The sequence below is a fragment of the Arachis ipaensis genome, chromosome B9, assembly GCF_059453495.1.
Source record: "Arachis ipaensis isolate K30076 ecotype BB chromosome B9, ASM5945349v1, whole genome shotgun sequence".
NCBI classification, from domain to species: domain Eukaryota; kingdom Viridiplantae; phylum Streptophyta; class Magnoliopsida; order Fabales; family Fabaceae; genus Arachis; species Arachis ipaensis.
Window position 1 is genome coordinate 25,289,303 of NC_142444.1, and position 72,089 is coordinate 25,361,391.

Genomic DNA, 72,089 nt, shown 5'->3' on the forward strand with positions numbered 1-72,089 from the left:
CTAAAATATAAATTTTAAATTTTTATTCTTATTCATTTTAATTTTTTGATATTTTATTTGAATTTAAATGGAGAGTATTTTTTAATTGATATTTATGTTTTAAAATTAATAACAACTAATTTAAAAATAGTAATTGTAAATAATATGTACAAGTAGTAAATTAAATTAATTAGATTCAATTTATTATATATGCTGCAAAAGTAGTAAATCGAATCAACTTGATATGATTTACTATTGATTTATTATATTCCAAATTTCATTCCTAGGTAAATCGAATCTATTAACATCAATTTACATAAAAATTTACTAATTTGAATAATATTGATTCAATTTATATAGAAATATGAATGGAGACATACACGTAATGTTATTCGTTTTGAGACTTTTGTGTAATCTAAGTTGATACTTAGTTTAATTAAGTGTTTTATCCCAATTATTAATATTTTCATTCATTCTAATTGTCAATTCTTATAATATAATTTTTAAGCAAAAATAACCAATGACAAATTGATATTGATATTAATAATAAAAAATTAAACGTAAATTTATGATTCTAATTGTCATAAATATAATATTAACATAAATAGCTTTGTTAAAATGCTCTTTAATGCACGTATGTTAATTAGTAATAAATTGATATCGATATCAATAATTAATTTTTATAATTAATTTTGTGCTACTAAAGATTATATATAGCGTTTTTTTTGTTGTTCATGAATCTAAATTTGAGAGCTAAAGCATTTTTTTTTATTTTTTAATTTGTTATTTTTTGTTGACTACTTCATAGAATATGAATGTATTCTTTGTTTTTTCATCGAAGTTGATCCTTTTAAGGTACAAATTATAATTTTTTTATGATATTTTTTTATGTAGTCATTCTATTATTATTCTTCTGATAATTTGATAATTATTCGTACTCAAACTTATTCTTTTCGTCTATCGAGCAATTGCTTCCAATGAACTTTATAGGTCAAGTTTAAATTCTATCCCCTCCATGTTTTTTATGTCTACATGAAAATTTTCGAAGTGCAGCGTATAATGAGATTTAATTTCCTTAATTTAGGTTCAATTTTGCTAGAATTATAACAAGCTTGGAGATGCAATTTCAAATATTGGTACTGTATTTAAAAAAATTTAAAATTTTTCATAATAAAAATAATTTTATAAGATATTATGTTTTTTTTAGAAACTATCGGCCTTTTGGTCCATCAATACAATGCCATTGATGGGAATAAAGGTCAGTTTAATTTCTCATTGTGCCTATTCTATACATTGCCGCATTACATAAATAGTGGATGATAAAGCTTATTTAATAAGAGGATAGTCTGCATTTGCACGGATTCTAAATTTTCGAGCTTATGACATTGTTTCAGTTGGGTGTTGTTACGAGAATGATTCTAATCTATATGTGTCTAAGGACTAGAATAACTTAAATATTATTTAAATAATTTAGATCAAATATTAGTATTTGATTAAATTAGTTTTAAAAAATTTTAAATTGTTGTCTCAATTTATATATTATGATTATTATTTTTGTATATATTATTTTTAAATTTTATTATATGAAAATACTTTTTTTTTTAAATTTATTTTTATTATTATTTGCTCTCAGTATAACTAAAGAAAAAATAAAAGATCAGTTAAGTTAAAAAATCTGCTAATAATAAATAATATCTTTGATGACAATTATTTTAATTAATTATGTGAAATTATTATTAACAAATGATAAAATAATTAATAGTTGGGTTAAAATTTTATTAACAATAGTATTTATTAAAATTTTTAGATTTTCAATAATATATTTAGTCGGGTTAAAATTTTATTAGTGTGTAATTAATAGGAACATTGGGTTAAAATATTATTAATATATATTAACGTAAAATTAATTACACGTATAATCTAAATAATCTATAATGAATAGTATATTAGGGTAAATTTTAGTTGTCCAATAATATATATGTAACTTTATAAAAAAAAAATCACGGGTATAAAAAAATATGTTAATAGCTAAAATTTATGACTATAATAAATATATATCAAATTAATTTAACATTAATTAAAAGTTTATTTTTTATCTTAAAACAATCAATTCTATCATTATTACTAATAAGTAGTAAGTGCACAATTATAATCGTAATCAAGAAATAAATATATATAAAGAAATAATCGTAATCAAGAAATATATATATCTTGAGAATAAGAAAACTATTAATTATAAAATAAAAATTATAATAAAAAATAATTAATATATAATTTAAATATATTTATTTACAATTAATATGATATATACATAAATAATATTTAAAATTATTTAAATAAAATAAATATGTTCTAAGAATAAGAAAAACTATATTAGTTACACAAATAATATATATGTATATATAAATAAGAAAACTATCATGATTTATAAAAATTATTACATGTGTGTGATATTGAATTATTGATAGAATAAAAGAACTATTGAATAATTATGGGCTCAAAAAATAATTAACTAACCTATATGACTTAAATATATTTACGTGCAATTAATTATATATATATATATAAATAAAAAATATTTAAAATTATTTAAACAAAATAAGTACAAGAAAACTATTAATTAAATAATTAATATATACATATACATAAATAAAAAATTATTAATTAAAAAATATATATTTTTATATTTTTAATTTTATATCTCAAATGCACATAATTATAATGATTTATTATGAAATAGATAATCAAATTAATTAAATATTTTTATTTTTAATTTATAATAGATTAATCCTACACTATGTATATGTCATCTGTCTATTTAATGTATTATGTGATTATAAACTTTTATATCTTGAGAAAATTTTTGAGAATTGCACGAATAATTTTATATATAGAGAAGTCTTTGACAGGTACTGTTTATTCAATTTATATCTTTTTGTTGTTAATTATATTTTTTTATATTTTATTTTTGTAGTTAGATATAAATTTTCATATAAATAATATTTAAATTTTATTTAATACAAAAATAGAGATACAGTTTATAGATGTGCAATGATTAATGTTTGAGACAAAAAAAATATATATATACATTTTCTTATAAAAATTAAGACATTGATTTATTATATATTATATTTTTTAATTAATCTAATTATTTTGTGAAAATTTTTTATTATGTACTATTATTTAATATTCACATAAATAAAAAATAAGTTAGATTTAATTTAAAAATATATTAAAAAATATTTTTTATTAAAAATATCTTAAATATAAATAAAATATTAAATATTTTTCGTATACCATGCGAATACATACACTAGTATATATAAAACACATGTTGTAGATGCCAATAGTGCATTTATTAGGGGTGTGCATGGGCCGGGTGAAACCGGGTTTGATGTGACCCAGACCCGTCCCGAAATATGTACCGGGCCCATTTATGAGACCCGAACCCGACCCTAGACCCGATGAAACCTATACCCTTTCGGGCCACAACTATATCGGGTGAAAACCGGGTGAAAATCGGGCCGTTAACATTATATTACCTTGATACCTTCTTGTAAGTTAGCATGTAAAAATATCCAAATTTGCAAGACTCCAACCATTATTTGACATGGTAAAATTCACTTAGAAAAATATAACAAGAACCAACTCTTCTCTAAAATTAAAGCATAACCATAATCAATACTAATATTGCCTAATAACACCAAATATTTAAATAAATACAAATAACACAATATTATGCATTAGTCTAAAGTCTTATGCATTTTAAATATAAAATATTAACTTATAGTCTTATATATAATGACTAATAACACAAAATATTAAAATTTACAATACTTAAATTCTACATAATAATAGCCATCATCCATCACTAATAATACAAAATATTTATTGTGTATGGTGACCGGGCCACCGGGCCGATTTCGGGTGACCCGAGCTATGGCCCGGACCCGACCCGAAATAATGACCGGGTCTATTTTTGAGACCTTTACCCGGCCCTAGACCCGATGAAATCACACCAAATTAGCCCCTAAAGTGTTCGGGATCGGGCCGGACCTTCGGGCCGGGCCGGGCCGGGCCATGCACACCCCTAGCATTTATCCTTGCGGTGCTTTTAATGTAGTCTGCCACAGGCCACCGCTATAATTATTGTTATTAATAAATGGGAAACTATGTAAATAAAAGATATTTAAACAAAGATCAAAGTTGTGGAAATAAATTATCAATCATAAATTTATTGATATGTAGTTTTCTTTAGATCACTATGCCCTAAATTTGCATAAATAACTACGGCTGTTTTTTATTTTAATAACATCTTAAAATGATGAGAAACTAGCAATTTGAGCGGAGATTAAAGTTGTAGAAATAAATTATCAATCATAAATTTATAGAAATGTAGTTTTCTTTAGATCAATATACCCAAAATTTTCATAAATAACTACAAATATTTTATTGACAAGTGTTCTTAGAGAATTTGTTAGTAAAAATTCAAATGACTTTTGCATCAATGACTTGAGAATTCAAATAAAAAAGATATGCTTTAAGTCGACGAATACCTGCCTTGGACCTGGTGACCATGTGATAAGTATCTTTGGGGCAGAATCAGGCTATACAGTTGGGGCAGAATAGGTTGTAAGAAAACAATTGGGGTAGAGGACACATCAGTATTGATATGAGTCTGATTGAAAACAGAAGGAGAGACACTGATGATAGCATCTTCAGTTTGCAATAAATGAGTGGAGTCAGGTTGCACTACAGGATCAAGAGGCCTTAAAGCTACTGGTCTAAGAATAAAGTCATTAGTTGAAGCAGTAACAGGATGCAATATAGACTTAGAACCTCCAGAAAATAACAAAGGATATGAAAATATATTCTCATCAAATAGCACCTTTCTTAAAATATACACTTTACCAATTGGGGATAAGCACTTATATCCTTTATAGTTTTGAGCATAGCTTAAAAACACACATTGATGAGACCTATAGCTTAATTTGTTTTTATTATACGGTCTCAGATTAGAATAACAGAAATTGCCAAAGACTTTTAAGAACGTATAATCAGGTTTATGACCAAAAAAGACTTCAAAAGATGACTTACTGTCATCTAAGACAGAGGTTGACAGTCTGTTTATGAGAAAAGCAGCAGTCAAGACTTCTTCATCCCAAAATGTTAAAGGTATACGAGTAGTGGAAAGCATGGCCAAAGCCATTTCAGTGAGATGGCGATGTTTTGTCTTTGTCCTTCCATTTTGCTCATGAATGTAAGGATAAGAGAACCTATGAGCAATCCCAGACTGCTGTAAAAAGAAAGAAAAGGAATTGGAGACATACTCCTTACCATTATCATATTGTAAACATTTAATAGTGTGGCTAGTTAATTTTTCAATGTAAGCTTTATATTGAAGAAAAACATAAAAAATTTGAGATTTATTTACTAACAGATAAAGACATGTATATCTTGAGAATGCATCAATAAAAATTACATAATATCGATATCCTAAATGAGAAATCATGGGGCTCCCCCAAACATCAGAATAAACAAGTTGTAAAAGAGAATCATAAGAAGTAAGTAAATCTGGAAAAGGTAATTTGTGCATTTTGGCACAAGCACAGTCATTGCACCACACATGCATAAAACCATCATTTTTATTAGAAAATTGTAAAGAATTATACTAGTGAAGAACATATTTAATAGTGGTAGTTGTGGCAAGTCCAAGTCGCTTATGCCACAATCGAAAATTAGAAGAAAAAACAGAAAATAAAGCAGGATGGAGAGGATGATGGAAGTCTTGGAACAACAACATTGTAAAATTGGTAGAGACCTCCAGTGTTAAAACATTGTAGAAGAATCTTCTTGGTGTGCTTGCACTTCACAAAGCAAAAATCAATAATACATTATCTTTTACAAATTTAGAGACACTCACAAGATTCTTAGTAATATCAGGTGCATAAATTAAGGATTACAATTTAAACCATCTTTTAGAATAAAGAGCATGCAAATAAGAATCACCAATATGCTTAATATGCATACCTACTCCATTACCTACATGAATCTGTTCGGGACCCGAATAGTTAGAACACGAGAGCAAGTTAGACTAATGAGGAGTGATGTGATGGGAGACACTAGTATTAGAAAATTACGTTGGATCAGAGAAGGAGGATGGCACGACCATATAGGCATAGGGATTATGAAAGGAGGATGGTGGTGGGGATGGAGTTGCTGAAGTCGAAGAAGATAAAGCAACAGAGGAGGAGGCACTAGATTGTGGAAATCATGCGATCTGGGAAGGGGTGGTTGTTCTTGATTGAATATTTGGAAACAGTACCAAGGGATGTGACCTAAACAGCCATAAACTTGACATTGGGGGGGTGATTATTATTAGGAAAGAAGGAACGACCACCTCTAAAGAATCTTCCACCACGCCCTTTCTACCCCCAATGCCTCTTCCAGCGGAGGATGAAGAAGGGAATGCAGATTGGGTGAGATGTGCTTGAGGAAAAAAAGAGTTAGATTTACAAAATCTTTTGAGCATATTATCATGAGACAGAATAGAAATTTCAATCTCTTGGAGAGAATACAATTCTGGTTTAGTAAAAACAGTAGTAATTAGGTTTCAGTAATCTTCATTAAGACCTTTCAAGAGAGCATCAATATATTCATCACTAGTTAGGAAAAACCCCAGAGAGGCTAAAAAATCAACAATTCTCTTTATTCGTGAGACATAATCTGCGGCAGTAAGACCTTGCAATTGCTTGACTTTGTATCAAATAGATTTAGAGAAATAATCCTCAATTTTAATCCAGATATCAGAAGCAAAAATACAACCTATCATTTTGTTCTTGAAGGTTTCATCCATGAAAGTAAGAAGCCAGGAAATTATATTGTAGTATTCTTGCCTCCATCTTTTGTAATCCAGTGAAAGAATCCCAGCAACACGATCATCTTCAAAAGCATACTGTCAGGGCATTCTATCAGGATGTAGATGATCTTTAAGAGCTTGCTCAAAAACTACAACCAAAGCCTATTGTTACTAAGTCTTATAATTGTTTTCATTGAACTTATCACCTATAGGATGATCAAAAGATCGTGGAGTGAAAGTTAAATTAAAAGATGAAGATGAAGATGAGGTAACTGAGGAATGTGAATTAACAGAACTAGAAGCCATAGATCATCTACAAAAATGAGACTCTTGATACCATGAAAAAATTACTGAAGCACTAGTTTCTTTAAGATAAGTAACAAAATAGAATTGTGAATAAGTAGAGAAAAAAAGTTAAAAAAAAAAAGAATGAATAATACTTATTGTCTTACTGAAGAATAAAGGTAATGTGTCATTTAATACACTGTCCAACACTATATATATATATATATATATATATATATATATATATAACTACACTATAAAGATAAAATAGAAAGCAAGATCCATTAATAGAAAATAGATCACTAAAACACTAACTAACTAACCAACTGCACTAACTAATTAAGTGTTATCATTAATATTTAAAAATAATTATATTAAATTAAAAATATTATTTGTATATTAAAATTAATTATTAATATATTTGTGTATAAATATATGTTTGATTTAATTTATTTAATGTGTATTTATGTTTTAATATATATTATATATTAATGATTAATTTTAGTGGCTGATTTTGATGTAGATAAGAAATATAGAGTTAAATCTCAAAGTGGTCCATGAAGTTGCACTTAAACCTCAAAGTAATCCCTAAAGTTAATAATTACTCATATTCATCCTTGAAGTTGCACTCCGAGATCCAGAGTTATCCTTCAAGCATTTTCCGTCAATAGACGCTATCGAAAAGCTTATGTGGATTCGTCTCTGACACGTTGGCTAAGTACTGGCTAGCTGACGTGGATTAGTAAACTTTTTGTGGTAATTTAGTCCCTGAATCAAATTTAAAAACCCTAATCCCTAAATTTCTCTTCTCTTCTCTTCCGTTCTCTTACCTTCTCTTCTATACCCAAATTTCAAAACCCTACTTCTGTACTTGCTATCAATTTTCATTGAATGATTTAATTGAAAACATGACAAGCTGTATTTAGTTCCACATGCTTCAGAATCTAGATAAAATAATGGATTCCATAACTCAATGTCTCAAACTATTCACAACTATACAGTACTACAAAAATGATTGAAAATCCTCCCCCTCCCATTACCCTAAATCACGAGCAAGTAATTTGGACTAAACCACTAAGTTTGCAAAAATCAAGCAGTTACTGATAAGATCAATGCTGACCATGCTACAACATTTTTTCAGACTCAAGAATGCAGGCTTTCAATGATATCGAATTATGAGTGGACTAATAATAAGTTTGTGCATTCTGCAAGATCAGCCACTCATGATTTGGAAGCATTTCAATGTTTGGCATCTTCTAAAGATATTTTGAGTTGCTCAACTCCATCTTTTTTCACAAGGAGAGAAACTGTAATAAGAGATTATTATCATGATTATGTTAGCAACTTAGCATGTTGTATATAAAATTTAGCTATTTGATTTAATGAAAAATAATGTCTTAACTCTTGCAATTATTTCTAAAAAGATATGCAAATGAAAAATACCTTGGGGCCTTCCCATAGATGTCTGGTATTGCTTTTAGGCATGCATATTCAACTCAGAAAGCATATTCTTTATAAATTGCATCCACTCCAAATCTGGATAGAATATACACATTTCTAGTGGTTATGATTATTCTATTTCTTATACAAAGTGACTTTATAATCAATTTCTCTAGTTCTTCTAATTGATTGATATTGTCAAAAATCATAAGAACCTTCAAATTATACAGCCTACCTGTTACAATTTTGAATATCTCAAAAGAACTTTACATCTCTAGTTTTTCTCTGTTAGAGTTTGGCAAATAATTTACTTTTGAACTGCCATAGCACCACCATCTTGATATAATTTGCTTATGTTTTCAATAAAATAATAACGTTCAAACTGATAAGAAATTTTGTCATACAAGACAGTAGAAGAAAATGTTTTGAGCTGACATAGCACCACCGAAAATTTGTTGCTGTCATATAAGAATTTGTTTTTGAAAAACGTTTTTAGTTTCATATAACATTAATAGTAACATACTAAAAATTTTGATAATAAGCCAATCAGAATCTGTGATGAACCGATGGCTGAATGAGGAATTGGATTAATACAGACAGATTTACAGACGGATTTGGTCTTTATTACAGACGGATTTTTGGTTACCGACGAAATTACCGACGGATTTTGTCCCTCTGTAAAAGCCCCGTCGGAAATTATTTACCGACGGATTTTTTTTCCGTCGGAAAATTACAGACGGATTTTTACCAGTTACCGACGGATTTTCCCTCTATAAATTTTCTATCCATTTCCCATAGGCGACGAACTTTCCGACGGATTTTCCGTCTGTAATTACAGACGGATTTTCCGACGGATTTTCCGTCTGTAATTACAGATGGATTTTCAGACGGATTTTTCGTCTGTAATTACAGACGGATTTTCAGACGGATTTTCCGTCTGTAATTACAGACGGATTTTCCGACAGATTTTCCGTCTGTAATTTGAATTTTGGAAAATCATCCCACGTTCTGATTACAGACAGAAAATCCGTCTGTAAATTCGTCAGTAAGGTAAAATAAATTTTTTTTAAAATTTTTTCATTGCAAAATAAATACTTTAGATTTGTTTTCTAAATTTACTCCATCAAACACACTGTAAATTGAAAAAAAGAAAGCCAAAAATCACATAAATAAACATAATATTCATTACATGATACCTATAAAATTGGATGTTATTTTTCAACACCATTAGTCAATATCTCACTGTCTCAATAAAAAGATACCCCAAAAAAATAAGATGACCATCCCAATAAACAAGTTCCTCATTATAGTTACTTTCCTATGAATATAATCATATCATTAAATTAATCCCTAAAGTGCTACTTCATGATGCTAAAATTCAACTCCACTCCACAATTAGGAGGGGGTTCTTATCAGAATTTTCAACAGATCAAGCAAATTACAAATCAAGAGTTAATTTTCCTCATTCAAGCATGATGCTGTTGTTGTGACTTGTGAGAGGAGCTACTCCTGCAGTTGCACTTTGTTTATTCAGCCAAGGACCAAAAAGGTTCACATCCCTTAAAGGTTCCAATTTGGTGGTGGAGTCAGGAAGGTTCCAATTTCAGTTCTTGTATCTGAGAAAACACTGTTATTAAACTGCTTGATAGTTAAAGAAGTCATGTGCAGTAATAGAGTTGTATTATATTAAAATTTAAATTCTTAATATTCTTTAAACAAAAAAATGAACTGATTATTGAATTAAATTGGTTTAAAATAATCATATAGTATTGAATCTATTATAAAGAATAAAGTATATGAATTATCACATTGACATCATTATTATATATAAGAAACAAATGAAGCTAAGCCAAATAGCTAATTAGATAGCAGGGTTGCCTTGAGTTCTTTTCTTAATATCTTGCCGATTGAAGATTTTGGGATTGCGTCAATGAAAATTACTCTATGTAGCCTTTTGTAAAATACTACCTATTCACAACAATTAAATTAAAAAATGTCATGCATTGTCTTATTAATTAATTATCTTCTTATCAAATACAATTAAATTAATCAAGTATAAATCATTTACCTGTTTAGCTATAAAGTCCTTGACAACATCTTCAGTAATAGGATCAAATAGGATCATTTGATGACCTCACCACAAAAGCAAATATCAAAATCACAAGCAAATCAAATCAGTTAAGAAAACTTCATGAACACTTTCATATGCATGCATGATGAAAGCACAAGACGGATCAAGTCCCATTAATTTTATTTGGTGTAACTGTATAAGGCTTTCTTTTCCTAGTTCTTATCTATGGGCCCATTTGCTGTCCACTCTCTTGGGCAACATAAGCATATGGTAGATGGGTTTGTCTGCACACAAAAAGCTTTTAGGATTAGCCCCAAATAGGGCAGGGACAAGCAGGAACATATAGGCATTACTAACTTAGAATGTCAATAGAATAACACACAAATTCAAAGAATCTTCAAACAAGATAGCAACCTTCACCACTGCTTATACTACAGAATAGCAGAACACACACCATCAACATGAACAATATATTTAATGCTTGGGAGAGTAAGAGAAAGAGGGGTACCCTCAAACGATCAGAGAGAATAGAAGGAGTGATGAGCTTGAATTTGGGAGCTTCAGAGAGGAGCTTGTCATAAGTACCCTGATCAAACAGCACCTGGTTGTTCACCTTTTCCTTTTGCTTTCCCTTGCTCCACTTCTGTTATTCACATTCACAATAACAAAAAATCCAAACTTTAAAATCCCCAAAATTACCCAATAGGTCAACCAATGATTCATTTAGGGCCCAAAAAAAGGTAACATTTATTTTAAAATTAAGGTCTAAAATTGGTTAATGCATATGGCCATGGGAGTCAAGTGACATTCAAACTACAAGTCAAACACCACACATATCAAATATCTGCTTAGAATGTATGTCTACTATGATTTACACAGCTAACAATAAATTCAATCTATTGTTCCAATATAGAGGTCAACATTTTGCCTCCATTCACCAGTGTATTATTTATCTCTAATTCAGATTCAGGTGGGAAATCAATAATTTCCATATCATATCACAGGTCCCTGGTATTCTAATTGTAAAACATAAAAGATCAAGAAGAATTTGGCCAACTTCAGAAGACATCACAGCAATTTAATTATTTGGTGCTTTAATTAAAAAGTAAAATACAACATAAGGAGTTATTTTGGTGGCCATACTATCATAGGCAAAGTCTGTTTCATGGCCATTTCTTTGATGTGCATCAAGATCAATGATCATCACCCTAAAGATTTTGCAGACAGTTAGAAGATAATTCTAATTTGCATGTGTTAAGAGCATGTCCTAGCTTGCAATGATAAAGCCTAAACGACAGTTATACTACCTTGATATATTCAACCAAACCAAAGCAAAGTGGATGCAAAGAGAAATATCTGCATAAGCACAAAATCCACCTCCTTTTTCTGCAGAGCAGTGATGAAATCCTCCTCCTACGTTAAGAATTTTGGAGAAGTTAAACAGACAAAACAAGGAAAATGAACAAGGGAAAAGAAAGTTACTTCACCTGCTTCCGGAATGGATGAAGAACTTTTTGTTGCACAAGACAGTTGGAAAATAACCCCACCGGAGGGACCTACGTTTATTATTCTATATCAGTGAATATTTAGCATATCAACTGCATAAAGTTCCAGCAATTACCAATTTTGTACAAAATAACAAAATAATAAAAAACAAATACACAAAAGCATTCCAATAAATATGTAAGTTTATTTTCTTGATTTCTTCCTATTGTACAAAAGGAAAGATAAAGACTAACTACATACCCTTTCATGCAAGGGCACCATAAGTAATGAAAATCAAGGAATGAGAAGTATCAACATTGTTAAAAGAAAACATTGTTAAAAGAAAAGTGTCAAGCTAATTTAACCAATCAAACTGAAAAGTGAGACTTATAAAAAAAATGCAGAATTCAATTTCCTATGATTTCTCAGCAACCAAACAGTAACAGAAACCAAAAAATAAAAAAGAAGCAGTGCGTCTGTGTCTTGAATCCTTGATCCAATAAAAGTGAAACATCTCTTCAGAAAGGGGGAAAAATGAATACAAATTAGTTCCCTGGAGATAAGTTTGCTAAACAACTCAGTAAAATGTAAAAATTGAAGAAGCACAAACATAAACACCAGTAACTAGTAAGCTTTTCTTAAAACAAAGAAGTTTAGAAGGAAACTAAAAGTGGATAGTAGGTAGGAAGTCTAAAACAGAAAAACTGCAAGAAATACAGAAATCACTAGATTTCCAAGCAAATTATCTTCTTTCTGAACATGGGGAAAATTTTACAAAAAAATAATAAAGCCCTACGAAGAAAGGTATAGCAATTAAATTAATGTATGTTTGCAAGCAATTCTAAGAGAAAATACAGATAACCCAAAGTGAGCAAATAGAATAAAAACAAGGATGCAGTTGTTAAGTCTATCAGGCAGATCATATATGAACTATTCTTCAACAAGGATGAAAAATATGTGAAGAACAATGTGAAACCAGAAAGGACACATCTAATAGCTCTAATACCTGAACTTTACGGAGAAGATTGCAAGTACGATGCAGCTTCTCTATGTGCTCCCTTTTGTCAAAAAGAGAAGTGTTAACGCTGTCACTCCTTGACTGCACAGACATTATCTGCAACAACCAGAAAAAACACACATTCCTATCAAACTCAATTCGAATCGGATTGAGTAAACTATAGCTACAACTACCTTCTCAAGAAGTTGCTCCATGTTTGAACCTTCACGAAATTCCCTAATTTAACGATTCCAAATCAAAACCGAACAAACAGAAAACAATCACAATGAAATGCGAAGAGACTTGGAGGGGATATCGTCGGGTACAAAAGCACAAAAGCAGAGTATGATAAACCTAAAACTCGCACAGAAAAATTGAGCCCTAAGATTTATCACGAAGAACAGAATCACAAAATCAGGATATATACCTGAAATTTGAGATGGTTACGAGAAGAACCGAGAGAGCGAGTTGAGATTAGATGGAAGAGGCGCTAGAGGGAGCAGATGCGATGAGAGCAGCGGCAGAGAGAGCTCTGCGACCATGGGAGTAGATGCGACGAGAGCGGCGCCGGAGGGATCTCGTGCGACGCAAGGGATGAGAGAGAGAGATTGTGCGACGCAACGGCGGCAGCGGCAGCGGCGGCAGCGGCAGCGGCGGCAGCGGCAGCGGCAGCGGCGGCAGCGGCAGCGGCAGCGGCGGCAGCGGCAGCGGCGGCAGCGGCAGCGGCAGCGGCGGCAGCGGCAGCGGCGGCAGCGGCAGCGGCGGAAGAAGCAGAAGTAGCAGCCACGGAGAGAAGTAACTCGTGCTAGGGAGAGGAGAAGAAGCTTTCATTTGCAAGAAGCTCGTGTTTCATTTGCCTTTAATTCCATATTTTCGACGGAAAATTTTAAATTACAGACGGATTTTCCGTCTGTAATAATTTAATAAAACGCACCGTTTTGTTTCCTTATTTACAGACGGAAAATCCGCCTGTAACCATTTTCCACGAAAAAAATTAATTTTTTCGACGGAATAATCGACGGATTCTCTTTTCCGTCTGTAATTTATGTTAATCCATTTTTTTGATTTTCCGACAAAAAATCCCTCTGAAATTCCTTCTGTATTTCCGTGGGATAAAATCCGTCGGAAATATCCGTCTGTAATAACTAATTTTCTAGTAGTTAAATAATTTCAAATTATTAGGGAAAATCAAATATTAATTAGCCACTAGATAGAATATGCAAATTAAGATAATAATAATTTCAACAGTAGATAAATACATTGCACAAGTATAAGAGGGTAGATAATAATAATTTCAACAGTAGATAAATGTATTTCGACACTAGATAGGATATGCAAATTATGATAACTTGGCAGTTCAATTCTTAAAATGGAGGAAAACTTGGCAGCAACAATAACAACAAAGTGGAGGAGTGCAAAATCAACACAATTCAGATAAATAAACACACATGCCTTAACAAAAATAACAAACAACACCAAATTTAACGGCTAAAAAGGATGGACTCATGGAACTAAAGAAATAACAGAGAACATCAAAATCAATTTTTTTTCTTTTACAAACCTTTACCTTAATAGAGACAACGCAGTCAACAACCCAGCACAGTAGCAACGGCGACGATTGTGCTCAGTAGATCGGAGGCAATTCGGTTTCTCCGTGAGGAAACTATTACCAACAGCGTGTTATAGCAAAGCCATTGAAGTGTAGGAGAAGAAGAAGAGGGGTAGAAATTGGGGGTTTAACATTATGGACAGAATAACACACCACTTGATGTCGTTTTGGCCAAAACACGCGCCAAAAATAATACGACGTCATTTTTGGAGTGCCAGCGTGGCAGGAATTTGTCCACCTCAGCTTTCCGATGGCTAGTGATGAACGAAAACTGCCTGAGGAACTACTGTGAGTGCTGGAGTGCAACTTTGAGGACTAAATTGAGTAACTATTAACTTCAAGGACCAATTTGAGGTTCAAGTGCAACTTCATAGACTACTTTGAGACTTAACTCTATAGAACACAAGTTGTAGATGCCAAGTTGCCAATAGTGCATTTATCCTTACGGTGCTTTTGATGGAGTCCGCCACAGGCCACCGCTACAATTATTATTATTAATAAATGGAAAACTATGTAAATAAAAGCAATTTGAGAAAAGATCAAAGTTGTATAAATAAATTATCAATCATAAATTTATTGATATATAGTTTTCTTTAGATTCCTTGCCCCAAATGTGCATAAATAACTACGGCCGTTTTTTTATTTTAATAAAATCTTAAAGTGACGAGAAAATAGCAATTTGAGCGGAGATTAAAGTCGTAGAAATAAATTATCAATCATAAATTTATTGATATGTAGTTTTTTGTAGATCACTGTGCCCAAAATTTTCATAAATAACTACGGTCGTTTTAATGACAAGTGTTACTTAAAAAATTTGTTAGTAAAAATTCAAATGACTTTTGCAAATAATTACACTAAAAAAATTATTAAAACAAAATGTCAACACAAGATAAGAAGTTGACCCAAAATTTTAGTTTTTGATATATAATAATAACAAATGTTAGATTATTTGTTTTGAACTGAGAAATTAAAAAATATATAACTCTCAAAAATAGTAGAATATAATTAGACAAAAAATGTTATATGAAATTACATAAATAGTAAAAATGTTATATATCAATGTTTTATTTTCTCAACTCATTTCTTTTACATTCAGAATTTTATGTTAAGCTTAAAGTTGTGAAATGTGCACGAAAAGAGGATTGAAGTGTGCTTGATTTCTTTTCGATAAACTTATTTGCAGGAAAAACATATATTAACATGTTCAAGTTATAAGCTTGTTTTATTTGAGTTCAGTTAAATTATACTCTGAGATATCAGGATTTAGAAAGATATCTTCCAATGTCTTTAAGAGACTTTAGATGAGTTTTAAAAAGGTTTTTGAGTTATCTCAGGTTTGTCAAGTGACACAATTATTTCTAAACTCAAGCTAAATAAATGAACAATAAATAATAAACTATAAACACTAAAAGTTAGGTGACATATATTATATATCATTAGTTCGACTTAGAATCTTTATAGCTAGTCTCCAAGTATCTTGAAATTTCTATTATCATAGTCCTGTTATATATACAAACTTTTTTTAGTAAACAAGTCCAAACAAGTTAACCTTAACCTACCAAAACTCACTTACATAATACGTGCGTAAAATCACGTCTTTTTTTTCATATTTTTTTCTTTTTCTTTGCGTTCCTTCTCCAACGTTTGTATTATGCGTTTCTCTTCCTCCTCCTCCTCCTTCTTCTCCTTCTTCTTTATGTTCTTACTCCTTTTTTTTCTCATTCCTTCTTCTTCTTCTTCTTCGAATGTTTTATCCTATTCATCATTCTTTTTATTGTTATTGTTGTTACTGGATTTTTTTCCTTCTCCTCTTTCTATTGATTTTGCAACGTAACATTATGTATTTTTCTTCTTTGTTTGATTTTTTCTCCAAAAAAGAATTATGAGAAAAATAAAATAAGAAGATGAAAAAGAAGAAACAACAGAAGATGAGGAGGAGGAAGAGGAAGAGTTTTGAATTATGCAGAACTTATCAGAATAAAAATACACCGAAATTTTTAACAATAACACATAAATTTTTTAGTTTTTACACCGAAATTTTGCTATAAATGCACAAAAATATTTTCTTTAATGCATTTTTTCTTCTTTTTTTCTTTCTTTTAGTTGAATGAATGTAGGTTCATCATCTTCCAAGTAATTTTGCAGCATTATGTGTTTCTTCTTCTTTGTTTGATTTTTTTTATTTTTATTCTTGTTAAGAGAGTAAAATAATGTGAGTTCAAAAAGACATGCATAAAATAATACTAGAAGTACTAGAACAAAATTCTATGGTTTGTTACAAGAAATTGAAGAAAAAAATCTTGATAAAAAGACAAAAACAGTTGCATATCATTCAAATATGTACAAAATAATACCAGAAACACAATAACAATATTCTGTTATATAGTTACAGCATAAAAAGGACAACGTAACAGCACCAAATACACCTCAATTCACACGAAATATACCAAAAAGACAAACAAAATACACTTTTTTTAGTACACCATACAATATGAGTTCAAAAAGATCATGCAACTCAAAATAATTAAAATGATACCAGAAGCACTAGAATAAAATTCTATGGTTTGTTATAAGAAATCGATGAACAAAATTCTTGATAAATGGACAAAAATAGTTGCAAGTCACTCAAATATGTACAAAATAACATCAAGAGCACAATAACAATATTTTGTTGTCTAGTTACAGCATAAAGAAGACAATAGCATTAAGTATACTTCAATTCACATGAAATACACCGAAAGACAAATAAAATACATCAAAATACAAACCAAAATACACCATTATTTTTTTTTATTATATCATACAATGTGAATTTAAAAAGACATGCAACTCAATGAAACATGCATAAAATGATACTATATCACTACAACAAATATGGCCTTTAGCAATGCTAAATTTTGCAACGCCTTAAAACTGTTCTCTTAGATAGTTTTAGACAACGGTTTTTTGTAGTGTTACTGTTGAATTCAATTTTTTACTATTTTATAGCAACAAATTAAAACCGTTCTCTTTGACTATTTTAAAGAACGGTTTTATAATCGTTACCATGATTTATTTTTAAGCAATGGTTTTTTATTGTTGTTTAAATAATTGACAAAAGAAACACGTAAAAACCGTTGTCAAAATGCTACACTTTAAAACCGTTCTATTAGATGGTCTTAGACAACGGTTTTTACAGTGTTGTTGTTGAAGTTCAATTTTTCATTACATTATAGCAACAAAATAAAACCGTTCTCTTTGACTATTTTAAAGAACGGTTTTATAACCATTACAACAATTGTTTATCAAACAATAATTTTCTAATATTATTTAAATAATTATACAAATAAAAAATACATATAAAAATAATTATATTTATTTTATAATTTAAAATATTTATGTACAATTTTTATTATAATTAGTTATTTCATATAAATTAAAATTAAAATTCTGGTGATGGAAAAATAATAAAAGGGTATTTGATTTAATTAGATAATTGATATTTTAAATTTAAACTATACTATATGAAATTTGATTAATATATTTATTTTATAATTTAAATTAAAAATAATTAATTGAACTTAATAATATGTTAATAAATAATATTCTTAAATATTTTTAATGGAGTACATTTAATTTTAAAATTATTCTATCCTTTAATGTTATCAAAATATCTATTTATATTTATCTTTATGCTTTTATAAAATTCCTTATTCTTAGCCCTAAATTCCTAAATTGAATAAAAATCCTATTTCCCAAATTTCAATATCCTAACTGTATTTTATAAAATATGATTAGTATATTCATTTTGTAATTTAAATTAAAAATAATTATTTGAGTTCATTAATAAATTGATAGATAAAATTTTATGCGTTTTAAAAGTAATCTTTATAGTATTATATTTGAATCTTAAATTATTATTCTATCTCAAATATTTTATAAAATTATTATATTACTCGTATAAATTTTACTCTAGCTCTAAATTCCTAAATAAATCCCTAATTTTACAAATCCCTAACCATAACCTAATGAAAAACGCACGCACACAGAGCAGAAGAAAGGGAAAGAAAGGAAACGGGAAGCTTGAGGGGGAGACAGAAGAGAAGAAAGGAGGAAAGGGAGACAGAGGACGAGGGAGAAGAAGAGAGGGGAAGGAATAGCGCCATGGAGCTTGGTGCCGCTGGTGAGCTACCATCGCAGAGAAGAAAGGGAGAGGCGAACGTGACCCACGAAGGAAAGGGAGGAGCCGCCGTCGAGCCACGCACCGTCGCCGTTGTTCGTGCATTGCTGTTGTCGTTCGCTGAGGGTGAGACGCGAAGAGAAGATACTGACCTGCACCATCACGCCTCACTGCCTTCGTCAAGCCTTCATCACTGTCGAACCTTATTCCCGTTGCCATCAGGTTTGCTGCTGCTGCCATTGAGAGAGCCGCCACTGAGGCGAGCCGAATAGGGAGATGAGGTCACCGTCGATATGGTCACAGAAAGGGAGAAACGGATGCGCATGAGAGAATGACACAGAAGAGGAGGAGCCATTCCTCTGCCGTTGCTGTTGCCGGAAATCTTGGTTGCTGCCGTCATTCATGATAAGTTAGTCGTGTCCTAGTTACCAGAACCACTATCTCTGAACCCTATTTACTTTGTAACAATCCTGTATTTGTTTCTGATGTTCCTGGCTCTATTGCATTTTTGGAATCGTCATAGCTGAAGCTTGTCACCGGTGAAGACAAGCTGCTGCGCCATCCCCTTCATTCTAACACCGAACCTCCCGTTTGTAACCCTGTAACGCTTCCACTCTTGTTCTATTTAGCATTTTGTTTCCGTGTTATATTCTAATTTTAATTACAGTAGCCAATGTCTTTGTTTTAGCACTGCGTATGTTCTGCCGGAAATGTCGAAATGGTTGCTGCGAGTGTGATCATAGTTGGTGCTGCTGTCTCTGTCCCGGTTAGGTTGGAATTATCACTGCTGCTGCCACAAATTGGGGATAAAGGGGCTTTTTGCGTTAAATTATGCGATTGCTTCATCGAGGTAGGGGTTTAACTTAAACGATTTTAATTTAAGAATGCCTACAAGGTTTATTGAATAACTGCAAATAGGTTTAATAGCTGTGAGTAATTGATTAATTATATGAATGTTGAATTGTGGCTGAAATTATAATTGGAATGATTGAGATTTTGATTGGGACTTTGATTGAATTCGTTAATTTTGTGAAATTGAATTATGAATTGTTTGATGAGAGATTATTGTGATTTCTATATTTTGATGGATCAAATTGAAATTGTTGCTGTTGAGCTAGTTTACTGTAATGGACTTAGTTGGTGATTAATTGAAACTGGGTTTAAGAAATAATTGGAAGATTGAATCTTGAAGTGTTAAACCAATTGCTGAAAATATGATTTTTGAAATTAAAAGACAACTTTGGAAGTAAATTAGTTATTCAACAATAATCAAAATGATATGAGAGTAAAGGCAACTATGATAAAAAGTTGTTGTTGGGATTCAATTTTGAGAAGTTTGAATTAACTAGAGAATTGGTTATGATTTTTCAAAGTTAAATTGCAAAATCTGATTTTCTGCATTACTTTTAAACTAAGTCAGAAACTTTGAAAAGCTATAACTAATTCTGTGATTATCGGAATTGTATGGGACCAAGTCTGGATTAAACTTGGGAATATGTGGAGCTGGACTAGAAAATTTGAGGACTTTTCATTAAATAGAAAATTTATGGCAAATTTTTAAAGTTAAGTCATTAAATTTGTCCTGCAGCAGAAGAGTTCAAACAGGGCAGCAACTTGTTTGTCTTGCTGCGATTCCTATGAGCTGAGTTCTGGAGCGAAACTAATTTTATTTTAAAATTTGATTGACTTGGTTAATTTCTCTAAAACTTCAGAATTTTAGGAGTTAAGGATTGAGAGTTGTGAATTTTTGGAAGTTAATGATTAAGGCTGGAAAGAATTAGTTTTCAGCAAGTTATACATCAGCTTCCAATGCTTGTAACTCTTAGCATTGAATAGAAATTGGGTTGCAACCAAGACACACTTGTTTTTTGATAAGTTAGGAGTCTCCAAACCAAATTTTAGCCTAATTGAAGTTTTGTAGTAAAAGTTATATAAGTTAAAAGATACTAAGCTTGTTGGTTTCTAAAACTTGTTGCTTGTAAAAGTTATATAAGTGATCTTCACATTAGAATTTGCACTAAAAATTGTGATAAACTGAAATAAAAGACTTGATCATGTAGGTCGTTAGTTGTATGAAATAATGATGTTAAGTGCCTTGTAGGATTTTTTCCCTCTTCTTCCTCTAGAAGATTCTTAATTTTTATCTTGATTTACCAAAGGCTGACAAAATTCCATCATTTAATGCAATTTTCTTTGCTTTTTAATCTTGTCTTTAGATGAAGACCATTCGAAATGATACTTAATTGGATATTTTGTAATGGTGTTATTTTGCATGCCCACTTCATTTCTTCTTATTTTACTGTTTTATTCAAACATATTGGTTTTCTGCATTTTGCTGAATGCTGTTATATACTTCAGTCCATGAGTCTTATTCTAAAGCAATGAAGACCACTATTGTGGATCATCATGCTGTATGATTTGTAGCTAAGATGCAATTTTTTTCATTTCATTGTCTTTTTTTTCCATCTAATTCCATTTTGTCTTTGTTAATAAGTATAGCCATACTACGATATCATACTATTGCAGGCAGTGTGGATAGTAGTCTCCTGTTAAAGCTTCTTTTCAGCACTATATTTGAGTATCTTCAGGTTAGCTTCACTCCATTGTAATTTCTTTGTATTAATTTCATGTAAAAATGCAGCACAATCTGTTACGTGGTGTATATAGTTTCTTCCTGTCTTGGTGTTTGCTAGCAATAATTTGTTTATTTGTTTTTTTTTTTCATTTCCATGGGTTCATCAGAGTGCTAGAGTCACTTGTTATTTTGTAGCTTAACTATAAGTGCTTAATAATTATATATCTTGGCACAAATTGATCATTGATAAATATGTTTTTTATTTTGTAGATGTTGCAAATAATTTCAAAGCCAATGAAGGATATTGGCCCACGTGCAATGTTCTATCTGGCTGTTGCAGTATCTGACTTTTATGTTCCTTGGAAGGACATGGTATAAAATTGACATGATGGTTCTTTCCATGAAAGTTTCATCCCTTATTAACTTCAATTTTGACTTGAATGATTTTGTAATATGTTAAGATACAAGAATATTAACCATGTCAATTTCAACATCTGTGCTAGAGTTAGTTATTAATTATTTAGAGAATTAGCATACAGATAACACTGCATAACTTAATTAGTACTACTTAGATTGTGAAAACTGCTTAGATTGCGAAAACTAAAAAGTATAAGCAAAAAAACATTTATTGTATTTTGAAAAATGGTGATGATATAAGTACAAGTAGTTATGACCTAGACTAGTGTGTATGTTATCTTGCAATAATGATATAATGTGATTGTGGATCTTAGTAATTTGATTCAAATAGTTTAGATTATTTATTGATACTAAATTAAAAAAAAAAGTTGGAACTAATTTCATTCATGAGAAAACTATTATAAATAAAGAATTATATATTACAAAAAACCGTTGTCAAAAGTTACATAAGGCAATGGTGTTAAAACCATTGTCAAAGACGATTACAAAATAACAATGGTATTAAAACCATTGCCAAAAAACGACATCAACGGTAACGCTTTAAAACCGTTGTCTTAGACGACTACAAAATGGCAATGGTATTAAAACCGTTGCCAAAAAATGACACCAACGGTAACGTTTTAAAACCGTTGGCTTTGTGAATAATAAAACTACAACAGTTTAAAACCGTTGCCTATCCAATTATGGTTTTAAACCGTTTGATCATGAAAGAGAACGGTTTAAAACCGTTGCTTATCGAGTAACGATTAGAAACCGTTGTTTAAAATTTTCTTTCAAAACCGTTGTCTATGCCAGCAACTTTGGCAACGGTTTTTTGTTACCGTTGCCTTAGGTAAAAAACCGTTGCCAAAGCGTTGCCTAAAATTTTAGGAACGGTTTTTCACACTTTGGCAACAGTTTTTGACCGTTGCGAAAAGCCTTATTTGTGAAAATTTTTTATTATGTACTATTATTTAATATTCACATAAATAAAAAAGTTGGATTTAATTTAAAAATATATTAAAAAATATTTTTTATTAGAAATATCTTAAATATAAATAAAATATTAAATATTTTTTGTATACCATGCGAATACATACACTAGTATATATAAAACACATGTTGTAGATGCCAATAGTGCATTTATCCTTGCGGTGCTTTTAATGTAGTCCGCCACGGGCCACCACTACAATTTTTGTTATTAATAAATGGGAAACTATGTAAATAAAAGATATTTAAACAAAGATCAAAGTTGTGGAAATAAATTACCAATCATAAATTTATTGATATGTAGTTTTCTTTAGATCACTATGCTCTAAATTTGCATAAATAACTACGGCTGTTTTTTATTTTAATAACATCTTAAAATGATGAGAAACTAGCAATTTGAGCGGAGATTAAAGTTGTAGAAATAAATTATCAATCATAAATTTATAGAAATGTAATTTTCTTTAGATCACTATGCCCAAAATTTTCATAAATAACTACGACTGTTTTATTGACAAGTGTTCTTAGAGAATTTGTTAGTAAAAATTCAAATGACTTTTGCATCAATGACTTGAGAATTCAAATAAAAAAGATATTCTTTAAGTCAACGAATACCTGCCTTGGACCTGGTGACCATGTGATAAGTATCTTTGGGGCAGAATCAGGCTGTACAGTTGGGGCAGAATAGGTTGTAAGGAAACAATTGGGGTAGTGGACACATCAGTATTGATATGAGTCTGATTGAAAATAGAAGGAGAGACATTGATGATAACATCTTCAGTTTGCAATGAATGAGTGGAGTCAGGTTGCACTACAGGATCAGGAGGCCTTAAAGCTACTGGTCTAAGAACAAAGTCATCAGTTGAAGCAGTAACAGGATGCAATATAGACTTAGAACCTCCAGAGAATAACAAAGGATATGAAAATATATTCTCATCAAATAGCACCTTTCTTAAAATATACACTTTACCAATTGGGGATAAGCACTTATATCCTTTATAGTTTTGAGCATAGCTTAAAAACACACATTGATGAGACCTATAGCTAAATTTGTTTTTATTATACGGTCTCAGATTAGAATAACAGAAACTGCCAAAGACTTTTAAGAAAGTATAATCAGGTTTATGACCAAAAAAGACTTCAAAAGATGACTTACTGTCATCTAAGACAGAGGTTGACAGTCTGTTTATGAGGAAAGCAACAGTCAAGACTTCTTCATCCCAAAATGTTAGGCATACGAGTAGTGGAAAGCATGGCCAAAGCCATTTCAGTGAGATGGCGATGTTTTGTCTTTGTCCTTCCATTTTGCTCATGAATGTAAGGATAAGAGAACCTATGAGCAATCCCAGACTGCTGTAAAAAGGAAGAAAAGGAATTGGAGACATACTCCTTACCATTATCATATTGTAAAGATTTAATAGTGTGGCTAGTTAATTTTTCAATGTAAGCTTTATATTGAAGAAAAACATAAAAAATTTGAGATTTATTTACTAACAGATAAAGACATGTATATCTTGAGAATGCATCAATAAAAATTACATAATATCGATATCCTAAATGAGAAATCATGGGGCTCCCCCAAACATCAGAATAAACAAGTTGTAAAAGAGAATCATAAGAAGTAAGTAAATCTGGAAAAGGTAATTTGTGCATTTTAGCACAAGCACAGTCATTGCACCACACATGCATAAAACCATCATTTTTATTAGAAAATTATAAAGAATTACACTAGTGAAGAGCATATTTAATAGTGGTAGTTGTGACAAGTCCAAGTCGCTTATGCCACAATTGAAAATTGGAAGAAGAAACAGAAAATAAAGCAGGATGGAGAGGATGATGGAAGTCTTGGAACAATAACATTGTAAAATTGGTAGAGACCTCCAGTGTTAAAACCTTGTAGAAGAATCTTCTTGGTGTGCTTGCACTTTACAAAGCAAAAATCATCATGAAACTCAAAAAATAATACATTATCTTTTACAAATTTAGAGACACTCACAAGATTCTTAGTAATATCAGGTGCATAAATTAAGGATTACAATTTAAACCATCTTTTAGAATCAAGAGCATGCAAATAAGAATCACCAATATACTTAATATGCATACCTACTCCATTACTTACATGAATCTGTTCAGGACCCGAATAGTTAGAACACGAGAGCAAGTTAGACTAATGAGGAGTGATGTGATGGGAGACACTAGTATCAGAAAATTACGTTGGATCAGAGACAGAGGATGGCACGACCATATAGGCATAGGGATTATGAAAGGAGGATGGTGGTGGGGATGGAGTTGCTGAAGTCGAAGAAGACGAAGCAACAGAGGAGGAGGCACTAGATTGTGGAAATCATGCGATCTGGGAAGGGGTGGCTGTTCTTGATTGAATATTTGGAAACAGTACCAAGCGATATAACCTAAACAGCCATAAACTTGACATTGGGGGTGATTATTATTAGGAAAGAAGGAACAACCACCTCTAAAGAATCTTCCACCACGCCCTTTCTACCCCCAATGCCTCTTCCAGCGGAGGATGAAGAAGGGAATGCAGATTGGGTGAGAAGTGCTTGAGGAAAAAAAGATTTAAATTTAAAAAAAAAATTGAGCATATTATCATGAGACAGAATAGAAATTTCAATCTCTTGGAGAGAATACAATTCTGGTTTAGTAGAAACAGTAGTAATTAGGTTTCGGTAATCTTCATTGAGACCTTTCAAGAGAGCATCAATATATTAATCACTAGTTAGGAAAAACCCCAGAGAGGCTAAAAAATCAACAATTCTCTTTATTCGTGAGACATATTCTGCGGCAGTAAGACCTTGCTTCTTTGTAAGCTTCAGCTGGAATTTCAATTGCTTGACTTTGTATCAAATAGATTTAGAGAAATAATCCTCAATTTTAATCTAGATATCAGAGGCAAAAATACAACCTATCATTTTGTTCTTGAAGGTTTCATCCATGAAAGTAAGAAGCCAGGAAATTATATTGTAGTATTCTTGCCTCCATCTTTTGTAATCCAGTGAAAGAATCCCAGCAACACGATCATCTTTAAAATCATACTGTGAGGGCATTCTATCAGGATGTAAATGATCTTTAAGAGCTTGCTCAAAAACTACAGCCAAAGGCTATTGTTACTGTCTTATAATTGTTTTCATTAAACTTATCACCTATAGGATGATCAAAAGCTCGTGGAGTGAAAGTTAAATTAGATGATGAAGATGAAGATGAGGTAACTTAGGAATGTGAATTAGCAGAACTAGAAGCCATGGATCATCTACAAAAATGAGGCTCTTGATACCATGAAAAAATTACTTAAGCACTAGTTTCTTTAAGATAAGTAACAAAATAGAATTGTGAATAAGTAGAGAAAAAAAGTTTAAAAAAAAGAATGAATAATACTTATTTTCTTACTGAAGAGTAAAGGTGATGTGTCATCTAATACACTGTCCAACACTATTATATAGAAAGCAAGATCCATTAATAGAAAATAGATCACTAAAACACTAACTAACTAACCAACTGCACTAACTAATTAAGTGTTATCATTAATATTTAAAAATAATTATATTAAATTAAAAATATTATTTGTATATTAAAATTAATTATTAATATATTTGTGTATAAATATATATGTGATTTAATTTATTTAATGTGTATTTATGTTATAATATATATTATATATTAATGACTAATTTTAGTGGCTGATTTTGATATAGATAAGAAATATAGAGTTAAATCTCAAAGTGGTCCCTGAAGTTGCACTTAAACCTCAAAGTAATCCCTAAAGTTAATAATTACTCATATTCATCCTTGAAGTTGCACTCCGAGCTTCAGAGTTATCCTTCAAGCATTTTCCGTCAATAGACGCTATCGAAAAGCTTATGTGGATTCGTCTCTGACACGTTGGCTAAGTACTGGCTAGCTGACGTGGATTAGTAAACTTTTTTGTGGTAATTTAGTCCCTGAATCAAATTTAAAAACCATAATCCGGCCCCAAATTTCTCTTCTCTTCTCTTCCGTTCTCTTACCTTCTCTTCTATACTTAAATTTCAAAACCCTACTTCTGTACTTGCTATCAATTTTCATTGAATGATTTAATTGAAAACATGACAAGATGTATTTAGTTCCACATGCTTCAGAATCTAGATAAAATAATGGATTTCATAACTCAATGTCTCAAACTATTCACAACTATACAGTACTACAAAAATGATTGAAAATCCTCCCCCTCCCATTACCCTAAATCAGGAGCAAGTAATTTGGACTAAACCGCTAAGTTTGCAAAAATCAAGCAATTATTGATAAGATCAATGCTGACCATGCTGTAGCATTTTTTCAGACTCAATGATATCAAATTATGAGTGGACTAATAATAAGTTTGTGCATTCTGCAAGATCAGCCACTCATGATTTGGAAGCATTTCAATGTTTGGCATCTTCTAAAGATATTTTGAGTTGCTCAACTCCATCTTTTTCCACAAGGGGAGAAACTGTAATAAGAGATTATTATCATGATTATGTTAGCAACTTAGCATGTTGTATATAAAATTTAGCTATTTGATTTAACAAAAAATAATGTCTTAACTCTTTCAATTATTTCTAAAAAGATATGCAAATGAAAAATAACTTGGGGCCTTCCCATAGATGTCTGGTATTGCTTTTAGGCATGCATATTCAACTCAGAAAGCATATTCTTTATAAATTGCATCCACTCCAAATCTGGATAGAATATACACATTTCTAGTGGTTATGATTATTCTATTTCTTGTACAAAGTGACTTTATAATCAATTTCTCTAGTTCTTCTAATTGATAGATATTGTCAAAAATCATAAGAACCTTCAAACTATACAGCCTACCTGTTACAACTCTGAATATCTCAAAAGAACTGTACATCTCTAGTTTTTCTCTGTTAGAGTTTGGCAAAGAATTTACTTTTGAACGGCCATAGCACCACCATCTTGATATAATTTGCTTATGTTTTCAATAAAATAATAACGTTCAAACTGATAAGAAATTTTGTCATACAAGACAGTAGCAGAAATTGCTTTGAACTGACATAGCACCACCGAAAGTTTTTTGCTGTCATATAAGAATTTGTTTTTGAACAATGTTTTTAGTTTCATATAACATTAATAGTAACATACTAAAAATTTTGATAATAAGCCAATCAGAATCTGTGATGAATCGATGGCTGAATGAGGAATAAATAATTTCAAATTATTAGGGAAAATCAAATATTAACTAGCCACTAGATAGAATATGCAAATTAAGATAATAATAATTTCAACAGTAGATAAATACATTGCACAAGAATAAGAGGGTAGATAATAATAATTTCAACAGTAGATAAATGTATTTCAACACTAGATAAGATATGCAAATTATGATAACTTGGCAGTTCAATTCTTAAAATGGAGGAAAACTTAGCAGCAACAATAACAACAAAGTGGAGGAGTGCAAAATCAACACAATTCAGATAAATAAACACACATGCCCTAACAAAAATAACAAACAACACCAGATTTAACGGCTAAAAAGGATGGACTCATGGAACTAAAGAAATAACAGAGAACATCAAAATCATTTTTTTTTTCTTTTACAAACCTTTACCTTAACAGAGACAACGCGGTCAACAACCCAGCACAGTAGCAACGGCGACGATTGTGCTCAGTAGATCGGAGGCGATTCGGTTTCTCCGTGAGGAAACTATTACCAACAGCGTGTTATAGCAGAGCCATTGAAGAGTAGGAGAAGATGAAGAGGGGTAGAAATTGGGGGTTTAACATTATGGACAGAATAACACACCACTTGATGTCGTTTTGGCCAAAACACGCGCCAAAAATAATACGACGTCATTTTTGGAGTGCCAGCGTGGTAGGAATTGGTCCACTTCTGCTTTCCAATGGCTAGTGATGAACAAAAACTGCCTGAGGGATTACTGTGAGTGCTGGAGTACAACTTTGAGGACAAAATTGAGTAACTATTAACTCCAGGGATCAATTTGAGGTTCAAGTGCAACTTCATGGACCACTTTGAGACTTAACTCTATAGAACACAAGTTGTAGATGCCAAGTTGCCAACAGTGCATTTATCCTTACGGTGCTTTTGATGGAGTCCGCCACGGGCCACCGCTACAATTATTATTATTAATAAATGAAAAACTATGTAAATAAAAGCAATTTGAGAAAAGATCAAAGTTGTAGAAATAAATTATCAATCATAAATTTATTGATATATAGTTTTCTTTAGATTCCTATGCCCCAAATGTGCATAAATAACTACGGCCATTTTTTTATTTTAATAAAATCTTTAAGTGACGAGAAACTAACAATTTGAGCGGAGATTAAAGTCGTAGAAATAAATTATCAATCATAAATTCATTGATATGTAGTTTTTTGTAGATCATTGTGCCCAAAATTTTCATAAATAACTACGGTCGTTTTATTGACAAGTGTTCTTAAAAAAATTTGTTAGTAAAAATTCAAATGACTTTTGCAAATAATTACACTAAAAAAATTATTAAAACAAAAAATGTCAACACAAGATAAGAAGTTGACCCAAAATTTTAGTTTTTGATATATAATAATAACAAATGTTAGATTATTTGTTTTGAACTGAGAAATTAAAAAATATATAACTCTCAAAAATAGTAGAATATAATTAGATAAAAAATATTATATGAAATTACATAAATAGTAAAAATGTTATATATCAATGTTTTATTTTCTCAACTCATTTCTTTTACATTCAGAATTTTATGTTAAGCTTAAAGTTGTGAAATGTGCACGAAAAGAGGATTGAAGTGTGCTTGATTTCTTTTCGATAAACTTATTTGCAGGAAAAACATATATTAACATGTTCAAGTTATAAGCTTGTTTTATTTGAGTTCAGTTAAATTATACTCTGAGATATCAGGATTTAGAAAGATATCTTCCAATGTCCTTAACAGACTTTAGATGAGTTTTAAAAAGGTTTTTGAGTTATCTCAGGTTTGTCAAGTGACACAATTATTTCTAAACTCAAGCTAAATAAATGAACAATAAATAATAAACTATAAACACTAAAAGTTAGGTGACATATATTATATATCATTAGTTCGACTTAGAATCTTTATAGCTAGTCTCCAAGTATCTTGAAATTTCTATTATCATAGTCTTGTTATATATACAAACTTTTTTTAGTAAACAAGTCCAAACAAGTTAACCTTAACCTACCAAAACTCACTTACATAATACGTGCGTAAAATCACGTCTTTTTTTTCATATTTTTTTCTTTTTCTTTGCGTTCCTTCTCCAACGTTTGTATTATGCGTTTCTCTTCCTCCTCCTCCTCCTTCTTCTCCTTCTTCTTTATGTTCTTACTCCTTTTTTTTCTCATTCCTTCTTCTTCTTCTTCTTCGAATGTTTTATCCTATTCATCATTCTTTTTATTGTTATCGTTGTTACTGGATTTTTTTCCTCCTCCTCTTTCTATTGATTTTGCAACGTAACATTATGTATTTTTCTTCTTTGTTTGATTTTTTCTCCAAAAAAGAATTATGAGAAAAATAAAATAAGAAGATGAAAAAGAAGAAACAACAGAAGATGAGGAGGAGGAAGAGGAAGAGTTTTGAATTATGCAGAACTTATCAGAATAAAAATACACCGAAATTTTTAACAATAACACATAAATTTTTTAGTTTTTACACCGAAATTTTGCTATAAATGCACAAAAATATTTTCTTTAATGCATTTTTTCTTCTTTTTTTCTTCCTTTTAGTTGAATGAATGTAGGTTCATCATCTTCCAAGTAATTTTGCAGCATTATGTGTTTCTTCTTCTTTGTTTGATTTTTTTTATTTTTATTCTTGTTAAGAGAGTAAAATAATGTGAGTTCAAAAAGACATGCATAAAATAATACTAGAAGTACTAGAACAAAATTCTATGGTTTGTTACAAGAAATTGAAGAAAAAAATCTTGATAAAAAGACAAAAACAGTTGCATATCATTCAAATATGTACAAAATAATACCAGAAACACAATAACAATATTCTGTTATATAGTTACAGCATAAAAAGGACAACAGCACCAAATACACCTCAATTCACACGAAATATACCAAAAAGACAAACAAAATACACTTTTTTTAGTACACCATACAATATGAGTTCAAAAAGATCATGCAACTCAAAATAATTAAAATGATACTAGAAGCACTAGAATAAAATTCTATGGTTTGTTATAAGAAATTGATGAACAAAATTCTTGATAAATGGACAAAAATAGTTGCAAGTCACTCAAATATGTACAAAATAACATCAAAAGCACAATAACAATATTCTGTTGTCTAGTTACAGCATAAAGAAGACAATAGCATTAAGTATACCTCAATTCACACGAAATACATCGAAAGACAAATAAAATACATCAAAATACAAACCAAAATACACCATTATTTTTTTTATTATATCATAAAATGTGAATTTAAAAAGACATGCAACTCAATGAAACATGCATAAAATGATACTAGAAGCGTTAGAACAAAATTCTATGGTTTTTTACAATAAATTGATGAACAAAATTCCTAATAAATGGACAAAAATAGTTACAAATTATTTAAATATGTACAAAATAACATCAGAAGCCCAATAACAATATTCTATTATCTAGTTATAGCATAAAGAGGATAACAGCACCACGTACACCTCAATTCACACAAAATACACCGAAAGACAAACAAAAATACACCTAAACACAAACCAAAATACGCCGCTATTTTTTTTATTACATCAAGCAATGTGAGTTCAAAAAGACATGCAACTCAGTGAAACATGCATATAATTTTCTTTTATTTCTTTCTTTCTTTTAGTTGAATAAATGTAGATTCATCATCTTCCAAGTAATTTTGCAGCATTACTTATGCGTTTCTTCTTCTTCTTTGTTTGATTTTTTTTAATTCTTGTTAAGAGAATAAAATAAGAAGAAACTTGAGAAGGTAAAACAAGAAGAAAAAGATGAATAAAAAAAGAAGATGATGATGATGAAAAAGAAGAAGAAGCTGCAAAAGATGAGGAGGAGGAAGATGAAGAGTTTTGAATTATGCAGAACTTATCACAATATAAATACATCAAAATTTGTTAACAATAACACATAAATATCTTAGTTTTTACACCAAAACTTTACTACAAATACACAAAGACGAATAAGAAAAAAATCATGATGATGAAAAAGAAGAAGAAACATCAAAAAATGAGGAGGATGAGGAAGATGAAGAGTTTTTGAATTATGCAGAATTTATCAGAATAAAAATACACCAAAATTTCTTAACAATAACACATAATTTTCTTAGTTTTTACATCGAAATTTTGCTACAAACATTAATTAACTCAGAAATACACCAAAATTGCTTAATGATTGCGACACACAAACTCAATTTGAAAAAACACAAAAATGACTGAATTATCAACAAAAACACATCCAAATCAATTTTGGATCAGGCAACGTCATCAATATGGCAAAAATTCTACAATAACGATAACGATAACGACGATACATATAAGAAGAAGACGACGATGACTATAACGATGATGATTATGATGATGAACAAAAACACATCCAAATTATTCATTTATATTATTTGTTTTTGAACAATGTTTTTAGTTTCATATAACATTAATAGTAACATACTAAAAATTTTGATAATAAGCCAATCAAAATCTGTGATGAACCGATGGCTGAATGAGGAATAAATAATTTCAAATTATTAGGAAAAATCAAATATTAACTAGCCACTAGATAGAATATGCAAATTAAGATGATAATAATTTTAGCAGTAGATAAATGCATTGCACTAGAATAAGAGGGTAGATAATAATAATTTCAACAGTAGATAAATGCATGTATTTTGACACTAGATAGGATATGCAAATTATGATAACTTGACAGTTCAATTCTTAAATGGAGGAGAACTTGGCAGCAACAATAACAACAAAGTGGAGGAGTGCAAAATCAACACAATTTAGATAAATAAACACACATGTCCTAACAAAAATAACAAACAACACCATATTTAACGGCTAAAAAGGATAGACTCATGGAACTGAAGAAATAACAGAGAACATCAAAATCGATTTTTTTTTTCTTTTACAAACCCTTACCTTAACAGAGACAACGCAGTCAACAACCCAGCACAGTAGCAACGATGATGATTATGCTCAGTAGATCGGAGGCGATTCGGTTTCTCCGTGAGGAAACTATTACCAATAGCGTGTTATAGCAAAGCCATTGAAGAGTAGGAGAAGAAGAAGAGGGGGTAGAAATTGGAGCTTTAACATTATAGACAGAATAATACACCACTTGATGTCATTTTTGCCAAAATACGCACAAAAAATAATACGACGTCATTTTTGGAGTGCTAGCGTGGCAGGAATTGGTCCACCTCAGCTTTCTGATGGCTAGTGATGAACGAAAACTGCCTGAGGGACTACTGTGAGTGATGGAGTGCAACTTTGAGGACTAAATTGAGTAACTATTAACTTCAGGGACCAATTTGAGGTTCAAGTGCAACTTCAGGGACCATTTTAAAACTTAACTCTATAGAACACAAGTTATAGATGCCAAGTTGCCAACAGTACATTTATCCTTACGGTGCTTTTAATGGAGTCCGCCACGAGCCACCGCTACAATTATTATTAATAATAAATGGAAAACTATGTAAATAAAATTAATTTTAGAAAAGATCAAAATTCTATGGTCTGTTACAACAAATTGATGAATAAAATTCCTGATAAATGGACAAAAACAGATACAAATTACTCAAATATGTACAAAATAACATCAGAAGCCCGATAACAATATTCTATTATCTTGTTATAGCATAAAGAGGATTACAGCACCACGTACACCTCAATTAACGCAAAATACACCAAAAATTACTTAATGATTGCGACACACAAACTCAGTTTGAAAAAAACACAAAAATGACTGAATTATCAACAAAAACACATCCAAATCAATTTTTGCTACAAACCTTAATTAACTCAGAAATACACCAAAATTACTTAATGATTGCGACGCACAAATTCAGTTTGAAAAAAACAAAAAAAATGATTGAATTATCAACAAAAACACATCCAAATCAATTTTGGATCAGGCAACGTCATCAATATGGCAAAAATTCTACGATAATGATAACGATAACGACGAGACCTAATACAAGCAAAGTCAAGCAGAATATTGATGCCAGGGCATTTTGGCCAGTTTCACTGACCTTTTCTTTATTGTTTTTAGGATAGTTTCATGCATTTTTTAGGGAAATAAGCTAGTTTTGGGTAAATATTCACTTATGCCTTGACTCAAGCATACATTGTACATTTTACATGATTTCATAACGATTTTGCATAAGTTTAGTGACGAATATTATGTTGCATTACTCATGACTTGGACTAGAGCTTTGATGCACTTTGTTGCTTGATTTCAGGACCAAAAAGGAGCAAGAAAAGGGGAGGTAACTTGCAAAGATTAATGAGAAAAGTGATTGCCAATAACACTCTCAAAAAGCCATCAATGCCCACGTTAGAGAGTCACGTTAACCAAGCTAACGTGAACTCTAACGTGGAGAAAAGAAGTTGAGCCAACGTTAGTGACACTCAACATTGTCACTAACGTTGGCACTTACTCATAAGTGGCCACGTTAGAAGCCACGTTAACCTAGTTAACGTGGCCTCTAACGTTAAAGGGGAGGGAGAGAAGCCAACGTTAGTGACACTCAACATTGTCACTAACGTTGGCCTATGGTACTAAGTACCACGTTAACTCCCACGTTAACTTGGTTAATGTGGGAACTAACGTAGAGGATGAAGAGTTGTCGACAACGTTAGTGAAACTAAACATTGTCACTAACGTTGAAGCAACCACACAACCCCCAAGAGTCACGTTAACTTCCACGTTAACTTGGTTAACGTGGAAGCTAACGATGAGAAATGAAGGATGAGCCAACGTTAGTGACACTCAACATTATCACTAACGTTGGGATGGCTAAAAGATGGCCACGTTAGAAGCCACGTTAACCTAGTTAACGTGGACTCTAACGTGAGACCTAGGGGCACATTGGAACGTTAGTGACAATGTTGAATGTCACTAACGTTCTCGAAGGATGGAAAAGGCCACGTTAGAAGCCACGTTAACCTAGTTAACGTGAGCTTTAACGTGAAGCAAGAAGGGGCACACTGGAACGTTAGTGACAATGTTGAGTGTCACTAACGTTCTCGAAGGTTGATAAGGCAACGTTAAAAGCCATGTTAACCTAGTTAACGTGGGTTTTAACGTAAGGCAAAAGGGGTGCATTGGAACGTTAGTGACAATGTTAAGTGTCACTAACGTTCCCGAACTTGGACTTTCACTAAATGATTAACACTCCTTACGCCCTGAGCTTAAGTCTCTGCCCACTCCGCACTTTCTCTCTGCAAGTAAAGCCAAGCCCAATTAAAGAAAGAAACTGCTTCAAACTCAAGATCCAAAGGCCCAAGACTTGAAGAGTGAACTAGAAGCTGAGAAGAGTAGTATATATAGGAGTAGCTTTGAATTGTAAAATAGTTCGAGAGGCTGAAGAACCACTCTCTGTATTTACTTTCTTTGCAATTTCTAGTTTTATGATGTATTATCCATCTTTGTTTTCATTTTCAAGAGCTATGAACAACTAAACCCCTTTCATTGGGTTAGGGAGCTCTGTTGTAATTTGATGAATCAATACTAATTTTCATTGTTCTTCTTCTATCTTTCCTCTTGATTTTACTTGAAAGCTTTCGATCTTCATCCAATTGAGTAGTTATCTTGGAAGAGAAGCTATTCAAACTTGGATCTCTTTTGAACCTTGGAAGAGGAATGAAGAGATCAAGCTAGAAATGCTTTCTCATGCTGGACCAAATTGGGTTTGGATGGGTATGTGACTGTAACCCTCTCAATACTTGGTTTGGGAAATGCATGTGGTATAATCAGTGACCATACTTCATCTCTTCTCATGAGCAATTGACCAAGGAATTGGCTATTGATTAAGATTTGAGAGATTGAATTGCAAGGAATTGTAATTCAATCACTTAAGATTGCCAAGGAGATCAATGAGTGCATTGATTGAGGAAGAGATGAAAATGAACTTGATCCGGAGAATTGCAACATCTCCTAAGCCCAATAAACTCCCCATCTCTAATCTCACCCATTCTCTTTAATTTCTGCGATTTACTTTTATGAGCAATTCCCCCATTCCCATTTACAATTCTGCAATTTATTTTCAGTCATTTACTTCCAGTCCTTTAATTCTAGCATTTATTTTTCTGTTATTTACATTCCCGCCATTTTATTTTCTGCAACTCTCAACCCAAATTTTGGATTCGCTCAACTAGAATATTCTTCTAATTAAAGTTGCTTGATCAATCAATCCCTGTGGGATTCGACCTCACTCCATTGTGAGTTTTTACTTGACGACAACTTCGGTACACTTGCCGAAGGGAGATTTGTTGAGAGACAAGTTTTCCGTGCATCAAATATTTCTAGTGGAACATCTTTCACAATCCCTGGAGAGATAGTTCACTAATAGACATCTTGAGAGATCGAATCATAGCTATGTAAAGTAGCCTTGGGCTGAGACGTGATCTCTTCCCCTCGTTTTCATTGGGTCACTCACAAGCAGTTAGCCTCCCTCTACAAAGAATGGAAGTATGGATGAATCGACATAAAAAAATTGAGGAATTTTCTTTTTCTTTTCAGCAATAACATGATAAGAGCATCACTTTCACAAAATCAGAATTCGAACACGCCGCGTTTTACTACGCATAAGAAGAAGACGACGGTGACTATAACGATGATGATTATGATGACTATAACGTTAACGATGCGATAACAATAATTTTCTTAGTTTTTACATCAAAATTTTGCTACAAACCTTAAATAACTCAGAAATACACCAAATTTACTTAATGATTGCGACACACAAATTCAGTTTAAAAAAAACACAAAAATAACTGAATTATCAACAAAAACACATCCAAATCAATTTTGGATCAAGCAACATCATCAATAACGACGATACGTATAAGAAGAAGACGACGATGACTATAACGATGATGATTATGATGATGAAGATGATGGAGGAGAAGGAAGAAAAAGAAGGAAGAGAAAAAATTCTAATAAGAAAATAAGGAGTAGGATGAGGAGGAGGAAGTGGTGGTGGTGGTGGTGGTGGTGTTGGTAAGACGATAACGAAAAAGAAAAATAACGAAAAAGGAGGAGGAGGAGGAGGAGGAGGAGGAGGAGGAGGAGGAGGAGGAGGAGGAGGAGAAGATGTATCAGGAATGACGAAGGAGAAGAAGAAGAAGAAGAACGTGTACCAGGAGTGCAAAAAAGATAGTGGTGCGTGAGGTAAATTAGGTCAAAACTATTTATTTGGACTTATTTGTTTAAAATGACTTGTATGTAGAAATTAATTAATATTATTTAAATAGAATCTTCCTTTTCATGGTGAAATCTATGGTATAAATGGAGGTTGATTTCTATACTTATAGATTTGAGTTGGTTGATGGAGAGTTGGACAAGTATTTTAAAAAGGGACAAATTTTACTCTTATTGCAGAGTTGGTTTAGAGATCTTTTCTATTGTGCACGTGATAAAAGAAATATTCGAATGAATAATTATTTATGTTATTACTAATTAAGTTGAGATAATTAGAGACTTTAGTATATATATTTTTTTATAAAATATATTTTATTTTAGTGACTATAAAAAAATATATACTACATATGATAAAATTTTATTAATGTCTTTTTTATTAAAAGAAACAACATTTACTCTTCAATAAATCTTCAATTTTCACCATAACATTACTCATTTTAGGTGTTGCTTTCATTATTCATTTTCAAAGTGTATTTTACTTCTCCCGTAACTAATTCTTTTGCAATGTTTTTTACTTATTCTCTCATTTATATATATATTATCATAAATTTCAAATACATACCGTAATAAACTATTATTAATATATTCAGCTAAAATATGCAGTTTGTTAAAATTAATCATGGTAGCTGTGTAGCATATTATTTTTAATAATTTTTAAATAAATATATAATGATATAAACCTTATTCTTTCACGTTGTGAGAGAATTATAATTAATCTATCAGGATAATTAATTATTTTATATTAATTTATTTTTGTTTAATTTTTTATTTGATATGATTAATTATTATATATGTGTTTTAATTTCTGTTCGGCTAATAGTTATTTTTTTTTAGTCAAAATGAATATAAAAAATAAAAAATATACCTATTTAGACTGAAGTACAGAATCAAAAATAGGATTTTTTTTTTACATAATATATAAATACTTAAAAAAAATTAACTTATACTGAAATCTCTAATTATCTCAGTTTAATTAGTAAGAACATAAATAATTATTCATTTCAATATTTTCTTCATAACGTGCACAACAAAAAAGTTCTCTGAACCAAGCTTTGCAATGAGAGTAGAATTTGTCTCTTCTTAAACAAGATTTAGACTAGATATATATTCTACATAAAGATTATTTTGATAGCCAATTTTTTGTACATGTAAATTTTTTTAGTTTAATCACACGCATATGTGCGTAACCTTAAATAATGACCCATTTCTTATTGATAGGCATCCCAGTCGCACCAAATCTCACATAAATCAGACATATATCGTTCAATCTTAACCACCATTCCACTCATTTCACATAAATCCCCAGTTATTCAATCTTAATCACCAATTTCACCTACTACCTGTTTTTAGTAATAATTATAACAGGAAAACAAACATAATATCCAAAAAGTCAACCGGGTACAAAAATGATCTCATTTAGGATTAACCATGCTTGACATATAAAAGAGAGTCATTAATATTGTTTTTTGAAAATTAAAACTAATGGAATAAAACTTCCAAAAAATAAAAGGAAGCACTCTAATATATGCACGTTAAATGAAAAGTTCACCACAGGTACTATCGTTGAAAAAGAAAATATTGAAATGAAGTTGAGCTCGTGATTTAGTGATTGTTTTTTTATATGTATCATTTAATTTTAAATTTTGTTTGTTTGACTCTCTTCTCTCTTTTACTTACCATCTTTGATTAAAAAATAAGAAAAAGTGATAAATAAGTCTTTAATTTTTTAATTTAAAAATAAAAAAATTACTGACCGATTGAAAATATAAAAATATTTATTTTTTAAAAGGTAAAATATTTAAAATTTTTCAAAGAACCTATTTATCTTTATATATTTTAAATAATAGGATATAGATATCTCGCATTTTAAAAGATAAAATGATGTTTTTGTATTCTCAATTAATCAAAGACTTATTTATCTTTTAGTTAAAAAATAAAAAATTTATTTATCATTTTTTTCAAAAACCAAAATGAATTAAAACATGGAACTCTTAAAATGAATATAACGTGGAGTAATTGTGGCCGTTTATGTTTCATAATCCAATCATTATGCATAAAAATTTCATGTACATCAAATTTTTACACGATGCCGGCCTTAACACCACAAGACCTGTCGACTTCAATTGCTGCGCTGGAATTGGAGAAATAAAAATTGAGATACTCAAAAGTTAGTAACTCATTCAAGAAATGGAAAATGATGTCTTCTATTTTGTCTATTTTTACTTATCGCTTTGCCGTTTAGGCCCAAAGAAAAACCAACCTTTCACTATCTTAGTAGCTCGTCAAATGACACCAAAGCTAACATATTAACATCATCATCATCATAATCGTTTTTGGAGTGTTAGATTCTGGTCAATTAGAGAAGAACACAACAATCCATAAAAATTGAAGTATCCGTGTCTCAGAAGCTTGAGAAAGAACTAATATGGATTGGTTCGAGTGGTCAACTCACTTTTTTATTTGAGTAAGTATAAATTCTTTTTATATATATAACAATTTATTGGTTAGTAGCAGACTTTTAAATCTGGTATGAGAGGTTTAGACACTTACGCTTAACCTTTGAAATACCTGTGAGATTTCTCAAGTAATGATTCAATTCCCCATTTACCATAATGTAAGAGCCAAAGTCCTCTGAGGAAGGGTCTCATACTCTCATGGGTGAAATTGAAATCGACGCTCCGGCGAAGGGGTTACGTTGCAGGTGGACATGGAAGGAGAACAAGTTGTTTGAGCTAGCCTTGGCGGTGGTTGATGAGAACCACCCGGAACGGTGGGAAGCGGTTGCGGCGATGATTGGAGGAGAGAAGAGTGCTGGGGAGGTTCAAGAGCACTATGTGATCCTTTTGGAGGATTTGGAACTTATAGAATCTGGTAAATTTGACCATAAACTTGAAGAAGAATCTCATCAGCCTTATGTACTAGTTGACCATGTTAAGTCTCTGTGTTTGTCTCATAATGATACAGCAGCCATGTAAGAACTACTCTGTTTTTTTTTCTTTTTTTGTGTGGAATAAGATAATTTAGTTTTCTTTCTTCAAATTATATTCAGTTGTGTTCTCTATGCTTCCCTTTTTGTCTTTCATTGGCATTCAGAACTTAAATATTTTAAAGTTATCTTAATAATCTCTTTTACATAGTAATCTTTCAAAGTAAAAATGAATGGGAATATGGGAATATGAAGAATTGGGAATTTAATTAGAATGTACATGACTGCTAGATCTAAAACAATTCCCCTATTCTTTTTCTGCTTTTTTTTTTCTTATTTGCTTCTTTTTAAACTCAATCGATATGGAAAATGTGTCGTTTCTTCATAAAAGACCTTGAATAATTGTCCCACTAATCTGGTTCCAAGTTGCTTATATCTTCATTGAATTGCAGCAGGAAATAGATATAATGTTATATAAAATTAGGTTTGAAACAAGAGACAAGTTGGGTATGACACCAATCATACCATAGATAAAAACACAAGTGTCTTTTCTTATCTGAAATGCACATTACGAAACTGCATCTGGATTCCACCATATAAATTCTTCCAAGCATCTCTATATACTCCTCGTCTATAAGTTTGTGTATGTCTCAGATACTAATTAAACAAATCTTAATCAAACTGAGAATGAAATATCACTTATCGATCTTTTAATATTTAATTTGAAGATTCACGTGTGGTTATTAGATGATTTGATATTTTTTTATAGAATTTGTCATTTAATGATAGTGAGTTTCTACCTATATTTAAATAAACAACTAGTTATTTTATTTGATACAAATAAGTTAGATTGCTTCTCATCCTCAAGTGAAGTTTTGATATTCTTCAATTTGCAGGAAGACACAATAATCTGGGTTAGATAGCGAGACTTCTTTTATTATTATTATTATTATTATTATTATTATTATTATTATTATTATTATTATTAGTTTGAAGCAATTTAAAATTGGGTGAGATGCAAGTCAATATACATTGGCTATTGTGAGTGAAACAGAATTTTACTAGGAAAGGGAAATAGTTGCCACATTTTACTTGTAGAAAAAGGAAAATAATTCCAAATTATGCAATTTTTCAGACCATTTGTTTCATACCTCTTCTCACTCACATGTGATACATGACATTTATGTACTATCAATATTTAATAGCAGTAATATCATTGAAATATATTGACCAGAAAGAACGTATGGAGATCTGAATCAAGTGGTGTAGAATGTGGTACTTTTCAATGATTGGCCTCATATCATAATGTAGTGTGGACCGTACGGAACAGACATGATGAAGAAACAATTAGTGGACGAAATGTGTTCATAGGTCAGATAGATAGAACTTTCAGTGTTGGTAGCTATTCAATTTAGCCCATGATCATTGTTACCTTTTCAGAGCAACCAAGTTGTGTACATATGAATTGTATATGATCTCAAATTTATGGATTCAAGTTGTGCAATCATATTTGTATATTAAACTACTAGGAAAAATTTCAGGTATGTCAGTTATTTTATTGGAAGTCTGAAATTTCAATTATGCGATCCGTTGAGATTTAAAATAAAATAATATGAATAGCTGCGATTTGTTTCAGGATGTTGGAATTGGAAGCTGCGAAGCCAGAGTCAAGTTTTTGAATGAATGAGTAAATCGAGTTGTATCTTTTGGATAACACGCTTCTTTTTGTTTTGTAGGAAACCGAAACTCAAAGGAAGAAATATTGGAAAAGTTGATGAGTGAGAAGGTAGTGTGGATCACAAAAGGAAAATTTTCATTTGTTGGGGAAAAAAAAGAGCTGGGAAAAAATTTTATTGGCACTCGATTAAAAGGAATAATCTATTGACTATTGAGTGATGATGTTGTTATGAATCTATATATCTCTATACTGTTATATACTAACAATAGAGAAGCCAAGCTATTTTCATGTTAAATTGAATTCATTTTATTCGAGTTATTATATTATTAAAATATATAATTAATATCTTAAACTAATATTTTTACCCGTAATAACATTACAAAATTTTAAATCTTTTAAAATTATGTCGGTCTTAACATTATAGATTATGGCACAAAAAATTTATAGCATTAAATTACTTTTACAAAAAAGTCGTAAAGGACAAAAGTCCTGGTCGGCTAAGAAAACTAGGGTCTCTGCAAATAAAAAAAATTAAATAATAAATTTTTTAGTTGTTATTTTCATATGAAAGAATTTATTTTTTATTAATAATTAATTTAAACATTTATTATCTAAAATTTAAAAGAATTTATTGTGTATACTTTTATAATTTATTAGATGTTAAATCTGTTGTACAGATAGAAATAATTAATTTTTATGCTTGCTATTTAAAAATAATTTTTTTTCTCTATATATAAAAATATAATTAGATATTAGCATAACAAAATTGATATTGATAGTTATAAAATGAACTCAAATTTATTTTTTTAAAAATAATTAAATCTTGATTCTAATTTTTAATCACAACATTGGTATTTTCTCTAAATTATATGGCATAAATATTTGAAAAAAAAGAAGTGAAAATATAGATTAGAAAGATAAGCAGTAAAAATTTAAAATAAAATAAAAAATACATAAATAATATTTTTTATTTAAATTATATTATGTTGTTAATTTTATTTTTTGTAGAACAGAAAGGTAGAAAAAAATATATAATGAGAGAAAAGAGAGAGAAAGATAAAGAAGAAGAATGAAAGAGGGACGAGTTCGTTAATTTTGGAACTTAAAGAAAAAATTATTTTAATTATAATGAAAAATATCTAGTGACATATTTTGATTTGTCAAATTATATTACTAATATTAAATATAAATTATAAATTATATATAAGTGAGAAAGATAGAGAGAAATTAAAAAAAACGAGAGGTAGATAAGAGAATGTAAGAAGGAGGTTTACTAATTTTGGAGAGAAATATTTTTTCTAAATTTTAATAAGAGAATGTCATGTAACACATTTTAGTTATTAAATTAGTAAGTAATATTTAAATATAATATATAATATATAATATAGTTATATTTTTATTTTAATATTTTAATTTTAATTTAATTTAAATACAATTAGAGAATGCTATGTTGTATATTTTGATTGTTAAATTTGTAATTAGTTATTGATAATGATATATGAGAGAGATAAAGAAAGAGAGAGGGGGGAGAGATAGAGAGAGAAAGAGCACGAGAGAACTTTTTAATTTTGGAGAAAAAAATTTATTTAATTTCAATTGCAATGAGGGAACGACATGTGGTACATTTTTATTGTAAAATTAGTAATATATAATAGATTTACCCGTAATAACATTACGGGAATATAAATCTTTTAAAACTACGTCGATCCTGACATTATAGATTATGGCACAAAAAATTTATAGCATTAATCTACTTTTACTAAAAGGTTGTAAGGGACAAAAATCCCCACCGAGTCGCCGACTAAGAAAACCAGGTGGATAATAAAAATTAAATAATATATTTTTTAGTTATTATTTTTATATGAAAGAGTTTAATTTTTTATTAATAATTAATTTTAACATTTGTTATCTAAAATTTAAAAAAAATTAACGTGTATATTTTTATATTTGATTAGGTGTTATAAAAATAAAAATAATTAATTTTTTATACTTGCTATTTAAAAATAATATATATATATATATATATATTAGCATAAAAAAATTTACATTGATAGTTATAAAATTAACTCAAATTTATTTTTTTTTTAAATAATTGAATCTTGATTCTAACTTTTAATCACAATATTAGTATTTTCTCTAAATTATATATAATAAATATTTAAAAAAATAAAAGTGAAAATATAAATTAGAAAGAAAAGCAGTAAAAATTTAAAATTAAATAAAAATATGTATATAATAATATTTGTTTTTAAATTATATTATATTGTTAATTTTATTTTTTGTAGAATAGAAAGGTAGAGAAAAATAGAAAATGAGAGAAAGATAAAGAAGAAGCATTAGGGAGAAAGTTTGTTAATTTTGGAAGTTAAGAAAAAATTTTATTTTAATTATAATAAAAAAATATCTGGTGACATATTTTGATTTGTCAAATTACTCATATAAAATATAAATTATAAATTATATATAGAGTGAGAAGGATAGAGAAAAATAGAAAAAAAAAAGAGAGTTAGATAAGAGAATATAAAAAGGAGGTTTACTAATTTTGGAGAGAAATATTTTCTCTAAATCTTAATAAGACAATGTTATGTGACACATTTTAGTTATTAAATTAGTTAGTAATATATAAATATAATATATAATATAGTTATAGTTCATTTTTAATATTTTAATTTTAATTTAATTTAAATGTAATTAGAGAATATTATATATTATCAAATTTGTAATTAATTATATATTAATAATGATAATAAGAGAGATAGAATGAATAAAAAATTAAGAGACAAAAAAAAAGAAAAAAAAAGAACTCTTTAATTTAAAAAAAATTAAATTTAATTATAATAAAAAAATGAGATATGACATATTTTAATTATAAAATTAATTAATAATATATAATAGATTATACTAACTAATGGATATACATATTATCTTTTGTAAGCTTTCTAATATAATCAATAATTGCATAGATTTTGTTCGTAACTATTTTTGTTACATTGAATAAATTGATATTGTTCATATTTTTGAACTTGGTTCTTATAGTGTATGGTTTATGATGACAATGTAAAAAGTGTTAAAGTTTTAAGTTTTTTAAAATTTATATTTAATTTGAAAACACTTTTTTACAGTAAACACGTTAATATTAGTTTAAGTTTTCTATAAATTGTATTTATATATAATCAACTCATTCATTTATCAAATGCAAAGAAGGTATATGATTTAGGGATAAGGTTAAATTTAGGCTTTAGGATTTAGATATGGTTTGTTAAATTTTTATTTTTTTATTTAGGAAATTAAATTAAAGTCGTTATTTTTTATCTTATTATATTTATATTATTTTAGAGTTGTTCATTATTTATCTCTTATCAGTGATTTAGAGTATATGATTTAAAAGTTTGTCGTTGGTCAATAAATTATTACATACATAAATTAAAAATGTAAAATGGTATTATTTAAATTCCCAAAAACTTATTTAAATTAAACGAACGGGTGGCTAACTAATTGATTAACTCAAATTAGTTAAATACAAAAAATTTAAAATATGATTTATACGTTATTTATAAATAATATTATCACCACCTAATAATTAGTACTTTTATTTAGTATAATTATGATACAAATTATTTAACATGGTCACATAAACAGGATAAAATACAAATTTAAGAGAAAATTAAAAGATTAAATGGAATGAGTAGTTATGGATTATGCAGTAGTAATTAAGATGTAAATTTTATATTGTTAAGATGTTTGCATTGTATGAACTTTATGACAAGTCCATATTAAAAAAAGGGATAAACACCAATTATATGAGTAAATAAAAAATATAAAAGGTGTTAATTGCTAATAAAAATAAGAAGATCACAGAGTTGTATTTTTCTAATTTGAGTCTAATCTAATATGGAATCTATAGCAATTCAACACCTAATATAGTTGAAGACACGTATGTTCTCTTTTACCTTTATAATTTTTGTCATGTATAATTATTGACAATTAAAATCACAAAAAATTATATACAGTAATTTTGCAAAAATCAATAACAGATTTTCAGTCCATTAATAAGTAAAAGGTAATGGCTAATAATCTAAAACAATTTATTGAAAAAGATAGATTAAATAGACAAATCATAAATGTTGAGTTACTATAATATTTACTACAGAATAATTTAATTTGCATGTGGTGCAATTTATTACAACAACAATAACAATAGATCATTATGAAAAAAAAATATATAAAATATTCAAAATTTGCATAATATAAGTAGAAAACAAAATTCGCCTATAACAGAAAATATTAATTTTAAGACTTTAATTTGTTCATTTATTTATGAGCAATACATTAGTTGGTTTTCAATAATTTTTTGTTTTAGACAAACTAGTTTCTAACAAAACAAAATAATAATAAATTGATTTTTGATCTTTTAGAATACTAGATAAATTAGAATTTTTATTTAAATATAAAAATTAATGTTTAATTTGTGTAAAAAAGAACTAATTTACTTTTAGGTGTACTATTTGTTAGCTTTGGAAGTAGTTCTATTTTCATAGATAACTTTATTTTGCAAGTAGTGTAAAATCCGGTTAATTAATGGCTAATTAATCCATAAATTAAAATATATTCTAAAAAGTGAGAAATGATGTTTTTATGTTTTAATGTGGTGGAGAAATTTAAAACAAGAGTTTTGACACCAATTTTAAAGAAATCGGTCCAAAATTAGGCCGAACAGGCCAAACCGAACCAACCGAACCCAAGTTGAGCCCAAGGCCCAGCCAAGCTTCATTTAATTAATGAAACTCAGCACTCTCTCTCCCTTAAACAAATACACACACGCTGGAAACAAAGAAAGGAAGAGGGGGGAGATTGAAACCCTTGTTCCTATTCATCTCAATCTTCCATGGTTGATAACTTTTGATCCGGAGCTCCGATTGACGCACCATTTACGGCCACACGACCGCGGCGTCGAGCTCTACAAAATTCACACAAGAAATCTTGAGGTAAGTCACAGTTTGTCCTTCGAATTTCAGTCCTTAATTTCAAGTTTTATGGATAAAAATATTGAGATTTGTGAACTCCTTTGTGTTATAGGATCAAATTAGCTTGAGGGGAAGGCTTGTTCTTGCTCTCTTGATCCTTGGGTGAGGTAAGAGATCTCAAACCCTAGTGAAAATATTGAATTTGAGGTATTGGGTATTGAGTTATTGTGTTTGGGTGTGATATTGAGGCTTAGGCTTTATTTATATGTGTATTGGAGCTTGATTGGTGGTTTTGGCAAGCCTTGGAGTGGAGCTTGTGCTTGGAAATCTGTTGGTGAAGTATTGAGACTTTGAAAGTTGAGGAAAAATGAATTTGAGAGTGTTCCGGGTGGAACGGAAATCGGCCAAGGTATGATTTCGGTTTTCTGTATCTAAAATGTAATGTGGTTGTGAAAACATAGGCTAGTGGCCCTAGGATAAGATTTTGAAATATTGATGTGATTAATGGATGATGTGAGTTGTATTATTATGTACGTATTTTGGTGGATTGTGAAATGTTGATGTAATTGTTTGGGTGATTTGAATTGTGTGGAATATATGAGTAATGGTGATAATGGTTGGTAAAGCATGTGACGTTGTATGAGATATGAACTATTGTGTTTAATTGATGGTAAGGTTGAGGCTTGTGTTGGTAAGCATGATTGGGTGTATGATATTGATATGTGTACGATCATGATGATTGATAACTTGAATAAATGCTTGGAAAGTTGAATTATGGAGTGTTGATTGTAAATTGAGAATATTGATTTAGAAATTGGTTAAATGTGTAATCATTGGTGGGTTGATGATTGGGTGAGAGGTTAGAGATGTTTGATGCTGGAATGGTTGAGTTTGGTTGGTTTCAAATGAGTTTGGTAAGTGTATGTTTTGAAATGGGGAGTTTATAAGTTTTGGTAAAAATGAAATTTTGATGAACTTCAACAGATCATATCTTGAGCAATTGTTTTCGGAATTTGATGATTCTTATATCAATTGAAAGATAATTTCACAAGCTTTAAAATGGTTTAAATTTGATCAAAATCTGAATTTTGTGGAAGGAGATACGACCGTTGGAAGTTCGGGCCAGAAATATGAATTCTGCATCTTCTGCAGAATTTGTGATTTCTGGGTTGTGTGCGCACGCACAGCCCTGTGCGCACGCACAACCCGTGAAAATCTGGGTCCTGTGCGCACGCACAGTCCCGTGCGTATGCACACGACAAATTGGGGCTGCTGTTGGGAGCGCTAGAACACTCTGTGCGCGTGCACGGCCAAGGGAGTTTTGCGAACTGTGCGTACGCACAGCCCTGTGCGTACGCACACGTTGGGAATGACACACTGATGGTGGCGCTAGCACACCTTATGCGCGCGCTCAACCCTGGAGATTTACTTTCTGTGCGTACGCACAGACCTGTGCGTACGCACACTTTTAAAAATACTTCTGAGCGTGCGCACGCACACCCCTGTGCGTACACATGCGACCCAGTCCTTTCCTAAAGCTTTTGTTTTCAAGCTATTCACATTCCCAACAAGTTTGTAACCTTCCGAGATGTTAATTCACACTTATAAACCCCCAATTTCATCCCTTAGATCTTAAATTAATATAGAATGCCTAGTGAATGAGAGTAAGCTAGGGGAGAGGGTAACTTGTGGATGAAGAAAGGGGATGTCATGATGAGTTATAATGAAAGGTGATGATACGAGTTGTTGAAGAGGACGGTGGATTGTTGAATATGATATGGGCCGAATGGCTAAGTATGATATGAGCCAAGAGGCTGAGTATGATGTGAGCTGAATGACTGTGTGTGATGATGGTTTATGGCTGAGTGTGAACTATGAATTTAAGCCGGATAGCTGAGATGAATGTTGAGTTATGGCTGAGGATAAATACATGTGTAATTCATGAATGAATATAGTAAATGAATAATGAATGAAAAGGTTGGATGTATGTATGTTTGTTTGCCTTCTCTCTGTTTGTAAGGGTGACATGGCACCGATACCCTTTAATGGTAAATGGGTGACAGGGCACAGATACCCTCTAATGGTGACAGGGCACAGATACCCTCTAACGGTGACAGGACACGGATTCCCTCTAACGGTATTAACGTGCAACAGAGAGACTGTGTCCGGGTTAGTTACCGGATATGTCGGGTTGGCTTGATAACCGACAGATGAGACTCATTAGCCACTAGGACAGACATGCATCATATGCATTATATGTGATTTGTTTGGGATGCCTACTTGATTGCATTATTACTTGCTATTTGTCTAGTTGATATATTTGCTTCCTACTTGTGCATTTCTTTGTTTAATATACTTGTGTTTGTATCTCTACTACTGTTGGCGGTTGGGAGGTTTGTAGGAGTTGGAAAGGGGGTATTTAGTTAGACTGAAGACCCTTAAGATAGTTGCCTAATTTCACTTTCTCATGGTTTAATTATAGTTATACGCTTTGATTATAACTGGAAGTTCTAGGATTGCCTTCGGCTTTCCTAGGACATTACATGTTAGATATTTGGGCACTGTTACCATGCTAAGAACCTCCGGTTCTCACCCATGTGGATTTTGTGACTTTCAGATGCAGGACGTAAGGCTCTTCGCGGAGGCATGCTGGAGACTTTCTTTTGGTGGAGATCCTTTGTCTGTTAGGATTTTATTTTGATCTTATATACTTGTTTAGATACTTATATTCTCCACTGTATATATATTTTGTATCGACTCCTCTTAGAGGTTATTTTGGAGAAACAGGATTTGTATATTGTCTTTTGGACTGTCTTTTGGGAAATTCCTTTATATATGTATGTATACTGTTATGCTCTGACAGGTTATCTTCACAAACCGAGTCCTGAGCCTTGATATATGTATTGTTGGCACTCTTCTGTGTATCTTCTCATGATAGCTTGTCCTATATCCGTTTCGTTTACGTCATTGATCGGAGTGTTGCGATTCTCGACTTATCGGTTTTGATTTACCCACTTTTCTTCAAAGGGTCCTAGTTATAAACATTTTTTTTTGCAATACTATACGTACTATATTTTATTTTTTAGAGGTCGCAATACCTCACTACCTCTGTTTTATGACTTAAGCATAAGACTCTGTGTGGTAGGGTGTTACGTTATGGTATCAGAGTAGTTCGTTCCTGTAGAGCCTGAGGGACGGACTGACTATGCTTCTATGCATTCTCTGTGTTTGTGTCTATGTGCTATTAGGATATCTAACCGATAAACATAGCATAAAGTCCATGAGTTTTCATTTGGAACTTTGAAGTATTAGGCTTGTGATATTGAGACTGATCACCTTGATATCACTTGTTTAGTGTGGAAAGGACTAGATGGCGACTCGTGGGTGCAGACGCGGTTGAGCGAGAGGTAGGAATCGAACTGAGGAACATGAGACGAATGCGAACAACCCCGTAAACTTTATGGCGGCATTGGAAAATATGGCTGCTGCTATGCAAGCCACTGCGGCGGCTCTCGGGCAACAGCTGAATAACAATGGCAATGGCGGAAATGAGACTCAAGGCCCGATGACGCTAGCAACCTTCTTAAAGGTTAATCCGCCAAAGTTCAAGGGAACCACCAATCCTACTGAATCCGACACTTGGTTTCAAGCTATGGAGCGAGCACTGCAAGCACAGCTGGTGCCTGAAGAGCAGTGCATCGAGTTTACTACTTATCTGCTCACCGAGGAAGCGTCGCATTGGTGGCAGGGAACCCGACGTCTCATACAGCAGGGCGATGATCCTATCACCTGGGATGCCTTCCAGGTAGAATTCTACAAGAAGTACTTTCCAAATTCTGCCCGAACGGCCAAGGAACTGGAGTTACTGCAGCTGAAGCAGGGTGCGATGTCGGTATCTGAGTATACGGATAAGTTTGAGGAGCTGTTCAGATTTTTCCGCATGTGCCAAGGGGCTCCGGGAGACTTCGAGAAGTGGAAGTGCATCAAGTATGAGGGAGGACTTCGGAGTGACATCCTAAGCTCCGTTGGACCGATGGAGATTAGGGTCTTTTCCGAACTTGTGAACAAGAGCCGTGTCGCTGAAGAATGTGTGAGGAAGGCTGCTGAAACAGAGAATGACCACCGGGAGTCCCACTACAGGGAGCACAATTCAGGATTTGCGACAAGGGGTAAAGAGTTTAAGAGGAGAGGATACCCACAGTGTTTTCCTCAAAAGCAGAATAACTTTGCGACGAATGAGGAATCACAAGGAAATGGTAAGGGAAAACAGACAGCGGCTGCTTCAGATGTTTCGAGTTGTCAGATATGTGGACGTCGTCACCCAAATAGGTTGTGTCATTATGGTTCGGGCTTGTGTTACAATTGCGGGAAGTCAGGACATTTGGTCAGAGATTGCCCACACAGGAGGGACCGAGGTACTACTGGATCCGATCCTTAGTTTTGAGGTAATAAGAAAACTGATGACTTAATTCCTTACCACTTTAGACAATACTGGAGACTAGTATTCACTCATAACACGTGGTTGAATAATCATGATCTTCTCTAGATGACCCTAAGTTATTTTGATAGAAGGATTGGCTAGCATAGATGAATAGGTAGGTTCTTAATATAAGGTGATCAGAGGGGCGCAGCGAAGGCGAGAGACTCCGGAGGTGAGATGCTGCAGGGATTGGTAAAGCGCGAGTGACTATTGGCTAGGTTGAGAAGGGAACCCCTCACGCGGACTCATGGAGCAAACGATATTTTCATGGACGAAGTGAAGTTTTTGACCATGTAGTGAGTAAATAGGGGGTAGCTGTAGATACTTCTAAGGTGGAAGCAGTGATGGATTGGGGACGACCGACCTCAGTTACTGAGATAAGAAATTTTTTAGGTCTAGCTGGCTACCATCGGAGGTTCATCAAAGGCTTCTCGCAAATAGCTTTGCCATTGACAAAGTTAACCCGCAAGGACGCACCGTTTGTTTGGACTTCTGATTGTGAGGAAAGTTTTCAAGTATTGAAGCAAAATCGGGCTTTCACACTTGTGTTGGTATTACCCGAGCCGACTGAACCGTTTGAGGTATATTGTGATGCCTCGTTAAGGGCCCGGGGTGCGTGCTGATGCAGCACCAGAATGTGGTGGCGTATGCCTCACGGCAACTAAGGCCTCATGAAGTTAATTATCCGACGCACGACTTGGAGTTCGCTGCAGTTGTGTTTGCGCTTAAAGTGTAGAGGCCTTATCTCTATGGAGTTAAGTTTCGAGTTTTCTCTGATCATAAGAACTTGAAATACCTCTTTGATCAGAAGAAGCTTAATATGCGGCAGAGGAGGTGGATGGAATTACTGAAAGACTATGACTTTGAGTTGAATTACCATCCGGAGGCGAATATTGTGGCAGATGCATTAAGTTGGAAATCGCTGTATGCGTCTTGAATGATGCTTCGAGAAGAGGAGTTGCTTAGAGCATTGCAATGAATTTTGTGTCGGGATTGCCGAGAACTAGAATCGGATCTGATGCTGTCTGGATAATTGTGGACCGGCTGACGAAGTCGGCTCACTTCTTACCCATTTGAATGAACCATACTCTTGAGGAGTTAGTACGTTTGTACATAAAAGAGATTGTGAGACTTCATGGTGTGCCTACTACTATAATTTTTTATAGAGATCCCCGCTTTACTTCAAGGTTCTGGGGTGCATTCCAGAATGCTTTTGGAACCCGTTTGAGCTTGAGTACAGTTTACTATCCTCAAACAGAAGGTCAATCTGAGAGGACGATCCAAACCCTAGAAGATATGTTAAGGGCTTGTGTTCTGGATCAACCGGCAAGCTGGGATCGGTATATGCCGCTAGTGGAGTTTGCGTACGATAATAGCTACCATGCGAGCATCGGAATGGCTCCGTATGAGGCTCTGTATGGGAGAAAATGCCAATCTCCGCTATGCTAGTATGAAGCTGGAGAGAAAAGTCTATTAGAACTGGAATCGGTTCAGTTAAGAGAAGATTTGACTTTGCTGGTGACTCCAGTCAAGATTGATGACCCGAGTATTAAGAAGTTGCACGGAAAAGAGCTTTTAATAGTGAAAGTGGCATGGAGTCGAGCCGGTATTGAGGAGCACACTTGGGAACTTGAGTCAGAAAAGCGATCAGACTACCCTCACCTATTCTCAGGTAACTGAAGTCGAATTTTGTGGGCAAAATTCCTAATTAGGTGGGAAGAATATAAAGCCTGGTTAATTAATGGCTAATTAACTCACAAATTAAAATATATTCTAGAAAGTGAGAAATGAGGTTTTTATAGTTTAATGTGGTAGATAAATTTAAAACGAGAGTTTTGACACCAATTTTAAAGAAATCAGCCCAAGATTGGGCCGAACGGGACAAACCGGGCCAACCGGACCCAAGTTGGGCCCAAGGCACAGCCAAGCTTCATTTAATTAATGAAGCTCAGCACTCTCTCTCCCTTAAACAAACACACACACGTTGGAAACAAAGAAAGGAAGAGGGGGGAGATTGAAACCCTTGTTCCTATTCATCTCAATCTTACAGGGCACCGATACCCTCTAATGGTAAATGGGTGACAAGGCACAGATACCCTCTAATGGTGACAGGGCACAGATATCCTCTAACGGTGACAGGGCACGGATTCCCTCTAACGGTATTAACGTGCAACAGAGAGACTGTGTCCGGGTTAGCTACCGGACATGTCGGGTTGGCTTGATAACCGACAGATGAGACTCATTAGCCACTAGAACAGACATACATCATATGCATTATATGTGATTTGTTTGGGATGCCTACTTGATTGCATTATTACTTGCTATTTGTCTAGTTGATATATTTGCTTCCTACTTGTGTATTTTTTTGTTTAATATACTTGTGTTTGTATCTCTACTACTGTTGGCGGTTGGGAGGTTTGTAGGAGTTGGAAATAGGGTATTTAGTTAGACTGAAGACCCTTAAGATAGTTGCCTACTTTCACTTTCTCATGGTTTAATTATAGTTATACGCTTTGATTATAACTGGAAGTTCTAGGATTGCCTTCGGCTTTCCCAGGACATTACATGTTAGATATTTGGGCACTATTACCATGCTAAGAACCTCCGGTTCTCACCTAGGCAGATTTTGTGACTTTCATATGCAGAACGTGAGGCTCCTCGCGGAGGCATGCTGGAGACTTTCTTTTGGCGGAGATCCTTTGTCTGTTGGGATTTTATTTTGATCTTATATACTTGTTTAGATACTTATATTCTCCACTGTATATATATTTTGTATCGACTCCTCTTAGAGGTTATTTTGGAGAAACAGAATTTGTATATTGTCTTTTGGGCTATCTTTTGGGAAATTCCTTTATATATGTATGTATACTGTTATGCTCTGACCGGTTATCTTCGCAAACCGAGTCCTGAGCCTTGATATATGTATTGTTGGCACTCTTCTGTGTATCTTCTCATAATAGCTTGTCCTATATCCGTTTCGTTTACGTCATTGATCGGAGTATTGCGATTCTCGACTTATCGGTTTTGATTTACCCACTTTTCTTCCAAGGCTCCTAGTTATAAACATTTTTTCTTGCAATACTATACGTACTATATTTTATTTTTTAGAGGTCGCAATACCTCACCACCTCTGTTTTATGACTTAAGCAGAAGACTCTGTGTGGTAGGGTGTTACAAGTAGTCTTATATTGTGAAATTTAGAAAGAAAATAATATTTCATAAATACTAGCTACAAAATTAAGAAACAAAAGCAATTAACTTTTTTTTGACAGACTATGCATGCAAAATCAAGATAAAAGACATTTTAATTATGTTGACATTTCTTATGTTTAAATTAATTATTTTTTACTTTTTATAAATTTTAAAATATAAATATTAATAAAGAATTGAAATATTTTTATTTAAATTTAAATAAAATATTAAAAAATAAATTAATAAGATATAAATTTTATGCTTTAGTTCAAATTTTATATTTTATTAAATTTATGAATTTAAAATAAAATAATTAATAATTTTATAAAATTTATTAAAATTTATTATTTAATTTATTACCATCTAAATTAAAGAACTATTATTGAGACTGACTTTGAAAAAATACATGCAAGATATAACCCTCTGTGTGACATAAGAGACATCAGCTCAAACTTAGGGAATTTAAGATTTTGGTTTAAGTATTAACAGAAATATTTTAAAACATTGCCATACCATATTTATTTTAAAAATTAAATTTAATAATTTGTTTAATATTATAGCCTAATATTTGTATAAATCTAGTTAGTCTTTTAAGCTATTTTATTATAATTATTTGTTATTTTTAAGTATAAACTTTGTCTATGCTACACCTGCAGTATATAGCCGGTCCAAAATTCGGATAAAAGAGGAGCATTGTGTTATGCCTTCGATAGCCAACATAAAAACTTAGTCGAATTTTCATGACATGGATCAAAGACGTTATTGTACTAAAACTAGGTCGTCGCCAGAAGCAACGCGCTGTATGCCTCACATACAGTATCAAATGAGTAAAAGTCGTTGCATCGGTACCCAGTTGTAGTGTTAAATGAGCAAGGGTTCCCGTATTTTCGTGAACGGACGAGGGTAAATAAGCTAGTTCACAAAGAAAAAAGGTAAAGGTCGGAGCGACAGAAGGTTGAGATTTAGGACATGGAATATAGGCACTCTAACAGAAAAATCCATGAAGGTGGTGGATACCATGATAAGGAGGAAGATTAACATCATGTGCCTACAAGAAAAAAATAGGTCAGCGCGAAGGATAGGAAGTTGGATACCTCCGGGTTCAAACTTTGGTATACAGAAAAAATGAAGAATAGAAATGGGGTAGATATTATCGTGGATAAGCAGTGGAAGAAGGACGTAGCGGATGCCAAAAGGGTGGATAATTGGATCATCTCTATCAAACTTGTGGTGTAAAGAGGTACTTTTCATGTGATTAGCGCTTATGCACCACAAGTGGGTTCGGACGAACAACACAAGATAATGTTTTGGGAAGATATAGAGAGTTTGGTCAAAGACATACCTTCAAGAGATAAGATTTTCTTAGGAGGAGATTTAAATGGCCATGTTAGAAGAGAAGTGAATGAGTATGGAAGTATTCACGAAAGTCATGATTATAGGGTGGTCAATACCGAGGGTAAAACTATTTTGAATTTTTTCTCAACCTTTAACTTTCTCATTACTAATACATATTTTAAAAAGAGAGATGAACATCTTATAACCTATAGGAGTGATATGACAAGATCTCAAATCCAGTTTTTCTCGTTGAAGAGAGTCGACTAGAAATTTTGCATTAATTGTAAAATTATTCCGGGAGAGAGTTTAACAACACAACATAGGATGCTTGTCATGGATTTTCGCGTTGAGCAAAAGTTGAGGAAGAGACATCTTACGAAGAACCCAAGGACGAGGTGGTGGCGGGTGAAAGGTAAGGAACAAAAAAGCTTTCTAAACGGGTAGGAGAAGAGGCAAAGTGGAAAGGGGATGGAAGCACGAAGAAGATATGGAGGGAGATGGCAGAAGTTATTAGAAGAACAACAAAAGAAAATTTTGGTGAATCTAGAGGGATAGGACCAAGAGACAAGGAGTCCTGTGGTGGAATGCGAGTGTACAAGAAAAGATAAAGGCAAAAAATGAGTGCTTTAAAGAGTGGTCTATGTGCCGCAATGCAGATAACTGGGAAAAATATAAGGCGGCTAAGAAAGAGATTAAAGTGGCTATAAGTGAAGCAAAAACAAGAGCATATGAGAGTATCTACCAATCTTTAGGCACGAAAGAAGGAGAAAAATGTATATATAGAATTGCAAAGAGCCATGAAAGAAAAATGAGAGACTTGGATTAGGTCAAATGCATAAAGGATAAAAACGGAGAGAATTTGGCTCAAGATGAAAAGATCAATGAAAGGTAAAAGAGATACTTCTACGAATTATTTAATGAAGAACAGAAGACTCTTTCGAGCCTTGGTCATTTATGCACGAGGGAAGAAGATCAAAACTTTGACTACTATCAAAGGATTCGAGATTTTGAGGTAAAAGAGGCTCTAACACGGATGAAGAATGGCAGGGCAGTAGGACCCAATAATATTCCGATTGAGGTTTGGAAGGGCCTTGCATCAGTTGGTTAACCAAGTTTTTTAATAAGATTTGAGGTCAAAAAAGATGTCAGATGAGTGGAGAAAGAGCCCTTGGTACCTATTTACAAGAATAAGGGGGGATATACAGAGTTGTGAAAACTATAGAGGAATCAACCTCATGAGCCATACCATGAAGTTATGGAAAAGGGTGATAGAACGGAAGTTGAAACAAGAGACACAAGTAATAGAGAACCAATTTGATTTTATGCCAGATAGATCCACCACTGAAGCTACATACCTATTAAGAAGGATGATAGAGAGGTATCGTAGTAATAAAAGGGATCTACATATGGTGTTTATTGATTTGGAAAAAATGTATGATAAGGTATCAAAAAAGGTCTTACGGGAGGTTTTGGAAAGGAAGATAGTAAGGATCGCATATATTCGTGTAATTAAAGACATGTATGATAGGACTATATCTAGTATGAAGACTCAATGTAGTGTGACAGAGAAATTTTCTATTGGTATAGGAATACACCAGGGATCATCCTTAAGTCCATACCTTTTTACATTAGTCTTGGAAGTACTCACAGAGCATATCCAAGAGCTTGTGCCATGGTGCATATTTTTTGCTGATGATATCATCTTTATGGGAGAGTCAAGGAAAGATCTAAATAAGAAGTTGAATTTATGGAGAGAAACTCTAGAAGTGTATGGTCTACGCATAAGGCATAACAAGACTGAATATATAGAATGTATGTTTGGCCGTCGAAGGGAAAACCTTAATACAGAGGTGAAGATTGGATAAAACATCCTACGAAAAGTTAAAAATTTGAAGTATCATGGGTGCATCATACAAGATAATAGAGAGATTGAACGGGATGTAAATCATAGGATCTAAGCAGGTTGGCCAAAATAGCAGAGTGCGTATGATTTTATATGTGACAATAAAGTGCCTTTAAAACTTAAAAGTAAATTTTATCGCACTACTACAGACTGGCTATGTTTTATGGTACAGAGTGTTGGACGGCCAAAGGGGAGCACAAATATAAGGTAAGTATGACAGAGATGATGATGTTGAGATAGATAAGTTGTCATACATGATTGGATAGAATAAGAATCGAGTTATAAAAGAGAGTTGGAGTAGCACCTATTGTGAAAAAGATGGTAGAATTACGTCTCAGGTCGTTTGGGTATGTGAGAAGAAGACCGACAGAGCATCCAATCAGAAAGGTGGATGAGATAGAAGATGGATAAGGGGTGAAAGGTAGAAGAAGACCTAAAAAGACAATCTATGAGGTGGTCAAATGAGATCTACATATAAATGGCATCTCTGTAGACATGATACTTGATAGAGGCCAATGATGTCGTTTTAATCCATGTCACCAACCCCACCTAATAGGATAAGGCTTTTGTTGTTATTGTTGTTGTTGTTTCAAATTCTAAAATCTTTAAAATTTATGCTCACATGCCACCTTAAAAGGTTATATATTAAGTCATCTTTTTCAAAATTAAAAGTCATAGTTTAAATTTATAGGTTTGTAGAAACACTATTTTCTTGAGTTTAAATTAAATACAAAATTTGAATTTGAATTTTTATTAATTTTTATGTTTCTTATCTTTTATTTCAATATAAATAAAAGTATTTTTTTATTGACAATTATAATTAGGTGAGTTCTACTCAACCCCCTCTAAATCAACATGTAAATTATCTTCTATGACGTGGCACATGTTAATTGGATGTTTAGTTTTAATTTGAATTAATTTAACCCAATAAGAGTTAACATCTTAACTAAAGTAGGATCATTTTGTAATTAAATAATTTTTTAAGATGGATGATTAGATAATTTTTGTAAATATTAAAAAGTAAATTTATATGTTTTACATTTTATAAAAAAAAAAAAAAAAAAAATCCTAAATCTAACCATGACCCCCCAACGTAGTCCATTGCCCCAGTCACACTCCCACCCCTCTCCTATCTGAAAATTTGAAATTGAAAGAACAAACTCAAAAAAGAACCCTAGCCACCCAGTCCTGCCACCCGCAACCACCGCAGCCCCGCAGCAACCGCAGCTACTGCAGCTCTCATACCCCCTGCAGCCCCGTCGCGTGTATAGGCATCACGTGTGGAAGTTCCGTCGCCGTCGCAGGAGCTGTGTCGCTGTCGTAGGAAGCTCCCTCGCGTCATGTGAAAGCTCTGTGGTCGTCGCCGTCTCGCGGTGTCACCATTTTCTCTATTGTCGCCGTCACTCTCCTTCCTCCTCGCCGCCGGTAAGCAGTAAGCCCTGTGACTTGGAATATTTTTTGCTGGTTTTAGTATTTTACTGTTGTTTGAAATTGAGTTGCTGAGTAGGTGAATTTTGTTTGTTGAGTTAATTTTATTAGCTGATTAACTGGATTTTGTTTGTTGAGTTAATTTTATTAGCTGATTAACTGGATTTTGTTAGCTGGATTTTGTTTGCTTGAGTTAATTTTGTTCATGATTATGTCAAATTTAAAATTTGTTTGCTGAGTTAATTTTGTTCATGATTATCTATGCTGCTTTTACACTCATTGATTTCAAGCTATTTCATTGAGTGGGTAAGGATAGAAGCTACAGGAGGAAGGGTCATACATTGGTAAGGGTACCGATTTCTTGGTGTTTTGGCAATGTCAAGATCCATAGGTATGTATCTGCCTTTGGCATCTCTACAGCATATTTATATCAATGTAGTTGGAATTGAAGTAATGCTAGTTATTGTAAATTTTTTTTTATAAGGGTTATGGTTTCTTGTAAAATGAATAAAATGGTACAATCTTTATATAGGACACTACAAAAAAGTATTTTTTTTTTTGCTACAAAATATAGCATTATAGTGCAATTAGTCTAATCATTTTAGTTCTTGTCCAATAGGTGATAGGTACTTGAAACATTTCATACATAGTCACCCATGTTCGAATCTCAACATGCACTGCACAAAGTGTAAGGATTAAAAGATAAAATTACCTGTTCATAGCCAGTAGCTTCAGTTTGAAGACTGGCACCAGACCAAAATATCCTTGGCCCTGTAAAACTTCCTTGCATAAGTAAGGCATACATATGAAAAATGCATAAAAATATTTTTTTTTTAAAAAAAGAGAGTTTTCTGTCATGAATTCAAACTTAATCAATATCTCAATATATCATGTTCCTGAACTGATTAGATATGTTACACACTGCACCGTATTCAAATCGTATTGATTTGGAGAAGAAGTAAAGATTCAATTTTTAGTATTTAAGTAAATTATACAATTATCCATTTTGGGCTATAATTTGAATAGCTTAACCATAGTTAACATAACAACCAATTAAAGAGTGACATGTCATAAAGGGTAATTTACATGTTATTATAGGAAGAGTAGAATAAAATTTACCTTATAATTAATATATATTTTACCATAAATGATACCAAAAGAAAATAAAAGTATCTTTTTATAATTTTATATTTTGTATTTGTAAATACTCATTTTTTCTTTAATTTTATAACCTGTGTCATAAAATTAACAAATAATATGCATGAGCATGAATATATACAAATTAAAAAACAGAGAATTTTTATTTAAATAAAAATAACACATTAATATCTTACAAAATAAAGTAACAAATGATTATTATCTTCATGGAATAAATTATTAATGGCTTATATTATTAACATATTAAGATAATTAGATTCACTGAGTTAGGCTAAAATAATTTGAAAAAAAATTATTATGTATACCATGTCATTAATTCCACCTCAACTCAAACAATTGATATAATAATAAATTAGTTATAAGTGATTTAATTTAATCAATCAAATAAAATAAATTGAGAAATCAAGAAGAAGCTATGTCAGCTTCATAGTTAAATGATTGAAATTTAATTTGGTAACTATGAATTAATTAAATCAATTAGTGTGATATATGAAATCAATTAGTTGTATAATTTATTTGTTACAATTGATTTAATTTAATAATTAAAAAAATAAATTAAAAAATATTTTTCAAGAACATGCTACAATAATTTTATTATTAAGTATAAAAATCTAATTTTAATAATATATAATAAATAATAGATAAATAATAAATTATATTTTGGTTATTGTATGTAAGAATTAAAAAATTAATTTCATTTTTTAAAATTGCTTTGGTATTTGTACATATTATACCAATTGGAATGAACCAAAAGGGTTGATTACAATGTGTCAAAATTGTGTTATATAAGAAAATGTTTTTAATAAAAAATATAACACGGTGAACGTTTTTATTAAAAATAATTCATGTAATTAATATAATTAATACAGAACAATATCTTTCAAACTATAAGTACATAGCCAATGAGTAATAGCTCAAATGGTATAGTCTCCCCATACTCAATTAAGAAATTACGGGTTCGAGTCTCCTATTTTGGTAAAAAAAAAAAAAAAAAACTATAAGTACATAGTATTATTGGCTTGGGTTTTTTTTTTTTGTTTATGGTCGCGGTATTATTGGCTTAGATTTTTTTTTTTTTTTGGCCATTACAAACACACTCACACACTAACCTAGCTATTGGCTTAGTTGAATGAGGAGTCTAGAACAGAACAATAAAGAACCAAGTTGAAATAAAACAAATAAATAAAAGTTTTATTATAAAACACTAGAAAGTTTTTTTTTTTTTTTTTTTTTTTTTTGGTCAGTGGATTGGACAACCCCCAATCCTAGGTACCCCAATGGATTGGACAACCCCCAATCCTAGGTACACAACACACCCACACACTCCTCACATATTTATCACATTTTTTCCACAAATGCATCCTCTAGAGTTTGAACTCTAGACCTTTAGTAATGGGGAGGGGGTGAAATGCCACTGAGCCAAGGCTCTTCGGCACACTAGAAAGTTTTTAAATATACCGAAACACTAATATACTTATACACTTGAAATTCTTCCTAAAACATTAACATGACTCGTTCCTATATGGCCCATTCACTGTTTCTACCACGGCCAACCCAGTATATGATCAATCAGCAGCTTATATTGCAATTATAGCCACAAAAAAACAAATGCTATTAATTGTCTATTTTTGACCTTTTAAACCCCATTGGATGTCCCATTAGAGATGGAAGAAATCGATCTTTTCAATTTTTTTTTAAATTATTTAATAAGATCATTAAGATGTGATCTTTTACTTTACATTTTTTAATTGAGACAAAAAAAATATGTAAAAAAAAATATTGAATGAAAAGATTACATTTTACCAAATAATTAAAAAAAAATTCACTTTCTTCATATGAATAATTTTGTAGGGCGCTAAAAACAAAGCACAACGTACCATTTGTTCGTACTTGGAAAATTGAAATTCCATTAAAAACAATAGCATACCAGAAACTCTTCCCTACTTATATTACATTCTTTTGTTATGGTATTTCTTTCTCGGAACTTTGTATAACACAAGATGCTAATGTAAAAGGCTGTTTCACCGTTATCTACTTGTGTTGAACTTGTAAATTCAACTTGTTTAAACAAAGAACGTCATAGAATGAGTTAATTAACCTCCATTTGGATTTCTTTTTGAGATTAAAAATAAAAAAACCAAAAACATGGAGATACATAGAATTATATTTGGATGCAGAGACAAGATAACACTACAAATATTTTTCTCTCTTTTGAACAAATTTAGCCAAAATTCTTGTCAATACTAAAATTTGAGACGCAGATAAGTTTTATTGACAAAACATAACTCTTTTCTTTTTCCTAAAACTGTTATCATTAAACTTTTAATAATCCAATAATACCCGATACATTTTTTCAACTAAAGCCACACTCCACCTTTGTTCGTTATCCCAAACTGTTATTACTATTGCTACAAACGTTACAGCTGCATTCACAACCACTACCACAAATGCTAACCAAAATTTGGATCTCGAAGAACCTAGGTCCATGAATATTTACGTGTAGTTATCTTTATATAAAGTAAAAAAATTAAAAGTTATTAAATAATAATTTAGTTAAATCTGTTAAATTATCTAAAAAAATTTTAATTAGAAATTTCAGGTAAAAGACAACTGCATAAATCTGATGTGTCTCTGTTCTGCCTTCTTCCTCATCACACAGATCTAGACCGCTACGTTTTTCTTCCTTCTGTCTCCATTCTCAATCTTTCCCTCTCTAACTCTCTCGATCTCTTTGGACCTCTGCTTTGGAATGGTTGATGAAAGATAATGACATTTTAAATTTTGAGGAATGTTAGGGTCAGTAATTTTGGTATTTTGTAACTATCAATTGGCCATCAATAGTGTTTTTAATGGTATAAAATTATATCTAATGATAGAAAATCACTCACTTTTATTTTGATGGTTAAGTACTGGCCAGAAAACACAAAAGTTATTGGCCCTTAGACTTTTTCATAAATTTTTTCTGTGAACCTTTTACCAAATAAAATGTATGAAGATGACAATATATATATACGGAATACTAAATAAATTTATGAATGAATTAGTTACATCCTAGTTAGTTAGTAACTTAGTATGTAGTAGATAATGTATAAGTGAACAAAACATTTTTCACATAGTATATACTTTTGGTTTTGAAAAAATGGCTTAGCTTTGACTAATAATTAAGTTCTATAAAAACTGTTGTGGCGTAACTGTCATTTGATGTTAACTTTTATATAAATAATTAAATATATGACTGGTTTAGAATGAGAATGAAGAAAGAAACGAGAAGGGTGATTTTGGTAATCTACATAAAAAATTTAAATAAAAATAAAAAAGTTCAATAATTAAAAAAAATTATTATTTTTTGCTAATATTTTTAATTATCACTTATCAGACTAACATCTTTAGTCTAACAATCTAATAATATATTTTTAGTCTATATTTTTAAATTAAGAAATATTAGAAAATTATTAAAATTTATTATTTTTTATTATTACTTAGCCATTTAATTTGTTTAGTTTAGTAGCTTAACAACATGCTTTATCTCATATTTTTAAACATTGATAACTAAATAATAACTAAAAATAATAAATTTTGATAATTTTTTAATATTTATTTTTTTATAAATATTGTTGAGTAACTACTAATAAAAAATAATAAATTTTATTAAATTTTTAACATTTTTTATAAAATATATTGGTGAAAAATATTCACCTAGTTGGATAAGAAATATAATTAAGACAAATCTCATATGAAACTATGATAATTTATTTTATTTTAAAAGGGAAATATAGGAAAGCTCTTAGAACAAGGAGCCAGAGGACTAAGGAGAGAAATAGAGAAGAAAAGAGCCAAAGCCAGGGAAGAGGCAGTGCATGAACGAAGCCACAACAAATTTCTTTCTTTTCTCCTCTTAGCTTCTTTCTTCATTATTCTTTTCTGTTGATAGCCCCATCCATGCTCTATCTCATCCCTAGCTTTGTCTTTATCTCTTAACACTCTTAATCTCAATCCCATCCTTACCCCAATTTAAGTAAATTAACTTTACCTCATCGTTGACCTTATTGTCAACAGATCCCTAACAATAAGCAGGTTCCTCTACAAGGGTGCCTCAACTATTTCATTTGTGAGTGAAAGAATGATGCAATAAGGTCCGATGGTGATCATTCTATATGTACGGGAATAAATTGTACTTTGTAGTACAAGGCGTGTACTATTAAATTTTAGCTATACCTGTACTACTTTCTTATGGTACTACTATTGTCAGCATTTAGCAACGATAAACAGTAAACAGCCATTTTTAGTTCATTTGTACTGCACTCTCTTCTTCTTTTTTTTTTATTAGGCTAATGTGTAGATGGGAAATTATTTATTATCTTGGATATTACAAAAGATATCATTTCTATATATTACCAAGTATAAATTATTTAATCAAAATTTATGGAATATTGATAATATACTAAGGAATGTGTTAATCTATATTTGGTTAAGTTTATTATCTTTGGATATTTTAAATAATTTGTCAATTTAGAAAAATTAAATTAAAATATTAAATGATGACTAAATTTACTAACTACATATTCAAAAGTTGCATATAAATATAATACAATATAAATACAATATTCTCATTTTTTTGAATTAAAATTTTTATTTAAAATTTTTAAAATATCCTTAATATTAAATATCTTTAAATTAAATTGTTATTGACTCTAATTTAAAAAAAATAAACCAAAATATAATAAAATATTGTTAGATTGTTATATTAAAATTTTTTTTTAATTAAAATCGTTATTGACTCTAATATTTTTTAAATATAAATATAATAAAATGTTATTACTTTTTTACATTATTGTTTTAAATTTACAAAAATACCACCAATAATATATCAAAGATTTTTAATTAAACTTAGAATTTTTCGGTGACTGAAAATTAAAACAAAGAAAAATTAAGAGAAAGAGTAGTACTCCTCTCTAATAATAATGTCCAAATTATTAGGGGACATCAATCACTCCAAATACACCTACTTATCTCTAGTAGCAGTCTCTACCAACAAATCAGTCGCTCTATTTGTCGTGTGCTGGATGAACATTACTGTAATTGTTCAATTGTGCTGAAACATCTCTTTAATTTTGTCAAGCAAATTAGAATTATTTCTAAATCATGTTTATGTCTCGCGTAACAAGAAGACACATCAAGATTATTCGTTTCGTAAACGATTTCTTTGCACTCGCAATCCCAAGTCACAACAAGTCCTCTTCAGATAGCATGAAGTTCAAAATAGAAAACACTAGAAAAAGGAATACTAACAGAGCATCTCTTTATCCAATTTCCTCCGTTGTCTTTAATAATACAACAAAAATCAGTTAATTGCTCATTTTCAAATACGTTTGCATCGCAATTTACTTTGCAAACACTCATTGGAGGCGGTTCCCAATTATACAGCAAAAAAGAAGGAATAATATATTTTTGGGTGGTAATGACATGCATTGAAAAAATCTCAAGCAGCATATTTAGCCAAATGAACAATCTTTTCTTTACTAAATGGATCTTCTTGATGAAAGATGTCATTATTCCTATTCCTCCAAATCCACCAAAGAGCCGCTGCAAAGAGAAACTTACTTTTGTTGAGTTTAGTGCGAATCCAAGACTCAAATCCAAACCTGTATCAGTAGTAGTCATCTCCAAGTTTAAGCTAATCCAAATCTGACGAGTTTTTTGGCAAGTCTTAAGCAATGATTAATATCCTCTAATGCAAGATAAAATCCTTGACAAAAATTAGAACTAGCAATATCTCTTTTGAACCGGTAGCTAGCTGTGAGAACACCGTCATTTAGGCAAAGTCAGAGCAAACACTTTATATTTTCTAAGATTCTTAAGCGCCAAAGCCAAACCCAATTTACATTGTCAGTCCAGTCAAATCTCTTTTTCAACATTCATTTATACCCGCTTTTTGTCAAGTAGGTAAAAGTATTTGAGTTGGTCCAAAACCAACCTATTTTATCTCTTACCTGCTTGATAGGATCAAAACGCATCAAACACTACAAGAAAAACACTCAGTACCATCAGATTTACCGTAAAAAATAGAAAAAAGATCCGATGCTAAGTTAATTATCATTGGATTTACCGTCGGATTATGCAATGGAATATAGTTAGCGTGAAAATGGATTGTGTTGAACATTACCGTCGGAAATTTTCGATAGTAATATTGGTGCCACATCGTTGGTTTTCACGCTATATTACCAACAAATTTATCCGATGATAATGCCGACGGAAATATTTTTTTAAAATTTTTTAAAATAATGTTATCGTTGATGACACGTCATCTTAAGCAATTTTTAGAGTCCTTTTTTATTTAATTTCTTAGGTTTTAAATCAAAATTATTATGTCTTCTAATGGAATTTAATAAATAATTAAGTATTTAGAGTTGGGATAGTATTTTCATGTTTTCAGAAATTTTGGGCTCAAAAATAGCAAGAATCAAAGGTTTTAACAAAAAAAGCACGAAGGTAGCAAAAGCGTGGCCCAAAGGAAATAGAAGCATGGCCCAAGAAGTGTTACCCAAGGAATTGAAGCTACACACGCTAGTGGACCCTATCCAGGCTTCAGCAGCACGCCTAACGGATGATTCCTATGCCTGGTAGAAGACCCCTCACACCCGGCGGCTTTGATGCATGCCTGATGGATGAAACCCACACCTGGTGTATATGTCCCTCTGCATGTGTGATTTTTGGGCTCTTTGCTCAAATTCTCTAATACAAGCCTAGATAAAACACAAATACAACTTTCAAGACTCAATAATTAAGGTCCAAACTTAATTATTCACATCATCAAAAGCCTTAATCACATTCAGAATACTTGAAGATCTAGAAGATTAGTTATTAATTCTTTCCAGAAGTATAAGAGATTTGGTCGTTTCAAAATTGATTTGAATTATTGTTTTGAATTTGAATTTGAAGTCAGTAAGTCAAGTCAGTAGCTTATCACTCTCTTCAGAAGATAAGTATTTATCTTATCTCTTTTCGAAGGATAAAATTAGTTTAGTTTTGAATTTGAATTCTAGAATTTAGATTATAAATAAGTGAACCTTGTTCACAGAGAGGATCATCCAATTTCCTCCATAGTATCTTCATCTTGGAAAAATCCCTAGATATCCCCCTTCCCTTTTTTTTTGAAGTTTAAAAATCAAGAATAGAATACAAGAATTTAAAAACACAGTTTAGAATCGTTTTGAAGAGGATGCATGTGATGTCGTTTTTCAAAAAAATATTTTAGTAAGTTGAAACTTTTATTATTTTTTTGAAAAACTTTGAAACACAACGTGAACAAAAAAAAAGAAACATAAAAGAAGAATGTAATAGAACAAGAAAGAGAAGAAGAATGCAAATATGGAATGCTTAATTAGAACAGAAAAAATAGACTTTTTATTTTTCTTTTAGTTAATTAAAAAAATACTTTAATGGAAAAGAAAAGAAAAAGATACTCACTAGTTGGATTTCTTCCCACAATTTGATTATCTCTTTGTAAACAACTTCCTTTGTTGGATCAAGTTTTTTTTGTGTTTGCACTATGGGTTTAGAATCTTCTTCCAATGAGATTTTGTACACGCACATGGCAGGACTTATTCCTTTTGTATTGTTTGAGAGTCTCCTATCCATTGGATAGGTATCTCTTGGCTTCTTTTCTTCTTCCTCATTGGATTATTGTAGCAAATTGATTAGAGCCTTTTTATTGGACATCTCTTAGCTCAATAGATTAGTCAAATTATTCTCTACAGCTTCTCTTGATTTGCAGAAATATGGACCCTTTATATGAATTGCCTTACATTCTTCTATAGAATTTTTCATTTTTGCTAGTTGTTTGACAACATGCTCCACTTGCATCTCTAAGTTTCTGATGGAAATTTCTCAGTTTTTGAGGTTTGTTCTTGTTTCTTGTATAAAATCTTGGAATTGTTGAATCAACTAGGTAGTAGATCGAGATAGTCTTTCCACATCAAGTTCAAGAGATAATAAAGGCTCTTGAAGGACTTGATATTCAACATTAACATGTATTTGCTTGTTTGGCATGTTGGAGTATCTTTGTCTTTGATTCTCCAAACCAAAAATTGGATACTTCCTCTATTTAGGAAAAGATGAGTAATTAGAGGAGTATCCCAAGTTCTTACACTGCATTTGTTCCATTTGTTTTGTGAAAAAAAAAGTTGTTGAGTCATATGTTTATTGTTTGCTAAGATTTTTTTCATAACCTCTAGCTCTATCATTCCTTATATACACAAACAAGAGAAATTCAAACGCACCATGCGGAATAAAAGAGAAATAAAGAAAGAAGAATAAAAAAATAAAAGCAAAGAGAAAGATTGTAGAATCGAAGAAAAGAAAAGAAAGAAAAGAAACTAAACGCAAAATAAAAGAAAAGAAAATAAACAAGATCTAAGTTAAGATTTAAGCGGATGGATCTTGTCAATCTCAATTAATCTCGAGCAACGGCACCAAAATCTTGATGAGCGAAAATTGAAATTCACGGATATCGAAAAATGCATCGGATCAAGTAATACCACGGTGAGTGGATATTGTTTTCATGAGGATTAAAGGATTGAGTAAGAAAGTATTAGATTAAAAACCTAATTAGATTAAAATAACCTAGATTGATGAGGGCAAAACTCGTATCTTGCTTGGAATCTTAAGTGCTTGAGTGCTTGAGGGACAGTGAACTTGGATGTTGATTGAGAGATCATGATAGTGAGAGTCAAGGGCTTGGGAGATATTTATGCTCTTGGAAAAACCAAACTTTGTTTACTTATTTTGAAGTACGCAAAGATCTTTCATGACAAATCTTTAATAACTGATTTTCAACTCTTTGGTTCCTCAGTTTCTCTTTAATCAACTAGTTGTAATTAAAGAGTTTAAGCCCAAAAACTGATTTAGTTTCTAATAAATTTAAAAGTAGTCCTTAAGTTGAATTACATGTTACTTATTCAAGCTAGTCCTATCTAGTTAAACCATAGAAGAAAACATAATTTTCAAAAGTTGTTCTAATTGAAATTATATGTCAATTATTCAAAATTAGAGTAATTGAAAATCATGCATGTACCGCACACTAATTGAACCACTATTCCTAGTCGAATTCAAAGAGTCATGTGAAAGAGTTTTCAAGATTTAATTCAAATATCAAATTTTTCAATATAATAAAAGATTTCAAAAGGGATTAGCATATCTTCCGATGATATAAATCCGAATGAAGAACGAATAACTCAATCATGAAATAGATCAATATAAGACTTCAAAATAAAATAAATTTAAATTAATAATCTATAGAAAACATAAACAGATCTCTTAACCCTTTGACAAAAAATTAGTTACCCATGGAATGAAAGAAAAATAAAAAGAAAACTGTGCTGAGAAACAAAATGGGATTTGGATCCGAAGAACCTCCTCCTCCGGGTTGGTTCCCTCTTGTGAACAAGGTTCACTTATTTATATCCTAATTCTAAAATTCAAATTCAAAAATTATTCTATATCTTTTAGAGATAAAGATAAGATGACTAACTACTTACTTCAAATTTAAATCAAAACAATAATTCAAATTTAACAAATCCTAACAACCAAATTTTTTATGTTTTTAGAAAGAATTAATAACTAATCTTTTAAAATTTTGACTATTTTAGATGTGATTAAGGTTTCTAATGATCTGTATAATTGAGATTGGGTCTTAATTGTTGCATCCTGAGAGTTGTCTTTACGCTGGGCTTGTTCTAGAGATCATTGGGCGTAAGCCCAAAATTCACTTTCAGGGAATACATACGCCGGGTGTGTGTCTTGGAGGCTTGGAGGACGCCAGACATATGAAGGCAAAGGGGGAGGGCCGCCGGGCGTGTGAGGAGTGAAGGGGGAGGCCGCTGGGCGTGTGGCATGGCTGCTGAGCGTGCATTTTGAGTTGTCTGGGGCGCTGTTTTTCGTGTCCCAAAGATGATGGTAGTGCATGACTCAAACTAAATGTCCACTATAGACATATGCATATCGTTTTGAAGCTCTGGACGTTAGTTTTCTAACAAAACTGGAACCAAGCTCTATAGATTAAGTTATGACCATTTGAGTGTGGAGAGGTCAGGGCCGGGGATATGCACGCCGAGCGTGCATGCAATTTGGAGGTTTGGGTGTTCTTAAGGCACGGTTTTGATTCTTTAGGTCATGCTTTTGGTGTACTTGTATTTTTCTTGTGAGAATGATTTGATTCTTGCTTGTTTTAAACCTAAAAACTTTTGAAAATACAAAAACACAATCACAATTCTAAATATTTGATTATTTATGAAATTTCATTAGAAAACATAAGAAATTTGATTTAAACCTAAGAAAATGAATGAAAAAGAATCCAAAAAATCGCTTAAGATGACGTGTCATCACTGATAAGGACGCAACCCCTCAGAAAAAGACCAAGCGAGGGGGAGGTCAAAGAAGAGGAAAGTCAAGCGGTGCAACTCTTACCTCAAAGAAGCATGGTTCTATTGATATTCTGACGGAGCTAGACTACGAAAGACTCATAACGTTCGACCTGCAACCTCCTCAAAGGTATATAAATGCTGTCTGTCGCAACTATTTTCACCTTGTACTTGTAATTTTTTTATTTTTTCTAATATATTGCAGTCAAAGAAATCCTAGAAAGTGACTTCCTCTCAAGTTGTTGATATCAATGATCTCTCTGATCAAGAAGTGGATCAGCCAGTTCATGCTAAAACAGAATTTCTTCAGCCTATTCAAACTACTCAGACTGTTAGTCTATCTACCCCTATTCTGACTTCTCTCAGAATCCACCATTGACAACATCTCATATTTTGACATCTTCTCCTCTGGTACTTCTTTTGTATATATTTTCAACATTAAGTTCCTTTCAACTACTACATGATCCTTTTATCTTTTCCCTTTTCAGATTCGTTATATGCCTCTTCCTAATGATGTTGGAACTCACTAAGAATCTGAGCCTGCATATGGATCAAGGTTGACTGTTGTGATTACCACTATTATTCCTAGACCTTCGACACAGAAATTCGTCGAAACAGAAATTCGTCGACAAAGATACAGAACCACCTTTTAATATTCCTTCTCTAGAAGCTAAAGATTTGGAATTTTGGCAGAATTTTTGTATGATGATCTAGTATTTTTTATTGAAATCTCAGAATTTTTCTGAGTTTCTCCTATTTTATAGACCATGAAGATAGACTTGTCATGGAGAATTTGGTCCACGATCTTACTTCCTTCTTTTTTCTCAAGCCATGACTTTGTCTTGACTATGAAAAATCTTGACTCCCAAGTTTTGACACCCACGTCTTCCTTGGTCTTCAAGTCCTATGTTTTCTTCAACTTGCTCATCAAATTTCTTATCCATATTCTCCACTCAACTTGAAGGTCGAGTAACAATTCTTGATATTTAAAGAAAGACAATAACTCTCTTTCGACATCGACATTCTTTGCACCATCTTTCTTCGATTTTAGCTTACCTGTTTCTGCTTCTGTAGTCAAAACACTTTTTTGAAGTCAAAATCATTGACAATCAAAACGTTCTTTTGTCGATAAAATCCGTTTTTTTTACCATATATATTCTCAAAAACAAAAGATTGTCATGATCATAAAACATTTAATAATAGAACGAAAAAAATGATTTTATTAAAACAAATGATATTGCATGCATGGAATATCTATTTGCTAGGCGCACTTGGACAGTAATCATTATCCAAGCCATTAAGACAATGCTAAACACCTAGGATTCATTTTGATGTTGTCAAGAAAATATT

General features: G+C 31.5%; 2 protein-coding genes and 2 long non-coding RNA genes across 13 annotated transcripts; 2 read left to right on the forward strand and 2 right to left on the reverse strand.

Annotated features, from left to right (window-relative positions):
• Nucleotides 1–9,702: 9,702 nt before the first annotated feature.
• Nucleotides 9,703–13,951, reverse strand: LOC107619295 (uncharacterized). 7 transcript variants are annotated; one of them, XR_015899140.1, is made up of 8 exons: nucleotides 13,544–13,935; nucleotides 13,311–13,353; nucleotides 13,126–13,233; nucleotides 12,122–12,190; nucleotides 12,012–12,047; nucleotides 11,143–11,277; nucleotides 10,632–10,696; nucleotides 9,703–10,179 (listed from the first exon to the last, which is right to left on the reverse strand). XR_015899140.1 is itself a non-coding variant. In XM_088497926.1 (7 exons), exons 2-7 carry the CDS (start codon nucleotides 13,329–13,331, stop codon nucleotides 10,150–10,152), a joined length of 399 nt encoding a protein of 132 aa, XP_088354052.1. In that variant the 5' UTR covers nucleotides 13,332–13,353; nucleotides 13,544–13,935; the 3' UTR covers nucleotides 9,703–10,149. The 7 variants fall into 7 exon arrangements, 1 of the variants encoding a protein (XP_088354052.1); XR_015899138.1 differs by having other exon boundaries at nucleotides 10,632–10,918; XR_015899141.1 differs by lacking the exon at nucleotides 9,703–10,179 and adding an exon at nucleotides 10,186–10,531.
• Nucleotides 13,952–28,205: 14,254 nt separating this feature from the next.
• On the reverse strand, nucleotides 28,206–60,283 carry LOC107618642 (uncharacterized). Its single transcript, XR_015900121.1, has 3 exons — nucleotides 59,876–60,283; nucleotides 32,973–33,494; nucleotides 28,206–28,968 (listed from the first exon to the last, which is right to left on the reverse strand). It is a non-coding gene; the product is annotated as an uncharacterized LOC107618642 (long non-coding RNA).
• LOC110266301 (transcription factor RADIALIS-like) lies at nucleotides 39,391–42,125 on the forward strand. 4 transcript variants are annotated; one of them, XR_015900120.1, is made up of 4 exons: nucleotides 39,391–39,721; nucleotides 39,877–40,228; nucleotides 41,418–41,724; nucleotides 41,820–42,115. XR_015900120.1 is itself a non-coding variant. In XM_088500468.1 (3 exons), the coding sequence occupies exons 2-3, from the start codon at nucleotides 39,912–39,914 to the stop codon at nucleotides 41,470–41,472; spliced, it is 372 nt and encodes a 123-aa protein (XP_088356594.1). In that variant the 5' UTR covers nucleotides 39,391–39,721; nucleotides 39,877–39,911; the 3' UTR covers nucleotides 41,473–42,119. The 4 variants fall into 4 exon arrangements, 3 of the variants coding, with proteins under 3 accessions (XP_088356594.1, XP_088356596.1, XP_088356595.1); XM_088500468.1 differs by having other exon boundaries at nucleotides 41,418–42,119; XM_088500470.1 differs by having other exon boundaries at nucleotides 39,452–39,721; nucleotides 39,843–40,228; nucleotides 41,418–42,125.
• Nucleotides 46,944–49,492, forward strand: LOC148544060 (uncharacterized). Its single transcript, XR_015900122.1, has 3 exons — nucleotides 46,944–46,992; nucleotides 47,104–47,234; nucleotides 49,443–49,492. It is a non-coding gene; the product is annotated as an uncharacterized LOC148544060 (long non-coding RNA).
• Nucleotides 60,284–72,089: the final 11,806 nt, after the last annotated feature.

Coding starts and splice junctions, on each gene's coding strand:
- LOC107619295 (XM_088497926.1), bottom strand. CDS start 13,331: ATGGAGCAACTTCTTGAGAAG. Junction 12,048..12,121: donor TTCATCCATTCCGGAAGCAG/GTGAAGTAACTT, acceptor TTCTTAACGTAG/GAGGAGGATTTCATCACTGC. Junction 11,278..12,011: donor CTGCTCTGCAGAAAAAGGAG/GTGGATTTTGTG, acceptor TGTGAATAACAG/AAGTGGAGCAAGGGAAAGCA.
- LOC110266301 (XM_088500468.1), top strand. CDS start 39,912: ATGGGTGAAATTGAAATCGACGCTCCGGCGAAGGGGTTACGTTGCAGG. Junction 40,229..41,417: donor CATAATGATACAGCAGCCAT/GTAAGAACTACT, acceptor TATATTGACCAG/AAAGAACGTATGGAGATCTG.